Raw genomic sequence first — 71,412 nt, 5'->3', positions numbered from 1 at the left:
ACCTTGTTCGTGAAGACAGAGGCAAAAAAAGCATTGAGTACATTAGCTTTTTCCACATCCTCGGTCACTAGGTTGCCTCCCTCATTCAGTAAGGGGCCCACACTTTCCTTGACTTTCTTCTTGTTGCTAACATACCTGAAGAAACCCTTCTTGTTACTCTTAACATCTCTTGCTAGCTGCAACTCCAAGTGTGATTTGGCCTTCCTGATTTCACTCCTGCATGCCTGAGCAATATTTTTATACTCCTCCCTGGTCATTTGTCCAATCTTCCACTTCTTGTAAGCTTCTTTTTTGCGTTTAAGATCAGCAAGGATTTCACCGTTTAGCCAAGCTGGTCGCCTGCCATATTTACTATTCTTTCTACACATCGGGATGGTTTGTTCCTGCAACCGCAATAAGGATTCTTTAAAATACAGCCAGCTCTCCTGGACCCCTTTGCCCTTCATGTTATTCTCCCAGGGGATCCTGCCCATCTGTTCCCTGAGGGAGTCAAAGTCTGCTTTTCTGAAGTCCAGGGTCCGTATTCTGCTGCTCTCCTTTCTTCCTTGTGTCAGGATCCTGAACTCGACCATCTCATGGTCACTGCCTCCCAGGTTCCCATCCACTTTTGCTTCCCCTACTAATTCTTCCCTGTTTGTGAGCAGCAGGTCAAGAAAAGCTCAGCCCCTAGTTGGTTCCTCCAGCACTTGCACCAGGAAATTGTGCCCTACACGTTCCAAAAACTTCCTGGATTGTCTGTGCACCGCTGTATTGCTCTCCTAGCAGATATCAGGGTGATTAAAGTCTCCCATGAGAACCAGGGCCTGCGATCTAGCAACTTCTGCTAGTTGCCAGAAGAAAGCCTCGTCCACCTCATCCCCCTGGTCTGGTGGTCTATACCAGACTCCAACCGTGACATCCCCCTTGTTGTTCACACTTCTCAACTTTATCCAGAGACTCTCAGGTTTTTCTACAGTTTCATACCGGACCTCTGAGCACTCATACTCCTCTCTTACATACAATGCAACTCCCCCACCTTTTCTGCCCTGCCTGTCCTTCCTGAACAGTTTATATCCATCCATGACAGTACTCCAGTCATGTGAGTTATCCCACCAAGTGTCTGTTATTGCTTCAGCAAGTCTCCTTCTCGAGGTCTCTCTTTGAGGACTGAGAGAGTATTAGTGTTCACATGTGTGAGTGCGAGCAGGAGCCTCTTTGGAGTTTTCTCCTTTCCTTTGACGGATTTTACTAGAAAACAGACGTCCCTATTTAGAAGGTAAGAGCCTCCAAGAGGTTTTGGAAGCTGCTCAGTCAGGTCCATCTGGTGCCAGCTGAATTCTAGGCATGGAAAACACTAGTTTAAGGTGGCAGAATTTTATTCCCTCTGTGGGATTTTGTCCCGTAGAATCACAGGGGACATTAGTGTTTCTCATTTTCGTTTTACCTTTTCCTCCATCCCCCCTTCCTTTCTCTTCATATCTTACTTCTTTTGTCCTTTCTCCTGTTCACCTGCCACCACCAGGAGTGGGGTGTGTGTGTGTGTGTGTTTGTGTGTGTGTTGCTGGGGGTGCTCTTCACCTCCCCTTGTGGGGAGTTCATCCAAAACTGTATGGTTGAAATAGTGCTTGGACTCCAATGACACTAGATGCTGCCATCCTGTGGCTTAGCATTAGTGTCTGGGATGACTTCAGACAATATCTCAACCTCCCCGCAACTCACTTCACTGCTGGCAGAATTCCTCCTGCCCCCCCTGCTAAAGCCGCCTCCCTGCCCAACCTGGGTGGGGGTGGAGAAGAGGGTTCTGATAACTTGAGCTGTGGTTTGGTGGTGGAACAGCTGTCAAGGGCACTGAGGGGGAGGTAGCAGGAGCTCACCCTACAAGGAGTGGGGTTGGCACTGGAGGTTACTAGAAAGGACAAGAAGACTCCATTCTGGGGTTCAGGAGGTGAATTCATCCCTCAGTGGTGGGCAGGTAGTCAGTTTAAATACTGCTGGTTCCAGGTGCCCTTAATTCCCCCTGATTCCTCGGGGCGTTTGAGTCTTTGACAGGTTCTCGTTCCCTTGCAGCAGGAGGACGTCATGGCCAGAGTGATGCACCAGCTCTGCATCATCCGGCACTTGTGCCAGGTGCCTTAGACACTGCAGGGGCTGTGCCTCTGAGGCCATCAGCAACTCCCGCTCCCTGCTGCAGGTACTGCTCTGGCTCACTGTAAATGGGGAGCTAGTGGAAGGGGAAATGGAGCCCCCTGACACTCAGTAAAAGGGAAAGTGGTGGATTCTCCATCTCTTGATGTCATTTCATGAAGACTAGATGCCTTTCTGGAATGTGTGTGCCCAAAACGTACCTATTGTACTATACAGGAAGCCTATGATATGCAGGGGGTTAGATGAGATGTTCTAAAGGTCTCTTCTGGCCATAAAGTGTAGTAATTTTGGAAACACTGAGTGTAGCATTGGGAGCAGCCTCTGATGCTTTACTGTCTAGCCGGCTTGCTTCCTAGAATGAAGACGCATCGAGTGGGGTGATCCACAGAGAGTAGCTGAAACCTTCAAAGTGTCAGGCCAGCAGCAGGACATTAGCACTTCAGGGGATGGGTGGGTGTGGCAGTGACATCACAAAGGCCTTTTGCAGTGTAGTAGTTCCGGGGTGGGGCTCGTCCCTTCCTGGGGTACCTGGGAGCCAGGCCGCCCCGCTACAAAGCGAATAACAGTCTAGGGCCCAGACCTTTGGGTAGGGGCTGAGCACACAATTAGCAGTTCGGCGCTCAGGCCTTTGTGCAGGGACTGAGCACACAATCAACAGTTCAGAGCTCAGGCCCTTATGCAGGGACTGAGCACACAATCAACAGTTCAGAGCTCAGGCCCTTATGCAGGGACTGAGCACACAATCAACAGCTCCGGCCCTGGGTCAGGGCGGGGAACAAACCAGTAGTCAGTCAGCGGCCCAGGCCTTGTAGCAGGAGCTGGGTCAGTTTGGGTTAGCCCAGGCCCTAGGTCAGGGCGGGGCAGCAAACCAATCGTCAGTCAGAGGCCCAGGCCCCTTGGACAAGGAGGAGGAGAGACTGCCACCCAGCACGGGGTGGCAGGGGGGAACACAGGCCCACCCACTCCACTGTGTTCCAGCCCCGGGCCCTATCCGCAGCAGTCCGTCTGCCGCGCAGTCAGTGGGGATCCTGACCGCAACACACTGACATGGGTTCGGGGTCTGCTATCCCCGGGCCACTTCCCATCTCCTCCTCCACGGGTACCTGTTCCTCCTGAGTACCGTCTGCTGGGTCGCAGATCATGGGCTGCTCCGGGCCCCGAGCAGCAGGTAGGTCTGTCACTCCCTCTGGGCCCTTGGCGGGGGAAGCTCCGACCGTTCCTCAGGATACCGGGCTCTTGGCAGCCTCAGGTCCGCGGGAGCTTGGGCACCAGCGTTTGTCCTCTCCCGCTGCCGGCCAGCTACTGAGCGCTGTGGCTTGGCCTTTATACTTCCTGTCCCGCCCCTTGACTTCCGGGGGGTGGGGACAGGCCGCGGTGGCCTTCACTTCCTGGGGCGCCTGGGAGCCAGGCCGCCCCGCTACATGCAGTATCTCAGCGTATTGGTCAAAGGTGTTAGGGAGGTGGTGACCTCAGAGAGAGATGCTGACATCAGTCAGGGGCGCAGGGACAGGGAAACCTCAGAGACCCCTGTGGCTTTGCTTTAGCAAGTCTCCTTCTCGAGGTCTCTCTTTGAGGACTGAGAGAGTATTAGGGTTCACGTATGTGAGTGCGAGCAGGAGCCTCTTTCGAGTTTTCTCCTTCCCTTTTACTGATTTTACTAGAAAACAGACGTCCCTGTTTAGAAGGTAAGAGCCTCCAAGAGGTTTTTGAACCTGCTCAGTCTGATCCACCTGGTGCCCGTTGAATTCTAGGCATGGAAAACACTAGTTCAAGGTGACAGAATTTTGTAGTCCACACGGGATTTTGTCCCGTGGAATCACTGGGGACATTAGGGTTTGTCCTTTTCGTTTTACCTTTTCCACCATCCCTCCTTCCTTTCTCTTCATCTCTTACTTCTTTTGTCCTTTCTCCTGTTCCCCTCCCACCACCAGGAGTGGTGTGTGTGTGTGTGTGTGTGTGTGTGTGTGTGTGTGTGTTGCTGGGGGTGATCTTCACCTCCTCTTGTGGGAAGTTCATCCAAAACTGTGGGGTTGAAATAGTGCTTGGACTCCACAGACACTAGATGCTGCCATCCTGTGGCTTAGCGTTAGTGTCTCGGATGACTTGGGCAAGATCTCAACCTCCCCGCAACCCACTTCACTGCTGCCAGAATCCCTCCTGCCCCCACTGCTAGACCCGCCTCCCAGCCCAACCTTGGTCGGTGTCTAGAAGAGGTTTCTGATGACTTAAGCTGTGGTTTGGAGGTGGAACAGCTGTCAAGGACACTGAGGGGGAGGTAGCAGGAGCTCACCCTAGAAGGAGGGGGATTGGCACTGGAGGTTACTAGAAAGGACAAGAAGACTCCATTCTGGGTTTCAGGAGGTGAATTTATCCCTCAGTGTTGGGCAGGTGCTGAGTGGAAATACTGCTGGTTCCAGGTGCCCTTAATTCCCCCTGATTCCTCGGGGCGTTTGAGTCTGACTGGTTCTCATTCCCTTGCAGCAGGAGGGCGTCACGGCCAAAGTGAGGCACCAGCTCCGCATCATCCATCACTTGCGCCAGGTGCCAGAGACACTGCAGGGGTTGTGCCTCTGACGCCTTCAGCAACTCCCGCTCCCTGTTGCAGGTACTGCTCTGGCTCACTGTAAATGGGGAGCTAGTGGAAGGGGAAATGGAGCCCCCTGGCACTCAGTGAAAGGGAAAGTGGTGGATTCTCCATCTCTTGAAGTCATTGAATGAAACTAGATGCCTTTCTGGAATGTTTGTGCCCAAAAAGTAACTATTGTCCTATACAGGAAGCCTATGATATGCAGGGGGTTAGATGAGATGCTCTAAAGGTCTCTTCTGGCCATAAAGTGTATTAATTTTGGAAACACTGAGTGTAGCATTGGGAGCAGCCTCTAATGTTTTACTGTCTAACCGGCTTGCTTCCTAGAATGAAGACGCATTGAGTGGGGTGATCCACAGAGAGTAGCTCAAACCTTCAAAGTGTCAGGCCAGCAGCAGGATATTAGCACTTCAGGGGATGGGTGGGTGTGGCAGTGACATCACAAAGGCCTTTTGCAGGAGCTCAGCCTATTGGTCAAAGTTGTTAGGGAGGTGGTGACCTCAGAGAGAGATGCTCACATCAGCCAGGCAAGACAGGGGCGCAGGGCCAGGGAAACCTCAGAGACCCCTGTGGCTTTGCTTCAGCAAGTCTCCTTCTCGAGCTCTCTTTGAGGACTGAGAGAGTATTAGGCTTCACATATGTGAGTGTGAGCAGGAGCCTCTTTTGAGTTTTCTCCTTTCCTTTTACCCATTTTACTAGAAAACAGAAGTCCCTGTTGAGAAAGTAAGTGCCTCGGAGAGGTTTGTAACCTGTTCAGTCTGATCCACCTGGTGCCATCTGAATTCTAGGCATGGAAAACACTAGTTTAAGGTGGCAGAATTTTATTCCCTCCCTGGGATTTTGTCCCGTAGAATCACTGGGGATATTAGGAAAACAACAAGGAGTCTGGTGGCACCTTAAAGACTAACAGATTTATTTGGGCATAAGCTTTCGTGAGTAAAAACCTCACTTCTTCGGATGCATAGAGTGAAAGTTACAGATGCAGGCATTATATACTGACACATGGAGAGCAGGGAGTTACTTCACAAGTGGAGAACCAGTGTTGACAGGGCCAATTCAAAAATCAGGGTGGATGTAGTCCACTCCAAATAATAGATGAGGAGGTGTCAATTCCAGGAGAGGAAAAGCTGCTTCTGTAGTGAGCCAGCCACTCCCAGTCCCTATTCAAGCCCAGATTAATGGTGTTGAATTTGCAAATGAATTTTAGTTCTGCTGTTTCTCTTTGAAGTCTGTTTCTGAAGTTTTTTTGTTCAATGATAGTGACTTTTAAATCTGTAATAGAATGACCAGGGAGATTGAAGTGTTCACATACTGGCTTATGTATGTTACCATTCCTGATGTCCGACATGGGGACATTAGGGTTTGTCCTTTTCCTTTTACCTTTTCCTCCATCCCTCCTTCCTTTCTCTTCATCTCTTACTTCTTTTGTCCTTTCTCTTGTTCCCCTCACACCACCAGGAGTGGTGTGTGTGTGTGTGTGTGTGTGTGTGTGTGGTGCTGATGGTTCTCTTCTCCTCCCCTTGTGGGGAGTTGATCCAAAACTGTGGGGTTGAAATAGTGCTTGGACCCCATTGACAGTAGATGCTGCCATTGTGTGACTTAGCATTAGTGTCTGGGATGACTTGGGTCAAGATCTCAACCTCCCTGCAACCCACTTCACTGCTGTCAGAATCCCTCCTGCACACCCTGTTAGAGCCGCCTCCCAGCCCAACCTGTGTCGGGGTGGAGAAGAGGGTTCTGATGACTTGAGCTGTGGTTTGGAGGTGGAATATCTGTGAAGGGCACTGAGCAGGAGGTAGCAGGAGCTCACCCTACAAGGAGGGGGGTTGGCTCTGGAGGTTTCTAGAAAGGACAAGAAGACTCCATTTTGGGGTTCAGAAGGTGAATTCATCTCTCATTGATGGGCAGGTGCTGGGTGGAAATACTGCTGGTTCCAGGTTCCCTTAATTCCCCCTGATTCCTCGGGGCGTTTGAGTCTCTGACAGGTTCTCGTTCCCTTGCAGCAGGGGGACGTCACGGCCAAAAGTGATGCACCAGCTCCGCATCATCCGGCACTTGCGCCAGATTCCTGAGACACTGCAGGGGCTGTGCCTCTGAGGCCATCAGCAACTCCCGCTCCCTGCTGCAGGTACTGCTCTGGCTCACTGTAAATGGGGAGCTAGTGGAAGGGGAAATGGAGCCCCCTGGCACTCACTAAAAGGGAAAGTGATGGATTCTCCATCTCTTAATGTCATTTAATTTAGACTAGATACCTTTCTGGAATGTTTGTGCCCAAAAAGTAACTATTGTACTATACAGGAAGCCCATGATATGCAGGGGCTTAGATGAGATGCTCTAAAGGTCTCTTCTGGCCATAAAGTGTAATAATTTTGGAAACAGTGAGTGTAGCATTGGGAGCAGCCTCTGATGTTTTATTGTCTAGCCGGCTTGCTTCCTAGAATGAAGACCCATTGAGTGGGGTGATTCACACAGACTAGCTCAAACCTTCAAAGTGTCAGGCCAGCAGGAGGACATTAGCACTTCAGGGTTTGGTTCGGTGTGGCAGTGACACCACAAAGGCCTTTTGCAGGACGTCAGCTTATTGGTCAAATGTGTTAGGGAGGTGGTGACCTCAGAGAGAGATGGTGACATCAGAGAGAGATGCTGACATGAGGGCCAGGGAAACCTCAGAGACCCCTCTGGTTTTGCTTCAGCAAGTCTCCTCCTTGAGGTCTCTCTTTGAGGAAAGTAAGTGCCTCGGAGAGGTTTGTATCCTGTTCAGTCTGATCCACCTGGTGCCAGCTGAATTCTAAGCATGGAAAACACTAGTTCAAGGTGGCAGAATTTTATTCCCTCCCTGTGATTTTGTCCCGTAGAATCACTGGGGACATTAGTGTTTGTCCTTTTCATTTTACCTTTTCCTCCCTCCCTCCTTCCTTTCTCTTCATCTCTTACTTCTTTTGTCCTTTCTCCTGTTCCCCTCCCACCACCGGGAGTGGTTTGTGTGTCTGTGTGTGTTTGTGTGTTGCTGGGGGTGCTCTTCACCTCCCTTTGTGGGGAGTTCATCCAAACCTGTGTGGTTGAAATAGTGCTTGGACTCCACTGACACTAGATGCTGCCATCGTGTGGATTAGCATTGGTGTCTGGGATGACTTGGGGCAAGATCTCAACCTCCCCGGAACCCACTTCACTGCTGGCAGAATCCCTCCTGCCACCCCTGCTAGAGCCGCCTCCCTGGCCAACCTGGGTGGGGGTGGAGAAGAGGGTTCTGATAACTTGAGCTGTGGTTTGGTGGTGGAACATCTGTCAAGGGCACTGAGAGGGAGGTAGCAGCAGCTCACCCTTCAAGGAGGGGATTTGGCACTGGAGGTTACTAGAAAGGACAAGAAGACTCCATTCTGGGGTTCAGGAGGTGAATTCATCCCTCAGCGGTGGGCAGGTGCTGAGTGGAAATACTGCTGGTTCCCGGTGCCCTTAATTCCCCCTGATTCCTCGGGGCGTTTGAGTCTCTGACAGGTTCTCGTTCCCTTGCAGCAGGAGGACGTCACGGCCAAAGTGATGCACCCGCATCATCCGCCACTTGCGCCAGGTGCCTGAGACACTGCATGGGTTGTTCCTCTGAGTCTTTCAGCAACTCCCGCTCCCTGCTGCAGGTACTGCTCTGTCTCACTGTAAATGGGGAACTAGTGGAAGGGGAAATGGAGCCCCCTGGCACTCACTAAAAGGGAAAGTGGTGGGTTCTCCATCTCTTGATGTCATTGAATGAAGAGTAGATGCCTTTTTGGAATGTGTGTGCCCCAAAAGTAACTATTGTACTATACAGGAGACCTATGATATGCAGGGGCTTAGATGAGATGCTCTAAAGGTCTCTTGTGGCCATAAAGTCTACAAATTTTGGAAACACTGAGTGTAGTATTGGGAGCAGCCTGTGATGTTTTACTGTCTAGCCGGCTTGCTTCCTAGAATGAAGACGCATTGAGTGGGGTGATCCACAGAGAGTACCTGTGTCAAGGCTGTATCCCCACTTTGAAGTTTAGGGTACAAATGTAGGGGCCTGCATGAAAACTTCTAAGCTTAACCACCATCCCAAGGCTAATTTCCTCCCCTGGGTAGCCTTGAGAAACCTTTCACCAATTCCCTCGTGAATACAGATCCAACCCCCTTGGATCTTAAAACAAGGAGAAATTAACCATCCCCCCTCCTTCCTCCCACCAACTCCTGGTGAATCAAGATCCAAACTCCTTGGATCTTAAAACAAGGAAAAATCAATCAGGTTCTTATAAATAAGGCTTTTAATTAAAGAAAAAGGTAAAAATCATCTCTGTAAAATCAGTATGGAAATTAACCTTACAGGGTAATCAAACTTAAAGAGCTCAGAGGACTCCCCTCTAGTCTTAGGTTCAAAGTACAGCAAACAAAGATAAACACTCTAGTAAAAGGTACATTTACAAGTTGAGAAAAGAAAGGAAAACTAACACGCCCTGTTTGAAATAGGAGAGACTTGTTTAGAAAGATGTGGAGAACCTGGATTGATGTCTGGTCCCTCTCAGTCCCGAGGGCGAACACCCACACAAACAAAGAACACAAACAAAAGCCTTCCCCTCCCCAAGATTTGAAAGTATCTTGTCCCCTTATTGGTCCTTTAGGTCAGATGCCAGCCAGGTTACCTGAGCTTCTTAACCCTTTACAGGGAAAAGGATTTTGGAGTCTCTGGCCAGGAGGGATTTTATAGTACTGTACACAGGACAGCTGTTACCCTTCCCTTTATAGTTATGACAACCTCAAACCTTCAAAGTGTCAGGCCAGCAGCAGGACATTAGCACTTCAGGGTTTGGTTGGGTGTGGCAGTGACATCACAAAGGCCTTTTGCAGGATGTCAGCTTATTGGTCAAATGTGTTAGGGAGGTGGTGACCTCAGAGAGAGATGCTGACATCAGCCTGGCAGGACAGGAGCACAGGGCCAGGGAAACCTCAGAGACCCCTGTGGCTTTGCTTCAGCAAGTCTCCTTCTCGAGGTCTCTCTTTGAGGACTGAGAGAGTATTAGGGTTCACGTACGTGAGTGCGTGCAGGAGCCTCTTTCGAGTTTTCTCCTTTCCTTTTACTGATTTTACTAGAAAACAGACGTCCCTGTTTAGAAGGTAAGAGCCTCCAAGGCCTTGTCTACACTACGAGAGTAGTTCGATTTTACTTGCATCGAATTTTTGTAATCGATATTGCAAAGTCGAACGTGTGTGTCCACACTAAGGACAGTAATTCGACTTTGTGCGTCCACACTAACGGAGAAAGCGTCGACATTCGAAGCGGTGCACTGTGGTCAGCTATCCCACAGTTCCCGCAGTCCCCTCTGCCCATTGGAATTCTGGGTGTAGCCGGCAATGCCTTCTGGGTAACAAAATGAGTCGAGGGTGCTTTTGGGAAACTGTCGTCATCCGTCCATCACTCCCGCCCTCCCTCCCTGAAAGCGCCGGCGGGAAAACAGTTCGCGCGCTTTTCCAGTCATTGACAGCGCGGACGCCACTGTACTCCGAGCATGGAGCCCGCTGCGACCATCGCTGCAGTTGTGGCCGCTCTCAACGTCTCGCAGCTTATCATAAAGGTTTCCCTGAGGCAGATGCAGAAAAGTCAGGCGAGGAGGCTACGGCACCGCGGTGATGTCCTGAAGTCTGAGAGTAGCACAGACCTGTCAGAAAGCAGGCGACCCAGCGCCGAGGACATCACAGTGGCAATGGGTCATGTTGATGCCGTGGAACGGCGATTCTGGGCACGGGAAACAAGCACTGAGTGGTGGGACCGCATAGTGCTGCAGGTCTGGGATGTATCCCAGTGGCTGCGAAACTTTCGCATGCGGAAGGGAACTTTCCTGGAACTTTGTGAGTTGCTGTCCCCTGCCCTGAAGCGCAGTGACACCCGGTTGCGAGCTGCACTGAGTGTACAGAAGCGAGTGGCCATAGCCCTCTGGAAGCTTGCAACGCCAGACAGCTACCGGTCAGTCGCGAACCAGTTTGGGGTGGGCAAATCTACCGTGGGGGTTGTTGTGATGCAAGTAGCGAAGGCAATCGTTGATGTACTGCTGCCAAAGGTAGTGACCCTGGGAAACGTGGAGGCGATCATAGATGGTTTCGCAGCGATGGGATTCCCAAACTGCGGTGGGGCCATAGATGGAACTCACATCCCTATCCTGGCACCGGACCACCAGGCCACCCAGTACATTAACCGAAAGGGCTACTTTTCCATGGTGCTGCAAGCACTGGTGGACCACAGGGGACGTTTTACCAACATCTACGTGGGATGGCCAGGCAAGGTTCATGACGCTCGTGTTTTCAGGAACTCTGGTCTGTTTAGACGGCTGCAACAAGGTATTTACTTCCCGGACCACAAAATAACTGTTGGGGATGTGGAGATGCCTATAGTCATCCTCGGGGACCCAGCCTACCCGCTAATGCCCTGGCTCATGAAGCCCTATACTGGCGCCCTGGACACTGAAAAAGAACTCTTCAACTACCGGCTGAGCAAGTGCAGAATGGTGGTGGAGTGTGCTTTTGGCCGTCTCAAGGGGAGATGGAGAAGCTTACTGACTCGCTGTGATCTCAGCGAAACCAATATCCCCATTGTTATAGCAGCTTGCTGTGTGCTCCACAATCTCTGTGAGAGCAAGGGGGAGACCTTTATGGCGGGGTGGGAGGTTGAGGAAAATAGCCTGGCTGGTGATTACTCACAGCCAGACAGCCGGGCGATTAGAAGAGACCAGCGGGAAGCGCTGTGCATCCGGGAGGCTTTGAAAGCAAAGTTCCTGAGTGAGCAGGGTAACCTGTGACTTTATAGTTTGTGTACTGAGAAGCTAAACCTGCCCCCATTTCTTTACCCAGGTAATGTTGACTATCCTATCCAGTTACATACCCCCTTCATCCCCCTTCCAACACACGTGTCGAAATAAAAATAGTTCTACTTTGTTAAAGCACACCGTTTTCTTTAATACTGTTTTCGCGGGAATTTTTTAAAACTGGGACGCAGACTGTGGTGCGGAGTGGGTGTAGTGTTGTGACGCGAATGCAGCTTCTAAACTCAAGGATTGACAGGCTCTGCTGCGGTGGGATGCTTGTTTCAACGGAGCCTGTCAACCCTCCTGACTGTGTGTATGGGGGGTCTATTTGACTTTGTGGCAGGGGGAGGACGGTTACAGATCCCATGCTGTGTGGCTCTGTGATCCTGCCTAAGGACCGGCGCTTAAGATCTGTAACTGCCCTCCCCCGCCACAAAGTCACAGAGCAACCCCCCCCCCCCCCAACATTACATCAAAACAACCTCCCAGACTAACCGGGGTAACTAGTCACTGCATCACTGCACTGTGTATGTGCCCTGCTGCTGTGCCTGCCCCCGACTATGTACCCTGCCAAAGGAGACTGTCCTGTCCAATTACCAACCCCCTTTCCCCTCCTCCTCCAAAAGAACATGATTGAAACAGTAGTTAACAGAAACAAATTTTTTATTATCAACTACACATGGCATTGGGAGGTGAAACTTGGACGTGGGCTTCTGTCAGGCGGGAAGGAAAGAACTTTTCAAATTTTGGGAAATGAGAGCCTTCTGCTACTAGAGCTCTCTGCAGGGGTGGAGTGAGAGTTAGCAGGGACTCTGCCGCCTCTCCTTCTTTGCACTTTGGGTGAGGTGGGTATGGGACTTGGTGGCGGGGGAGGGCGGTTAGAGATGGACTGCAGCGGGGCTCTGTCCTCCTGCCTCCGTTCCTGCAGAACATCCACAAGGCGCCAGAGCGTGTCCGTTTGCTCCCTCAGTAGTCCAAGCAGCGTTTGAGTCGCCTGCTGGTCTTCCTGCCGCCACCTCTCCTCCCGATCCATGTTGGCTTGGTGCATTCGGGTCAAGTTCTCCCGCCACTGGGTCTGCTGTGCTGCCTGGGCTTGGGAACAGGCCATAAGCTCAGAGAACATGTCCTCCCGTGTCCTCTTCTTCCTACGCCTAATCCGCGCTAGCCTCTGGGAGTGTGATTCCAGGCTAGGTTGTGAGACAGTCGCAGACGGGGCTGTGGAAATGGGAAAAAGGGAGTGAATTCCTAAGAAAGATAAATGTAGTTGTGAACAAAGAACATAGTCTTTCTCTGTGAACAAGACCATGCACAGCACCTTTCACATGCGCACTCAGCACAAGGTCGAATTCTCGGCCTTCGCATTCAGTGCCTGGGGTCTTGAACAGCACATTTGAGAAGCGAGGCAGCACAACGGAATTTCTGTTGCAGGCAGACATGGTAAGCCGTACACTTGTGGCAGTTTAAAACTTTTATATTACCACTGGCCTCATTTCACATTTAAATCAATGTCAGTCCCTGCTGCCAGCAATCCGGCAAGCGGGAACTCTGCCCCTGTCCCACCCCCTCGCGGCTGTCCCCGGGAACGATCCCTTTCGGCTGCCCCTCTCCCGCCTCCACCGCGTGGCTGCAAACCAGCGGTTACAGTTCTGTAAAGGAACGGGAAAGCAGTCCCAACACTAACATTCCCCTACCTAATTAAAAGCAGGTCACCATGGCCGACATCACCCTGATGAGGATCTCCGAGAGCGACAAAGAGAGAATGCTCCGGGAAAGCCTCCAAAGACCAGGGCCGTATGCCGCCCTGCTGTGCAGAGCAATGATCCCGGAGTACTTGATAATCTCGTGGCGCGGCAACGTGTCGTACTTCGGAGGACCCAATAAGGCCGCTCTCCCCAAGAACCTCATGCAACGGCTTTCAAGTTACCTCCAGGAGAGCTTCATCGAGATGTCCCAGGAGGATTACTGCTCTATCCCCGGACACATAGACCGCATTTTACTGTAGCTGCAGTAGCAGGGAATAAACAGTAGAGCAGCTTGTGCAGGACAATCACTGAAAACCGGACATTGCTAGATTTCTTTTCAAAACTTGCACTGCCCCTTACTAAACCGTTAAGCGCCTAGGGCACACTAATCATGAACAACCCATTCTTTTAATTGTTAATATTCCTGTTTTGTTAAAAATAAATGTTTAGATGTTTACAACACTTACTGGCTGATCCTTCACCAGATTCTGTGTCCGGGGTAACGGCTGGGGACGCTTCGTAGGGGATCTCTGTAAGGGTGATGAAGAGATCCTGGCTGTCGGGGAAATCAGCGTTGTGAGAGCTGCCGACTGCCTCGCCCTCCTCATCTCCTTCCTCATCTTCCCCGTCCCCTAACATGTCCGAGGAACCGGCCATGGACAGTATCCCATCCTCAGAGTCCACGGTCACTGGTGGGGTAGTGGTGGCGGCCGCACCGAGGATGGAATGCAGTGCCTCGTAGAAACGGGATGTCTGGGGATGGGATCCGGAGCGTCCGTTTGCCTCTTTGGTCTTCTGGTAGCCTTGTCTCAGCTCCTTGATTTTCACGCGGCACTGTGTTGCATCCCGGCTGTATCCTCTCTCTGCCATGTCTTTAGAGATCTTCTCGTAGATCTTTGCATTCCTTCTTTTGGATCGCAGCTCGGAAAGCACGGACTCATCGCCCCACACAGCGATGAGATCCAAGACTTCACGATCAGTCCATGCTGGGGCTCTCTTTCTATTCACAGACTGCACGACCATCACTGCTGGAGAGCTCTGCATCGTTGCCAGTGCTGCTGTGCTCGCCACGATGTCCAGACAGGAAATGAGATTCAAACTGGCCAGACAGGAAAAGGAATTCAAATTCAAATTTTCCCGGGGCTTTTCCTGTGTGGCTGGTCAGAGCATCCGAGCTCGCACTGCTGTCCAGAGCGTCAACAGAGTGGTGCACTGTGGGATAGCTCCCGGAGCTATTAGCGTCGATTTCCATCCACACCTAGCCTAATTCGACATGGCCATGTCGAATTTAGCGCTACTCCCCTCGTCAGGGAGGAGTACAGAAGTCGAATTAAAGAGACCTCTATGTCGAACTAAATAGCATCGCAGTGTGGACGGGTGCAGGGTTAATTCGATGTAACGGCGCTAACTTCGACATAAACGCCTAGTGTAGACCAGGCCCAAGAGGTTTTGGCAGCTGCTCAGTCTGATCCACGTGGTGCCAGCTGAATTCTAGGCATGGAAAACAGTAGTTTAAGATGGCAGAATTTTATTCCATCCCTTGGATTTTGTGCCGTAGAATCACTGGGGACATTAGGGTTTGTCCTTTTTGTTTTACCTTTTCCTCCATCCCTCCTTCCTTTCTCTTCATCTCTTACTTCTTTTGTCCTTTCTCCTGTTCCTCGAAAACTGTGGGGTTGAAATAGTGTTTGGACTCCACTAACACTAGATGCTGCCATCCTGTGGCTTAGCATTAGTGTCTGGGATGACTTGGGGCAAGATCTCAACTTCCCCGCAACCCACTTCACTGCTGCCAGAATCCCTCCTGCCCCCCCTGCTAGAGCCGCCTCCCTGGCCAACCTGGGTGGGGGTGGAGAACAGTGTTTTTTTCATACATTCATAGATTATCGGACTGGAAGGGACCTCGAGAGGTCATCGAGTCCAGTCCCCTGCCCGCGTGGCAGGACCAAATACCATCTAGACCATCCCTGATAGACATTTATCTAACCTACTCTTAAATATCTGAAGAGATGGAGATTCCACAACCTCCCTCGGCAATTTATTCCAGTGTTTAACCACCCTGACAGTTAGGAACTTTTTCCTAATGTCCAACCTAGACCTCCCTTGCTGCACTTTAAACCCATTGCTTCTGGTTCTATCCTTAGAGGCTAAGGTGAACAAGTTTTCTCCCTCCTCCTTATGACACCCTTTTAAATACCTGAAAACTGCTATCATGTCTCCTCTCAGTCTTCTCTTTTCCAAACTAAACAAACCCAATTCTTTCAGCCTTCCTTCATAGGTCATGTTCTCAAGACCTTTAATCATTCTTGTTGCTCTTCTCTGGACCCTTTCCAATTTCTCCACATCTTTTTTAAAATGCGGTGCCCAGAACTGGACACAATACTCCAGCTGAGGCCTAACCAGAGCAGAGTAGAGCGGAAGAATGACTTCTCGTGTCTTGCTCACAACACACCTGTTAATACATCCCAGAATCAGGTTTGCTTTTTTTGCAACAGCATCACACTGTTGACTCATATTTAGCTTGTGGTCCACTATAACCCCTAGATCCCTTTCTGCCGTACTCCTTCCTAGACAGTCTCTTCCCATTCTGTATGTGTGAAACTGATTGTTCCTTCCTAAGTGGAGCACTTTGCATTTGTCTTTGTTAAACTTCATCCTGTTTAACTCAGACCATTTCTCCAATTTGTCCAGATCATTTTGAATTATGACCCTGTCCTCCAAAGCAGTTGCAATCCCTCCCAGTTTGGTATCATCCGCAAACTTAATAAGCGTACTTTCTATGCCAATATCTAAGTCGTTGATGAAGATATTGAACAGCGCCGGTCCCAAAACAGACCCCTGCGATACCCCACTCGTTATGGCTTTCCAGCAGGATTGGGAACTATTAATAACAACTCTCTGAGTACGGTTATCCAGCCAGTTATGCACCCACCTTATAGTAGCCCCATCTAAATTGTATTTGCCTAGTTTATCAATAAGAATATCATGCGAGACCGTATCAAATGCCTTACTAAAGTCTAGGTATACCACATCCACAGCCTCACCCTTGTCCACAAGGCTCGTTATCCTATCAAAGAAAGCTATCAGATTGGTTTGACATGATTTGTTCTTCACAAATCCATGCTGGCTGTTCCCTATCACCTTACCACCTTCCAAGTGTTTGCAGATGATTTCCTTAATTACTTGCTCCATTATCTTCCCTGGCACAGAAGTTAAACTCACTGGGGTCTGTAGTTTCCTGAGTTGTTTTTATTTCCCTTTTTATAGATGGGCACTATATTTGCCCTTTTCCAGTCTTCTGGAATCTCTCCCGTCTCCCATGATTTTCCAAAGATAATAGCTAGAGGCTCAGATACCTCCTCTATTAGCTCCTTGAGTATTCTAGGATGCATTTCATCAGGCCCGGGTGACTTGCAGGCATCTAACTTTTCTAAGTGATTTTTAACTTGTTCTTTTTTTATTTTATCTGCTAAACCCTACCCCCTTCCCGTTAGCATTCACTATGTTAGGCATTCCTTCAGACTTCTCGGTGAAGACCGAAACAAAGAAGTCATTAAGCATCTCCGCCATTTCCAAGTTTCCTGTTACTGTTTCTCCCTCTTCACTAAGCAGTGGGCCTACCCTGTCTTTGGTCTTCCTCTTGCTTCTAATGTATTGATAAAAAGTCTTCTTGTTTCCCTTTATTCCCGTAGCTAGTTTGAGCTCATTTTGTGCCTTTGCCTTTCTAATCTTGCCCCTGCATTCCTGTGTTGTTTGCCTATATTCATCCTTTGTAATCTGTCCCAGTTTCCATTTTTTATATGACTCCTTTTTATTTTTTAGATCATGCAAGATCTCATGGTTAAGCCAAGGTGGTCTTTTGCCACATTTTCTATCTTTCCTAACCAGCGGAATAGCTTGCTTTTGGGCCCTTAATAGTGTCCCTTTGAAAAACTGCCAACTCTCCTCAGTTGTTTTTCCCCTCAGTCTTGATTCCCATGGGACCTTACCTATCAGCTCTCTGAGCTTACCAAAATCTGCCTTCCTGAAATCCATTGTCTCTATTTTGCTGTTCTCCCTTCTACCCTTCCTTAGAATTGCAAACTCTATGATTTCATGATCACTTTCACCCAGGCTGCCTTCTACTTTCAAATTCTCAACGAGTTCCTCCCTATTTGTTAAAATCAAGTCTAGAACAGCTTCCCCCCTAGTAGCTTTTTCAACCTTCTGAAATAAAAAGTTGTCTCCAATGCAGTCCAGGAATTTGTTGGATAGTCTGTGCCCCGCTGTGTTATTTTCCCAACATATAGCCGGATAGTTGAAGTCCCCCATCACCACCAAATCTTGGGCTTTGGATGATTTTGTTAGTTGCTTAAAAAAAGCCTCATCCACCTCTTCCACCTGGTTAGGTGGCCTGTAGTAGACTCCTAGCATGACATCTCCCTTGTTTTTTACCCCTTTTAGCCTAACCCAGAGACTCTCAACACTTCCGTCTCCTATGTGCATCTCTACCTCAGTCCAAGTGTGTACATTTTTAATATACAAGGCAACACCTCCTCCCTTTTTCCCCTGTCTATCCTTCCTGAGCAAGCTGTACCCATCCACACCAACATTCCAATCATGTGTATTATCCCACCAAGTTTCAGTAATGCCAACAATGTCATAGTTGTATTTATTTATTAGCACTTCCAGTTCTTCCTGCTTATTCCCCATACTTCTCGCATTTCTATATAGACATCTAAGATACTGGTTTGATCTTTCCTCCCAGTTTTGTCCGGACCCTCCTTTCCCTCTGACAATATAGCCCACACTCCCTCTCGTTTTTGACCCATCTCCCCGGTCTCCATGTTCCCCACTTACCTGTGGGCTTTGCTCACCTGTCCCCGTCGAACCTAGTTTAAAGCCCTCCTCACTAGGTTAGCCAGTCTGTGTCCAAAGGTACTAATAACTTGAGCTGTGGTTTGGAGGTGGAACAGCTGTCAAGGGCACTGAGGGGGAGATAGCAGGAGCTCATCCTTCAAGGAGGGGGGTTGTCACTGGAGGTTACTAGAAAGGACAAGAAGACTCCATTCTGGGGTTCAGGAGGTGAATTTATCCCTCAGTGGTGGGCAGGTGATGGGTGGAAGTAGTGCTGGTTCCAGGTGCGCTTAATTCCCGCTGATTCCTCGGGGCGTTTGAGTCTCTGACAGGTTCTCGTTCCCTTGCAGCAGGAGGACGTCACGGCCAAAAGTGATGCACCAGCTCTGCATCATCCGGCACTTGCGCCAGATTCCTGAGACACTGCAGGGGCTGTGCCTCTGAGGCCATCAGCAACTCCCGCTCCCTGCTGCAGGTACTGCTCTGGCTCACTGTAAATGGGGAGGTAGTGGAAGGGGAAATGGAGCCCCCTGGCACTCACTAAAAGGGAAAGTGGTGGATTCTCCATCTCTTGATGTCATTGAAGGAAGACTAGATGCCTTTCTGCAATGTGTGTGCCCAAAAAGTAACTATTGTACTATACAGCAAGCCTATGGTATGCAAGGGGTTAGATGAGATGCTCTAAAGGTCTCTTCTGGCCATAAAGTCCCCTAATTTTGGAAACATTGAGTGTAGCATTGGGAGCAGCCTGTGATGTTTTACTGTCTAGCCGGCTTGCTTCCTAGAATGAACAGGCATTGAGTGGGGTGATCCACAGAGAGTAGCTGAAACCTTCAAAGTGTCAGGCCAGCAGCAGGACACTAGCACTTAAGGGTTTGATTGGTGGCAGTGATATCACAAAGGTCTTTTGCAGGACCTCAGCATATTGGTCAAAGGTGTTAGGGAGGTGGTAACCTCAGAGAGAGATGCTGCCATCAGCGAGGCAGGACAGGGGCGCATGGCCAGGGAAACCTCAGAGACCCCTGTGGCTTTGCTTCAGCAAGTCTCCTTCTCGAGGTTTCTCTTGAGGACTGAGAGAGTATTAGGATTCACGTATTTGAGTGAGAGCAGGAGCCTCTTTCGAGTTGTCTCCTTTCCTTTTACTGATTTTACTAGAAAACAGACATCCCTGTTTAGAAAGTAAGAGCCTCCAAGAGGTTTTGGAACCTGCTCAGTCTGATCCATCTGGTGCCAGCTGAATTCTAGGCATGGAAAACACTAGTTCAAGGTGGCAGAATTTTAATCCCTCCCTGTAATATTGTCTGGTAGAATCACTGGGGACATTAGGGTTTGTCCTTTTCGTTTTACCTTTTCCTCCATCCCTCCTTCCTTTCTCTTCATCTCTTACTTCTTTTGTCCTTTCTCTTGTTCCCCTCCCACCACCAGGAGTGGTATATGTGTGTGTGTGTGTGTGTGTGTGTTGCTGGGGGTGCTCTTCACCTCCCCTTGTTGGGAGTTGATCCAAAACTGTATGGTTGAAATAGTGCTTGGACTCCACTGACACTAGATGCTGCCATCGTGTGGTTTAGCATTAGTGTCTGGGATGACTTGGGGCAAGATCTCAACCTCCCCGCAACCCACTTCATTGCTGCCAGAATCCCACCTGCCCCCCCTGCTAGAGCCGCCTCCCTGGCCAACCTGGGTGGGGGTGGAGAAGAGGGTTCTGATAACTTGAGCTGTGGTTTGGAGGTGGAACAGCTGTCAAGGGCACTGAGGGGGAGGTAGCAGGAGCTCACCCTACAAGGACGGGGGTTGGCACTGGAGATTCCTAGAAAGGAGAAGACGACTCCATTCTGGGGTTCAGGAGGTGAATTCATCCCTCAGTGGTGGGCAGGTGCTGGGTGTAAATACTGCTGGTTCCAGGTGTCCTTAATTGCCCCTGATTCCTCGGGGCATTTGAGTCTCTGACAGGTTCTCGTTCCCTTGCAGGAGGAGGACGTCACGGCCAAAGGGATGCACCAGCTCCGCATCATCCGGCACTTACACCATGTGCCTGAGACACTGCAGGGGCTGTTCCTCTGAGGCCTTAGCAACTCCCTCTCCCTGCTGCAGGTACTGCTCTGGCTCACTGTAAATGGGGAGCTAGTGGAAGGGGAAATGGAGCCCCCTGGCACATACTAAAAGGGAAAGTGGTGGATTCTCCAACTCTTGATGTCATTGATTGAAGACTAGATGCCTTTCTGGAATGTGTGTGCCCAAAAAGTAACTATTGTACTATACTGGAAGCCTATGATATGGAGGGGGTTAGATGAGATGCTGTAAAGGTCTCTTCTGGCCAGAAAGTCTCCTACTTTTGGAAACACTGAGTGTAGTATTGGGAGCAGCCTCTGATGTTTTACTGTCTAGCTAGCTTGCTTCCTAGAATGAAGAGGAATTTTGTGGTGTGATCCACAGAGCGTAGCTCAAACCTTCAAAGTGTCAGGCCAGCAGCAGGACATGAGCACTTTAGGGTTTGGTTGGGTGTGGCAGTGATATCACAAAGGCTTTTTCAAGGACCTCAGCGTACTGGTCAAAGGTGTTAGGGAGGTGGTGACCTCAGAGAGAGATGCTGTCTTCAGCCAGGGAGGACAGGGGCTTACGACCAGGGAAACCTCAGAGACCCCAGTGGCTTTGCTTCAGCAAGTCTCCTTCTCGAGGTTTCTTTTTGAGGACTGAGAGAGTGTTAGGGTTGACGTATGTGAGTGCGAGCAGGAGCCTCTTTCGAGTTTTCTCCTTTCCTTTTACTGATTTTACTTGAAAATTAGAAGGTAAGAGCTGTCGGAGAAAAACTGAGTTCTCACTATTTTGTTTTAGGTACAGCAAGTCAGATGCTTTATTAACTCTCACATGTGCAGAGGGAGAGAGCAAAGCAGGTCTCTCCCTGGTAACTAATTACAGCAAGCATTTATACCTTTCATTACAGAAATAATGAGGGACAGCTGCATTTTGTTTATACATAGGCCATCTTGATATCTCATTTCCTTACTTGTTTTGACTCTTGCCTACATACAATTAGTTTCTATACCTTATCTACACAAGGTCTTCTACACCTTATCTATACTGAGGTCACAATGACTTCTTACACAGCTCTTTCTCACCCGTCTCACACAATCCTCACACAATCCTCGCTTCTACAAATCTCGCGTTATCAGGGTTATCAGGGTCACAGCTAGCTTGACTCTTGCTAACAAAGACTGTCTCTTGCTAACGAAGCCTGACTCTTGCTAACAACCATCATGCATTGCAGTTCCCTTCTACGAAGCCTGACTCTTGCTAACAACCATCATGCATTGCAGTTCCCTTCTGTCAGTTCTTTTCTCTGCTTCCACAACCCCCCCTTTTGTACTTCTAGTACAACAAACATTCTCAAATCTCTATTTGCATCAAGTCCTGGACTTCAGATTCTAAATTAGATGCTTCAACCTTAGGGGTTTTGATTGGATGCAATGATAATGCATGATTAGCATGAACATGAAAGGTATTACTATTATTACATCTTTTACAACAACAATAACATAATCCTAAGCTAACTAATAACAATACAAGCAATAACATTCCCATAGCAATACTATAATGGGGTTGTTGTACAGCCTTTGTCATAAAGCACAATACATCATATTTAGTACATAAGGTAGATACTCTATAAGCAGTGTGAAAGGCATACTTTTCTACTTGATATACATTTTGAAGCATGTGAATTTGCCCTTGTACCTCAGAGATTTTCTGAATCTCAGGTAACAATGAAAGCAAATTTTGAAATCTATCAGATAGTAAGCTAGTCCAATTAAAGGGTATCTGGAACCTAAGGGCTACTTGAAAAACTCTATCTGCAGGCCAGTAAATGATATGATTGCCTGCAGTGGTAGTGAGATTAAAATGTATGTCTTGTGATATGGTGTCATTAACATACACACAGCTATCATTAGCTTGGAAGAGTAAGTGTCCTGTCAGGGTAGTTCCTTGTCCCCTACCCTCCCAGCAAACGTAGTCATAGAGAGTGACAACTTCTCCTGGCTTCAGTTTACGTGTACACTGAAGCTGTGGGGGTTCTAATGGCCAGAATGTCCACAGGTTACCTAACCCCATCCAAATGTCAAGTGTAATCCTAGGAGCACTAACTAAGAATCGATTGGGCATACCAGGTAGTCTAATTTCCCAGATGTCTCGATGAATTACCCAATCCCATATGCATCCTCCCCATGGACCCGGCAGGATACGGTATGTGGGAGCCCACACCCCCTGTACCGGTCCATATGCTTGGAAGGAGCACTGAGAACGTCCACACTTCCACCCAGAAAGTTTCCAAGTATGTCTCCATGGCCACAGGTCAGATGGTACTCCTGACGTGTCTGTAAGGGCAGTGGGCCAAGCCTGGTGCTCTAGATCATTCCGAATGGCCATTAGCTGGTCATTCAAGAAATCCTGAATCTCTGAGCATGCTAGATCCCACTGCAATGCCTTCCCAGCCTCAGTGATATTCAATACCATCTCTGTCAGTAACTTCTGGGTCATAGAACTAAGGGCGGAGATAACATGTAACTCACCAACTCCAGCCTGTACCTGGGTTAGTTGTGCTCCAGAAACAAGGCCTATGGCCTTCTCTAGTTGGCCCAATTTCTCATCATGTTCCTGATTCTTAAAAATATTCCAAACTGCTGCTGCACTATTGGCCCCATCCCACAGGGATCCGGTCAAGTCTCTTCTCTTTCTAGAAGAAATAACCCAAGCCCTCTGTTGTGCTAATCTAATGGCAGCCCCTTGTGAACAGTTCGGGTATGTAGAGGTAATCTGGAAACTGGATAAGGGCAATGAAAATTTAACAGTTCCTAGTGTGGTGTTAATCACAGTCCATCGATATCCTACTACATCTCTCTTTGGTGTAGTACTATACCACATCTGTTGGTCAAATACCTTTATGTATTTCCGGGAGGCATTAACATTAATGGTATAAGATGGAGTGTATTGCAGTAAGGTACAAGTCACATTATCAGTCACTGGAATCATTTCTATGCAGGTAAAATTTCCAGTGGCAGAACAAACTCTTTGAGTGCTTGTTCGATTGTTCACTAATTGGGTGATCAAATAACAATAAGGGCCTCTTTCATTTAACACAGTACAAATTCCAGGAACAATCATCATATCTATTTCACTATAGAACCCATCAATTGCAGTTATTAATTCTTGGGGTTCACTAGTAGTGATATCATGTACTTTTATCTCTACAGATCCATTTGTTTTCCATTCAATTGTTTGCTCATATACATTATCTTGAACTTTAAAGAATAATTTCTCTGAGCAAAATTTCAGTAAATCACTGAGATGTGAAAGTCTTGGCCAATGAGTTTCATTGGAATGTGTAGTACTGTTTGTATCTGGATAAGTTACAGTGGTGGTGGCAAGGGTCAAGGGACTAGTGGTGGTGGGTGTAGTCTTTGTAATGGCAAGGCGTTTTTGATATTCATCATCTGAAAGCCAATTAGGGAGGGCAGTGCATCCTGAAGGTACCTGTCCATAAGCACAAAGCCCTGATCCTGGAAAGAATCCACCCCACCACTGGACCCCACATTCCCAGGAACGTTCCCCACAGTTCCCTCCTTGCCAATAAACAATACTTCGTTTCTTCCACCAGGGCCAGTTCTTAATGTCTTTTGTAGTTAGAAAGTTCTGGACTTTGGTGGTTTCAGCAGAGCGAGTGTTTCTTCTTTTCTTCTTTAAAAACAGTTGTGATTCACCACAGTGCAGGGGAGAGGTTACTAGCACTTCACCCTGTACTGGTGTGGTTCCTGTAAAAGAATTCAAAGGCACAGTAGATCTGTCAGTGGACAAGGGAGAGGTTACTAGCACTTCACCTTGTCCTCTTTCCCTGCTGTCCAGGAGGCACAGCAGAGCTAGCAGGAGAAACAGGCTGATCAGCTGCTGGAGAATCCTCTCCAGGCGGAGGGGTCTTTTTGCAGTGTGAAGCATGGGTCCAGGTGGGCAGTCCTTGGCACTTCACAGCAGTGTTGGTAGTTAGCAGGACTTGGAAAGGACCTTTCCAGCGTGGAGCCAGGGCAGTCTTTCGCTGATGGACCTTTATGTAGACCCAGTCTCCTGGTTCCAGCGAGTGGCAGGGCTGCACAGGATCCTTGGGTAGTGCTTCTTTCACCTGTGTATAGAAAGACTTAACACATTTCATTAGTGTCTGACAATACTTAAGCATTGTGTCATCCATTAAATGAATGTCCATCTGAGCTAGGGTCAGTGGGGGCGCAGTTGGTAGTCTCATCGCGCGCCCTGTCAGAATCTCATGAGGGCTGAGTCCAGTCTTTCGATTGGGAGTGGCCCTCATACTCATTAGTGCCAGAGGAAGGGCATCTGGCCACTTCAAGTTTGTTTCAGCACAAATCTTGGCCAGTTTATTTTTCAGAATTCCATTCTGGCGTTCCACTGTCCCAGCAGACTGCGGATGGTGGGGACAGTGAAGGTTGTGTTGAGTCTGCAAAGCTGCACATAACTCCTTTACAATCTGTCCAGTAAAATGAGTTCCACGGTCACTGTTGATACTCACAGGGATGCCAAATCGTGGTACAAAATCTTTAAGCAGAAGTTTCACAACAGTCCTGGCATCTGCTTTCCTGCAGGGAAAAGCTTCAACCCAATTTGAAAATACATCCACCAAAACCAATACATATTCATAGCCACAACATTTAGACAGTTGAATAAAATCAATCTGAATATTTACAAAAGGTCCCCAAGGGGGAGGGTGAGCTGCCTGCCTAACTTTAACAGCTTTACCAATGTTATGCTGCTGACAAATCACACATTGTTGACAGTAGTGATGTGCAATGACTGGGAACCCGAATGCACACCAATCTCGGTTAACTGCAGCAACCATCCCCCCTTTGCTCACGTGAGCCATTCTGTGGTATACACGAGCAAGATAGGGCATTAGCATCTTCGGTGCAACCAGGCGACCAGCTGGGGCACGCCAAAGATGATCAGGGTGTAGAATACAGCCATTAGCACTCCAAAAACGTTTCTCAGCTGCCGGTGCAGCTTCCTGGATCTTGGCCAGATCCTCAAGGGAGGCTAGTGGAGGCTGCTCAATCAAAGCACAAGTATATTCAGCCTGAGGTGCAGAAAGGGCCGCGGCTTTGGCTGCAGAGTCTGCCAAAGCATTTCCACGGGTAACTTCATCATGAGGGGTCTGGTGAGCTGTACATTTCACGACAGCTATAGCTTTGGGCAATAAAAGAGCATCTAAAAGAGCAGAGACATACAGACTGTTCTTAATAGGAGAACCAGTGGATGTAAGAAAACCTCTATACTTCCAGAGCAACCCATAATCATGTACCACTCCAAAAGCATAACGAGAGTCTGTATAGATTGTGACTGCTTGATCCTGTGCTAGAATGCAGGCTCGAGTTAAAGCCGCAAGTTCGGCCACTTGAGCAGAAAACACAGAAGGAAGGAAAGCACTTTCAATAACAGCATGTGCAGAGCACACAGCATAACCAGCAACCAATTTGCCCTTAGAATCTCGCAAGCACGAACCATCTACAAAGTAAATAAGATCAGGATTTTGCAAAGGCACATCTAGTAAATCATCTCTTGGACGAGAGAGAACCGATGTCACAGACACACAGTCATGTGGGTCTCCGTCTTCGGGCCCAGGCAACAAGGAGGCAGGATTTAGAACAGGGCAACGAGCCAAAGTGATATGAGATGAAGACAACAAGACAAGCTCATATTTTGTAAGACGAGACGTGGATAGATGCTGTGTCTTAGATTTTAACAAGAGAGCAGCCACAGCATGAGGGACAGCAACAATCAAAGGAGATCCTAAGACAATAGATTCAGATACCTGAACAGCAAGAGCTGCTGCAGCTACAGCACGCAGGCAAGGGGGAAATCCAGCTGCCACAGCGTCTAGGGCAGTACTGTAATAAGCAATGGGACGGTGTTTGTCTCCGTGCTTTTGCGTTAATACAGCCAAAGCAAACCCATTACGCTCATGACAGAAAAGAGTGAATGGTTTAGCATAATCAGGAAGTCCCAGGGCTGGTGCACTGGACAGACTTTGCTTGATAGCAACAAAAGCTTGTTCAGCCTCTGGAGACCAAGGAAGAGGCTCAGGGGTACCTGACTTAGTCAGATCCTGTAAGGGTTTAATCATTGTTGCATAGCCTAAAATCCATTGTCTACAGTACCCAGTCATGCCAAGAAAAGTACGCATTTGAGAAATAGTTCCAGGCCTCTTAAAGGAACCTGGAGTGCATGTGCCACACTTCTAGTAAGATAACGGGTACTTTCCTCAGAGGGATTAGAATCAGGGGAGTTACTGGGAGGCTCAGAATCACCTCTTTGTGGTGAAGAGGAGGCTTCTCTCCCAGGGGAAGAGAGAACAATGTGTGCAGCTGATACATGCGGTGGTGAAACTGGCACTGCCGGGTGAGATTCGTTAGCAGACCCAGGCTGTGCAGGGGGAGGAGGCAGCTCAGGCTGCTGCTGCTGCTGAATGTTACTGAAGAAATCTAAAATATCCTCAGCAGTTTCCTCCTCACTGTCAGATCTAACTAATTGGGGATAAAGGGGAGCAGAAGGAATTGCTTGAACGGGATTAGGATACACAGGAGCAGAAGGAATCGCTCTAGGGGGTAAACAGCTGGATGCCTTGCATTTAAGCTGTAAATGTTGTACTTGGGCTTTTAACTTTTCCTGGGAGTCCTTTAGACTCCGCACTCGAGACTCGTGGAGTCTCTTTGTTGCTTCCTCCCACCAACAGACAAATTGCTCCCACTGTGTATCAGAGGCTTTTGGTGAAGCCAGAGTTTCTTTAAGGTATTTAAGTTTGTCTAAATCAAAGGTACCTTCTAGTGGACATTGTTTAGATGGATTAGCACGCGTGTAAAGATTCCAACTATTTAAATACCTGCAGGTTTTCGGGCCATAATGTACGTACATGAAATAAGCTGGGGTACCCTTAGGGGGTGAGAGGGAAGACTTAGACTGTCCCCCACCCATTTTCCAATCACACACTCAAAGGGGAAGGATGCCCTGTCCGCGCTAGCGGCTCATAAACTAAGGATTCTCCCTACAGGGTATTCACACAGGAGTGACTAACGAGGATAGCCATGACCCCCTACACCTCCCTTCAGCAAAGAGCGTCGGCTAATCTCAGAGAGAAAGCGCCGCTTACTCTGTTGCATCCAGTGAGATGGTCAGACTGTCTGTGGCTCACACGGAGAGGAAAAGGGGAGGGAAGATGGGTGCACACACTCCTAGACCCAGGTAGCCTCCTCGCCGGACGATGCCAGGCCGAGTCAACCTACATGGGTCGGATCTCCTAAAAGATCCTCTAGTTACCGGGCTTGCGTTAGAGTAGTTCTGGTCACGAGCCAAAAGACTTCGCAGAGTACTCTGGGCGTCTTCCGGTAACACTCAATTCACACTGTGTACACACACACACACACACACACACAGACTACACACACCAACATACCAAGGCCTTATACCAGGTACTACTCCTGAGTACCTCCAGGTACTATTCCCAAGTACCTCGATGCATCACTTGAGGCGGTAAAAACCCCTCTTGAGGCAGTAACAACTCCTCAATACAGGTGCAAACCCTATGCACCTAGCATATGCTTACAGGGGGCGGCAAACAATTCCCCTATTACGCCGCTCAGCATCTGACCTTGCTGCACAGTCAATAAGTTCGGATGGCGTGAGCCCAACAGGGGCAGACGGCCCCACGGACAGTCCTCCTCCGACACCCCAATAGAGATTTCAAAAGGTCTCTTACCTCTATTGTGGCGCCATGGGGTTCGAAGGGGAACGATCCGTAGCAGCTGCCGTTGCCTCAGTGGGCGTTGCCATCCCGGACGAGCCCCCAAATTGTCGGAGAAAAACTGAGTTCTCACTATTTTGTTTTAGGTACAGCAAGTCAGATGCTTTATTAACTCTCACATGTGCAGAGGGAGAGAGCAAAGCAGGTCTCTCCCTGGTAACTAATTACAGCAAGCATTTATACCTTTCATTACAGAAATAATGAGGGACAGCTGCATTTTGTTTATACATAGGCCATCTTGATATCTCATTTCCTTACTTGTTTTGACTCTTGCCTACATACAATTAGTTTCTATACCTTATCTACACAAGGTCTTCTACACCTTATCTATACTGAGGTCACAATGACTTCTTACACAGCTCTTTCTCACCCGTCTCACACAATCCTCACACAATCCTCGCTTCTACAAATCTCGCGTTATCAGGGTTATCAGGGTCACAGCTAGCTTGACTCTTGCTAACAAAGACTGTCTCTTGCTAACGAAGCCTGACTCTTGCTAACAACCATCATGCATTGCAGTTCCCTTCTACGAAGCCTGACTCTTGCTAACAACCATCATGCATTGCAGTTCCCTTCTGTCAGTTCTTTTCTCTGCTTCCACAGAGCCTCCAAGAGGTTTTGGAACCTGCTCAGTCTGATCCATCTGGTGCCAGCTGAATTCTCGGCATGGAAAACAGTAGTTTAAGGTGGCAGAATTTTATTCCCTCCCTGGAATTTTGTCCCATGGAATCACTGGGGACACTAGGGTTTGTCCTTTTCGTTTTACCTTTTCCTCCATCCCTCCTTCCTTTCTCTTCATCTCTTACTTCTTTTGTCCTTTCTCTTGTTCCCCTCCCACCTCCAGGAGTGGTGTGTGTGTTGCTGGGGGTGCTCTTCACCTCCCCTTGTGGGAAGTTGATCCAAAACTGTCGGGTTCAAATAGTGCTTGGACTCCACTGACACTAGATGCTGCCATCCTGTGGCTTAGCATTAGTGTCTGGGACAACTTGGGGCAAGATCTCAACTTCCCCGCAACCCACTTCACTGCTGGCAGAATCCCTCCTGCCCCCCCTGCTAGGGCCGCCTCCCTGCGCAACCTGGGTTGGGGTGGAGAAGAGGGTTCTGATAACTTGAGCTGTGGTTTGGAGGTAGAACAGCTGTCAAGGGTACTGAGGGGGAGGTAGCAGGAGCTCACCCTACAAGGTGGTGGGTTGGCACGGGAGGTTACTAGAAAGGACAAGAAGACTCCATTCTGGGGTTCAGGAGGTGAATTCATCCCTCAGTGGTGGGCAGGTAGTCAGTTTAAATACTGCTGGTTCCAGGTGCCCTTAATTCCCCCTGATTCCTCGGGGCGTTTGAGTCTCTGACAGGTTCTCGTTCCCTTGCAGGAGGAGGACGTCACGGCCAAAGTGATGCACCCGCATCATCCGCCACTTGCGCCAGGTGCCTGAGACACTGCAGGGGCTGCGCCTCTGAGGCCTTCAGCAACTCCCGCTCCCTGCTGCAGGTACTGCTCTGTCTCACTGTAAATGGGGTGCTAGTGGAAGGGGAAATGGAGCCCCCTGGCACTCACTAAAAGGGAAAGTGGTGGATTCTCCATCTCTTGATGTCATTGAATGAAGACTAGATGCCTTTCTGGAATGTGTGTGCCCAAAAAGTAACTATTGTACTATACAGGAGGCCTATGATATGCAGGTGCTTAGATGAGATGCTCTAAAGGTCTCTTGTGGCCATAAAGTCTACAAATTTTGGAAACACTGAGTGTAGTATTGGGAGCAGCCTGTGATGTTTTACTGTCTAGCCGGCTTGCTTCCTAGAATGAAGACGCATTGAGTGGGGTGATCCACAGAGAGTACCTGTGTCAAGGCTGTATCCCCACTTTGAAGTTTAGGGTACAAATGTAGGGGCCTGCATGAAAACTTCTAAGCTTAACCACCATCCCAAGGCTAATTTCCTCCCCTGGGTAGCCTTGAGAAACCTTTCACCAATTCCCTGGTGAATACAGATCCAACCCCCTTGGATCTAAAAGAAGGAGAAATTAACCATTCCCCTCCTTCCTCCCACCAACTCCTGGTGAATCAAGATCCAAACTCCTTGGATCTTAAAACAAGGAAAAATCAATCAGGTTCTTAAAAATAAGGCTTTTAATTAAAGAAAAAGGTAAAAATCATCTCTGTAAAATCAGTATGGAAATTAACCTTACAGGGTAATCAAACTTAAAGAGCTCAGAGGACTCCCCTCTAGTCTTAGGTTCAAAGTACAGCAAACAAAGATAAACACTCTAGGAAAAGGTACATTTACAAGTTGAGAAAACAAAGGAAAACTAACACGCCTTGTTTGAAATAGGAGAGACTTGTTTAGAAAGATGTGGAGAACCTGGATTGATGTCTGGTCCCTCTCAGTCCCGAGGGCGAACACCCACACAAACAAAGAACACAAACAAAAGCCTTCCCCTCCCCAAGATTTGAAAGTATCTTGTCCCCTTATTGGTCCTTTAGGTCAGATGCCAGCCAGGTTACCTGAGCTTCTTAACCCTTTAGAGGGAAAAGGATTTTGGAGTCTCTGGCCAGGAGGATTTTATAGTACTGTACACAGGACAGCTGTTACCCTTCCCTTTATAGTTATGACAACCTCAAACCTTCAAAGTGTCAGGCCAGCAGCAGGACATTAGCACTTCAGGGTTTGGTTGGGTGTGGCAGTGACATCACAAAGGCCTTTTGCAGGATGTCAGCTTATTGGTCAAATGTGTTAGAGAGGTGGTGACCTCAGAGAGAGATGCTGACATCAGCCTGGCAGGACAGGAGCACAGGGCCAGGGAAACCTCAGAGACCCTGTGGCTTTGCTTCAGCAAGTCTCCTTCTCGGGGTCTTTCTTTGAGGACTGAGAGAGTGTTAGGGTTCACGTACGTGAGTGCATGCAGGAGCCTCTTTCGAGTTGTCTCCTTTCCTTTTACTGATTTTACTAGAAAACAGACGTCCCTGTTTAGAAGGTAAGAGCCTCCAAGAGGTTTTGGCAGCTGCTCAGTCTGATCCACGTGGTGCCAGCTGAATTCTAGGCATGGAAAACAGTAGTTTAAGATGGCAGAATTTTATTCCATCCCTTGGATTTTGTGCCGTAGAATCACTGGGGACATTAGGGTTTGTCCTTTTTGTTTTACCTTTTCCTCCATCCCTCCTTCCTTTCTCTTCATCTCTTACTTCTTTTGTCCTTTCTCCTGTTCCCCTCCCACCACCAGGAGTGGTGTGTGTGTCTGTGTGTGTGTGTTGCTGGGGGTGCTCATCACCTCTCCTTGTGGGAAGTTCATCGAAAACTGTGGGGTTGAAATAGTGTTTGGACTCCACTGACACTAGATGCTGCCATCCTGTGGCTTAGCATTAGTGTCTGGGATGACTTGGGTCAAGATCTCAACTTCCCCGCAACCCACTTCACTGCTGCCAGAATCCCTCCTCCCCCCCCTGCTAGAGCCGCCTCCCTGGCCAACCTGGGTGGGGGTGGAGAACAGTGTTTTTTTCATACGTTCATAGATTCTAGGACTGGAAGGGACCTCGAGAGGTCATCGAGTCCAGTCCCCTGCCCGCATGGCAGGACCATGTAACGGACTTATTAGATAAGGGAAATGCGGTGGACCTAATATACCTGGATTTCAGTAAAGCGTTTGATACTGTACCCCATGAGGAATTATTGGTTAAACTGGAAAACATGGGGATCGATATGAAAATCCAGAGGTGGATAAAGAATTGGTTAATGGGGAGAATGCAGCGGGTCGTATTAAAGGGTGAACTGTCGGGTTGGAGGGAGGTTACTAGTGGAGTGCCTCAAGGTTCGGTTTTGGGACCCATTTTATTTAATCTATTTATAACTGACCTCGGAACCGATTGCAAGAGTGGGCTGATAAAGTTTGCGGATGATACGAAGGTGGGAGGAGTTGCAAATTCGGAGGAGGATAGGGATATTCTGCAGGGAGACTTGAATGAGCTTGTGAATTGGAGTGTCAGAAATAAGATGAAATTTAATAGTGAAAAGTGTAAGGTGATGCACTTGGGGATGACTAATAACAATTTTAGTTACAAGATGGGGACGCATTGGTTAGAAGTAACGGAAGAGGAGAAGGACCTAGGGGTCCTTGTAGAGCGCAGGATGACTATGAGTCGACAATGTGACGTGGCTGTGAAAAAAGCCAATGCGGTCTTGGGATGTATTAGGCGAGGTATATCTAGTAGGGATAAGGAGGTCCTGCTTCCGTTGTATACGGCGCTGGTGAGACCTCATTTGGAGTACTGTGTGTAGTTCTGGTCTCCCATGTTTAAAAAAGATGAACTCAAATTGGAACGGGTGCAGAGAAGGGCGACTAGGATGATCAGAGGAATGGAAAACCTGTCGTATGAAAAGAGATTAGAGGAGCTCGGGTTGTTTAGTCTGACAAAACGAAGGCTGAGGGGGGATATGATTGCTATCTTTAAATATATCAGAGGGATAAATACAAGGGAGGGAGAGGAATTATTTCAGCTGAGTACTAATGTGGACACGAGAACCAATGGATATAAACTGGCCGTGGGGAAGTTCAGGCTTGAAATCAGACGAAGGTTTCTGACCGTCAGAGGGGTGAAATATTGGAACGGCCTTCCGAGGGAAACGGTGGGGGCAACGGACCTGTCTGGTTTTAAGATTAAGTTGGATAAGTTTATGGAGGGAATGGTTTAATGGTAAAACATAGTAGCCGAGGAAAACCAAGCAATGGTACGTAAATAGCATAATGGCAAACAAGGGTCAGGCTAGAGACTCTTGCCTACATGCTCGGGGTCTTACTGATCGCCATATTTGGGGTCGGGAAGGAATTTTCCTCCAGGGTAGATTGGCTGAGCCTCTGGAGGTTTTTCGCCTTCCTCCGCAGCATGGGGCAGGGATCACTAGCAGGAGGGTCCCTGCCGATTGAAGTCACTAAAACACAGGATTGGGGACTTCAACGGCACAGTCCAGGGAAGGGTCTTGTGGCCTGCAGCATGCAGGGGGTCAGACCAGATGATCATAATGGTCCCTTCTGACCTTAAAGTCTATGAGTCTATAAGACCAAATACCATCCCTGATAGACATTGATCTAACCTACTCTTAAATATCTCAAGAGATGGAGATTCCACAACCTCCCTCGGCAATTTATTCCAGTGTTTAACCACCCTGACAGTTAGGAACTTTTTCCTAATGTCCAACCTAGACCTCCCTTGCTGCACTTTAAACCCATTGCTTCTGGTTCTATCCTTAGAGGCTAAGGTGAACAAGTTTTCTCCCTCCTCCTTATGACACCCTTTTAAATACCTGAAAACTGCTATCATGTCTCCTCTCAGTCTTCTCTTTTCCAAACTAAACAAAGCCAATTCTTTCAGCCTTCCTTCATAGGTCATGTTCTCAAGACCTTTAATCATTCTTGTTGCTCTTCTCTGGACCCTTTCCAATTTCTCCACATCTTTTTTAAAATGCGGTGCCCAGAACTGGACACAATACTCCAGCTGAGGCCTAACCAGAGCAGAGTAGAGCGGAAGAATGACTTCTCGTGTCTTGCTCACAACACACCTGTTAATACATCCCAGAATCAGGTTTGCTTTTTTTGCAACAGCATCACACTGTTGACTCATATTTAGCTTGTGGTCCACTATAACCCCTAGATCCCTTTCTGCCGTACTCCTTCCTAGACAGTCTCTTCCCATTCTGTATGTGTGAAACTGATTGTTCCTTCCTAAGTGGAGCACTTTGCATTTGTCTTTGTTAAACTTCATCCTGTTTAACTCAGACCATTTCTCCAATTTGTCCAGATCATTTTGAATTATGACCCTGTCCTCCAAAGCAGTTGCAATCCCTCCCAGTTTGGTATCATCCGCAAACTTAATAAGCGTACTTTCTATGCCAATATCTAAGTCGTTGATGAAGATATTGAACAGCGCCGGTCCCAAAACAGACCCCTGCGATACCCCACTCGTTATGGCTTTCCAGCAGGATTGGGAACTATTAATAACAACTCTCTGAGTACGGTTATCCAGCCAGTTATGCACCCACCTTATAGTAGCCCCATCTAAATTGTATTTGCCTAGTTTATCAATAAGAATATAAAAAAAGCCTCATCCACCTCTTCCACCTGATTAGGTGGCCTGTAGTAGACTCCTAGCATGACATCTCCCTTGTTTTTTACCCCTTTTAGCCTAACCCAGAGACTCTCAACACTTCCGTCTCCTATGTCCATCTCTACCTCAGTCCAAGTGTGTACATTTTTAATATACAAGGCAACACCTCCTCCCTTTTTCCCCTGTCTATCCTTCCTGAGCAAGCTGTACCCATCCACACCAACATTCCAATCATGTGTATTATCCCACCAAGTTTCAGTGATGCCAACAATGTCATAGTTGTATTTATTTATTAGCACTTCAAGTTCTTCCTGCTTATTCCCCATACTTCTCGCATTTGTATATAGGCATCTAAGACCCTGGTTTGATCTTTCCTCCCAGTTTTGTCCTGACCCTCCTTTCTCTCTGACAATATAGCCCACACTCCCTCTCGTTTTTGACCCATCTCCCCGGTCTCCATGTTCCCCACTTACCTGTGGGCTTTGCTCACCTGTCCCCGTCGAACCTAGTTTAAAGCCCTCCTCACTAGGTTAGCCAGTCTGTGTCCAAAGGTACTAATAACTTGAGCTGTGGTTTGGAGGTGGAACAGCTGTCAAGGGCACTGAGGGAGAGATAGCAGGAGCTCACCCTACAAGGAGGGGGGTTGGCACTGGAGGTTACTAGAAAGGAGAAGAAGACTCCATTCTGGGGTTCAGGAGGTGAATTTATCCCTCAGTGGTCGGCAGGTGCTGGGTGGAAATACTGCTGGTTCCAGGTGCCCTTAATTCCTCCAGATTCCTCGGGGCGTTTCAGTCTCTGACAGGTTCTCGTTCCCTTGCAGCAGGAGGACGTCACGGCCAAAAGTGATGCACCAGCTCCGCATCATCCGGCACATGCGCCAGATTCCTGAGACACTGCAGGGGCTGTGCCTCTGAGGCCATCAGCAACTCCCGCTCCCTGCTGCAGGTACTGCTCTGGCTCACTGTAAATGGGGAGGTAGTGGAAGGGGAAATGGAGCCCCCTGGCACTCACTAAAAGGGAAAGTGGTGGATTCTCCAACTCTTGATGTCATTGATTGAAGACTAGATGCCTTTCTGGAACGTGTGTGCCCAAAAAGTAACTATTGTACTATACTGGAAGCCTAAGATATGGAGGGGCTTAGATGAGATGCTGTAAAGGTCTCTTCTGGCCAGAAAGTCTCCTACTTTTGGAAACACTGAGTGTAGTATTGGGAGCAGCCTCTGATGTTTTACTGTCTAGCCGGCTTGCTTCCTAGAATGAAGACGCATTGAGTGGGGTGATCCACACAGAGTAGCTCAAACCTTCAAAGTGTCAGGCCAGCAGCAGGACATTAGCACTTCAGGGGATGGGTGGGTGTGGCAGTGACATCACAAAGGCCTTTTCAGGACCTCAGCCTATTGGTCAAAGGTGTTAGGGAGGTGGTGACCTCAGAGAGAGATGCTCACATCAGCCAGGCAAAACAGGGGCGCAGGGCCAGGGAAACCTCAGAGACCCCTGTGGCTTTGCTTCAGCAAGTATCCTTCTCGAGCTCTCTTTGAGGACTGAGAGAGTATTAGGGTTCACATATGTGAGTGTGAGCAGGAGCCTCTTTCGAGTTTTCTCCTTTCCTTTTACCCATTTTACTAGAAAACAGAAGTCCCTGTTGAGAAAGTAAGTGCCTCGGAGAGGTTTGTAACCTGTTCAGTCTGATCCACCTGGTGCCATCTGAATTCTAGGCATGGAAAACACTAGTTTAAGGTGGCAGAATTTTATTCCCTGGGATTTTGTCCCGTAGAATCACTGGGGATATTAGGAAAACAACAAGGAGTCTGGTGGCACCTTAAAGACTAACAGATTTATTTGGGCATAAGCTTTCGTGAGTAAAAACCTCACTTCTTCGGATGCATAGAGTGAAAGTTACAGATGCAGGCATTATATACTGACACATGGAGAGCAGGGAGTTACTTCACAAGTGGAGAACCAGTGTTGACAGGGCCAATTCAAAAATCAGGGTGGATGTAGTCCACTCCAAATAATAGATGAGGAGGTGTCAATTCCAGGAGAGGAAAAGCTGTTTCTGTAGTGAGCCAGCCACTCCCAGTCCCTATTCAAGCCCAGATTAATGGTGTTGAATTTGCAAATGAATTTTAGTTCTGCTGTTTCTCTTTGAAGTCTGTTTCTGAAGTTTTTTTGTTCAATGATAGTGACTTTTAAATCTGTAATAGAATGACCAGGGAGATTGAAGTGTTCACATACTGGCTTATGTATGTTACCATTCCTGATGTCCGACATGGGGACACTAGGGTTTGTCCTTTTCATTTTACCTTTTCCTCCATCCCTCCTTCCTTTCTCTTCATCTCTTACTTCTTTTGTCCTTTCTCTTGTTCCCCTCCCACCTACAGGAGTGGTGTGTGTGTTGCTGGGGGTGCTCTTCACCTCCCCTTGTGTGAAATTGATCCAAAACTGTCGGGTTCAAATAGTGCTTGGACTCCACTGACACTAGATGCTGCCATCCTGTAGCTTGGCATTAGTGTCTGGGATAACTTGGGGCAAGATCTCAACTTCCCCGCAACCCACTTCACTGCTGGCAGAATCCCTCCTGCCCCCCCTGCTAGGGCCGCCTCCCTGCGCAACCTGGGTTGGGGTGGAGAAGAGGGTTCTGATAAGTTGAGCTGTGGTTTGGAGGTAGAACAGCTGTCAAGGGCACTGAGAGGGAGGTAGCAGGAGCTCACCCTACAAGGTGGTGGGTTGGCACTGGAGGTTACTAGAAAGGACAAGAAGACTCCATTCTGGGGTTCAGGAGGTGAATTGCTCAAAGGTGTTAGGGAGGTGGTGACCTCAGAGAGAGATGCTGACATGAGCCAGGCATGACAGGAGCACAGGGCCAGGGAAACCTCAGAGACCCCTGTGGTTTTGCTTTAGCAAGTCTCCTTCTCGAGGTCTCTCTTTGAGGACTGACAGAGTATTAGGGTTCACGTATGTGAGTGGGAGCAGGAGCCTCTTTCGAGTTTTCTCCTTTCCTTTTACTGATTTTACTAGAAATTAGTTAGAAGCAACAAAGCACATTTGGGGATTTTTCGACGGTTGGGGTCTCTGGTGATTGGTTCCATATAAGATGGGGAAAAAAAATGGAGTCTCCTTCCTTGGAGGTTTTTAAGGCCCGGCTTGACAAAGACCTGGCTGGGATGATTTAGCTGGGAATTGGTCCTGCTCTGAGCATGGGGTTGGACTAGATGACTTCTTGAGGTCCCTTCCAACTCTGATATTCTATGATTCTATGAAAACAGACTTCCCTGTTGAGAAGGTAAGAGCCTCCAAGAGGTTTTGGAACCTCCACAGTCTGATCCATCTGGTGCCAGCTGAATTCTAGGCATGGGAAACACTAGTTCAAGGTGGCAGAATTTTATTCCGTCCCTTGTATTTTATCCCGTAGAATCACTAGGGATATTAGCGTTTGTCCTTTTCATTTTACCTTTTCCTCCATCCCTCCTTCCTTTTTCTTCATCTCTTACTTCTTTTGTCCTTTCTCTTGTTCCCCTCCCACCACCAGGAGTGGTGTGTGTTTGTGTGTCTGTGTGTGTATTGCTGGGGGTTCTCTTCACCTCTCCTTGTGGGAAGTTCCTCTAAAACTGTGGGGTTGAAATAGTGCTTGGACTCCACTGACACAAGATGCTGCCATCCTGTGGCTTAGCATTAGTGTCTGGGATGACTTGGGGCAAGATCTCAACCTCCCCTCAACCTCTTCACTTCTGGCAGAATTCCTTCCGGCCCCCCCGCTAGAGCCGCCTCCATGCCCAACCTGGTTGGGGGAGGACAAGAGGGTTCTGATAACTTGAGGTTTGGTTTGGAGGTGGAACAGCTGTCAAGAACACTGAGTGGGAGGAAGCAGGAGCTCATCCTTCAAGGAGGGGGGTTGGCACTGGAGGTTACTAGAAAGGACAAGAAGACTCCATTCTGGGGTTCAGGAGGTGAATTCATCCCTCAGTGGTGGGCAGGTGCTGAGTGGAAATACTGCTGGTTCCAGGTGCCCTTAATTCCCCCTGATTCCTCGGGGCGTTTCAGTCTCTGACAGGTTCTCGTTCCCTTGCAGGAGGAGGACGTCACGGCCAAAGTGATGCACCCGCATTATCCGCCACTTGCGCCAGGTGCCTGAGACACTGCAGGGGCTGCGCCTCTGATGCCTTCAGCATCTCCTGCTCCCTGCTGCAGGTACTGCTCTGTCTCCCTGTAAATGGCGAGCTAGTGGAAGGCGAAATGGAGCCCCCTGGCACTCACTAAAAGGGAAAGTGGTGGATTCTCCATCTCTTGATGTCATTGAATGAAGACTAGATGCCTTTCTGGAATGTGTGTGCCCAAAAAGTAGCTATTGTACTATACAGGAGGCCTATGATATGCAGGGGCTTAGATGAGATGCTCTAAAGGTCTCTTGTGGCCATAACGTCTACAAATTTTGGAAACACTGAGTGTAGTATTGGGAGCAGCCTCTGATGTTTTACTGTCTAGCTAGCTTGCTTCCTAGAATGAAGACGAATTTTGTGGTGTGATCCACAGAGCATAGCTCAAACCTTCAAAGTGTCAGGCAAGCAGCAGGACATGAGCACTTTAGGGTTTGGTTGGGTGTGGCAGTGATATCACAAAGGCTTTTTCAAGGACCTCAGCGTACTGGTCAAAGGTGTTAGGGAGGTGGTGACCTCAGAGAGAGATGCTGTCTTCAGCCAGGGAGGACAGGGGCTTACGACCAGGGAAACCTCAGAGACCCCTGTGGCTTTGCTTCAGCAAGTCTGCTTCTCGAGGTTTCTTTTTGAGGACTGAGAGAGTATTAGGGTTCACGTATTTAAGTGCGAGCAGGAGCCTCTTTCGAGTTTTCTCCTTTCCTTTTACTGATTTTACTTGAAAATTAGAAGGTAAGAGCCTCCAAGAGGTTTTGGAACCTGCTCAGTCTGATCCATCTGGTGCCAGCTGAATTCTCGGCATGGAAAACAGTAGTTTAAGGTGGCAGAATTTTATTCCCTCCCTGGAATTTTGTCCCGTAGAATCACTGGGGACACTAGGGTTTGTCCTTTTCGTTTTACCTTTTCCTCCATCCCTCCTACCTTTCTCTTCATCTCTTACTTCTTTTGTCCTTTCTCTTGTTCCCCTCACACCACCAGGAGTGGTGTGTGTGTGTGTGTGTGTGTGTGTGTGTGTGTGTGTGTGTGTGTGTGTGTGTGTGTGTGTGTGTGTGTGTGTGTGTGTGTGTGTGTGTGTGTGTGTGTGTGTGTGTGTGTGTGTGTGTGTGTGTGTGTGTGTGTGTGTGTGTGGTGCTGTTGGTTCTCTTCACCTCCCCTTGTGGGGAGTTGATCCAAAACTGTGGGGTTGAAATAGTGCTTGGACCCCACTGACAGTAGATGCTGCCATTGTGTGACTTAGCATTAGTGTCTGGGATGACTTGGGTCAAGATCTCAACCTCCCTGCAACCCACTTCACTGCTGTCAGAATCCCTCCTGCACACCCTGTTAGAGCCGCCTCCCAGCCCATCCTGTGTCGGGGTGGAGAAGAGGGTTCTGATGACTTTAGCTGTGGTTTGGAGGTGGAATGTCTGTGAAGGGCACTGAGCAGGAGGTAGCAGGAGCTCACCCTACAAGGAGGGGGGTTGGCTCTGGAGGTTTCTAGAAAGGACAAGAAGACTCCATTGTGGGGTTCAGGAGGAGGTGAATTCTCATTGATGGGCAGGTGCTGGGTGGAAATACTGCTGGTTCCAGGTTCCCTTAATTCCCCCTGATTCCTCGGGGCCTTTGAGTCTCTGACAGGTTCTCGTTCCCTTGCAGCAGGAGGACGTCAGGGCCAAAATGATGCACCAGCTCTGCATCATCCTGCACTTACGCCACGTGCCTGAGACACTGCAGGTGCTGCGCCTCTGAGGCCTTCAGGAACTCCCGCTCCCTGCTGCAGGTACTGTTCTGGCTCACTGTAAATGGGGAGCTAGTGGAAGGGGAAATGGATCCCCCTGGCACTCACTAAAAGGGAAAGTGATGGATTCTCCATCTCTTAATGTCATTTAATTTAGACTAGATACCTTTCTGGAATGTTTGTGCCCAAAAAGTAACTATTGTACTATACAGGAAGCCCATGATATGCAGGGGCTTAGATTAGATGCTCTAAAGGTCTCTTCTGGCCATAAAGTGTAGTAATTTTGGAAACACGGAGTGTAGCATTGGGAGCAGCCTCTGATGTTTTATTGTCTAGCCGGCTTGCTTTTTAGAATGAAGACGCATTGAGTGGGGTGATCCACACAGAGTAGCTCAAACGTTCAAAGTGTCAGGCCAGCAGGAGGACATTAGCACTTCAGGGTTTGGTTGGGTGTGGCAGTGACATCACAAAGGCCTTTTGCAGGACGTCAGCTTATTGGTCAAATGTGTTAGGGAGGTGGTGACCTCAGAGAGAGATGCTGACATCAGAGAGAGATGCTGACATGAGGGCCAGGGAAAGCTCAGAGACCCCTCTGGCTTTGCTTCAGCAAGTCTCCTCCTTGAGGTCTCTCTTTGAGGAAAGTAAGTGCCTCGGAGAGGTTTGTATCCTGTTCAGTCTGATCCACCTGGTGCCAGCTGAATTCTAGGCATGGAAAACACTAGTTCAAGGTGGCAGAATTTTATTCCCTCCCTGTGATTTTGTCCCGTAGAATCACTGGGGACATTAGTGTTTGTCCTTTTCGTTTTACCTTTTCCTCCCTCCCTCCTTCCTTTCTCTTCATCTCTTACTTCTTTTGTCCTTTCTCCTGTTCCCCTCCCACCACCGGGAGTGGTTTGTGTGTGTGTGTGTGTGTGTGTGTGTGTGTTTTGCTGGGGGTTCTCTTCACCTCCCTTTGTGGGGAGTTCATCCAAACCTGTGTGGTTGAAATAGTGCTTGGACTCCACTAACACTAGATGCTGCCATCGTGTGGATTAGCATTGGTGTCTGGGATGACTTGGGGCAAGATCTCAACCTCCCCGCAACCCACTTCACTGCTGGCAGAATCCCACCTGCCACCACTGCTAGAGCCGCCTCCCTGGCCAACCTGGGTGGGGGTGGAGAAGAGGGTTTTGATAACTTGAGCTGTGGTTTGGTGGTGGAACAGCTGTCAAGGGCACTGAGAGGGAGGTAGCAGCAGCTCACCCTTCAAGGAGGGGATTTGGCACTGGAGGTTACTAGAAAGGACAATAAGACTCCATTCTGGGGTTCAGGAGGTGAATTCATCCCTCTGTGGTGGGCAGGTGCTGAGTGGAAATACTGCTGATTCCCGGTGCCCTTAATTCCCCCTGATTCCTCGGGGCGTTTGAGTCTCTGACAGGTTCTCGTTCCCTTGCAGCAGGAGGACGTCACAGCCAAAGCTATGCACCAGCTCCGCATCATCCATCACTTGCGCCAGGTGCCTGAGACACTGCAGGGGCTGTGCCTCTGAGGCCATCAGCAACTCCCGCTCCCTGCTGCAGGTACTGCTTTGATTTACTGTAAATGGGGAGCTAGTGGAAGGGGAAATGGAGCCCCCTGGCACTCACTAAATGGGAAAGTGGTGGATTCTCCATCTCTTGATGTCATTGAATGAAGACTAGATGCCTTTCTGGAATGTGTTTTCTAAGAAAGTAACTGTTGTGCTCTACAGGAAGCCTATGATATGCAGGGGGTTAGATGAGATGCTCTAAAGGTCTCTTGTGGCCATAAAGTCTCCTAATTTTGGAAACACTGAGTGTAGCATTGGGAGCAGCCCCTGATGTTTTAGTGTCTAACCGGTTTGCTTCCTAGAATGAAGACGCATTGAGTGGGGTGATCCACACAGAGTAGCTCAAACCTTCAAAGTGTCAGGCCAGCAGCAGGACATTAGCACTTCCGGGGATGGGTGGGTGTGGTAGTGACATCACAAAGGCCTTTTCAGGACCTCAGCCTATTGGTCAAAGGTGTTAGGGAGGTGGTGACCTCCGAGAGAGATGCTGACATCAGCCAGGCAGGACAGGAGCTTAGGGCCAGGGAAACCTCAGACACCCCTGTGGCTTTCATAGAATCATAGAATCATAGAATATCAGGGTTGGAAGGGACCTCAAGAGGTCATCTAGTCCAACCCCCTCCTCAAAGCAGGACCAATTCCCAACTAAATCATCCCAGCCAGGGCTTTGTCAAGCCGGGCCTTAAAAACCTCCAAGGAAGGAGACTCCACCACCTCCCTAGGTAACGCATTCCAGTGCTTCACCACCCTCCTAGTGAAATAGTGTTTCCTAATATCCAACCTGGACCTCCCCCACTGCAACTTGAGACCATTGCTCCTTGTTCTGTCATCTGCCACCACTGAGAACAACCGAGCTCCATCCTCTTTGAACCCCCCTTCACGTAGTTGAAGGCTGCTATCAAATCCCCCCTCATTCTTCTCTTCTGGAGACTAAACAATCCCAGTTCCCTCAGCCTCTCCTCATAAGTCATGTGCTCCAGACCCCTAATCATTTTTGTTGCTCTCCGCTGGACTCTTTCCAATTTTTCCACATCCTTCTTGTTGTGTGGGGCCTGTCGGAGAAAAACAGAGTTCTCACTATTTGTTTAGGTACAGCAAGTCAGATGCTTTATTAACTCTCACAATTGCCCAGAGGGAGAGAGCTAAGCACGTCTCTCCCAGGTAACTAATTACAGCAAGCATTTATACCTTTCATTACAGAAATAACGAGGGACAGCTGCGTTTTGTTTATACATAGGCCATCTTGATATCTCATTTCTTCACTTGTTTTGACTCTTGCCAACATACAATATTTTCTATACCTTATCTACACAAGGTCTTCTACACCTTATCTATACCAGGTCATAATGACTTCTTACACAGTTCTTTCTCACCCACCTCACACATTCCTCGCTTCTACAAATCTCGCGTTATTAGGGTTACAGTTAGCCTAACTCTTGCTAACGAACTGTCATTCATTGCATCCCCTTCCTGTCAGCTCTTTCTCTGCTTCCACAGGCCCAAAACTGGACACAGTATTCTAGATGAGGCCTCACCAATGTCGAATAAAGGGGAACGATCACGTTCCTCGATCTGCTGGCAATGCCCCTACTTATACAGCCCAAAATGCCGTTAGCCTTCTTGGCAACAAGAGCACACTGTTGACTCATATCCAGCTTCTCGTCCACTGTGACCCCTAGGTCCTTTTCTGCAGAACTGCTACCTAGCCATTCGGTCCCTAGTCTGTAGCAGTGCATGGGATTCTTCCGTCCTAAGTGCAGGACTCTGCACTTGTCCTTGTTGAACTTCATCAGGTTTTTTTCTGCCCAATCCTCTAATTTGTCTAGGTCCCTCTGTATCCGATCCCTACCCTCTAGCGTATCTACCACGCCTCCTAGTTTAGTGTCATCTGCAAACTTGCTGAGAGTGCAGTCCACACCATCCTCCAGATCATTAATAAAGATATTAAACAAAACCGGCCCCAGGACCGACCCTTGGGGCACTACTCCGCTTGAAACCGGCTGCCAACTAGACATGGAGCCATTGATCACTACCTGTTGAGCCCGACGATCCAGCCAGCTTTCTATCCACCTTACAGTCCATTCATCCATCCATCCCATACTTCTTTAACTTGGTGGCAAGAATACTGTGGGAGAGCGTATCAAAAGCTTTGCTAAAGTCAAGGAATAACACATCCACTGCTTTCCCCTCATCCACAGAGCCAGTTATCTCATCATAGAAGGCAATTAGGTTAGTCAGGCACGACTTCCCCTTGGTGAATCCATGCTGACTGTTCCTGATCACTTTCCTCTCCTCTAAGTGTTTCATCATTGATTCCTTGAGGACCTGCTCCATGATTTTTCCAGGGACTGAGGTGAGGCTGACTGGCCTGTAGTTCCCCGGATCCTCCTCCTTCCCTTTTTTAAAGATGGGCACTACATTAGCCTTTTTCCAGTCATCCGGGACCTCCCTCGATCGCCATGAGTTTTCAAAAATAATGGCTAATGGCTGTGCAATCTCATCCGCCAAGTCCTTTAGCACCTTCGGATGCAGCGCATCCAGCCCCATGGAGTTGTGCACGTCCAGTTTTTCTAAATAGTCCCGAACCACTTCTTTCTCCACAGAGGGCTGGTCACCTTCTCCCCATATTGTGCTGCCCAGTGCAGCAGTCTGGGAGCTGACCTTGTTCGTGAAGACAGAGGCAAAAAAAGCATTGAGTACATTAGCTTTTTCCACATCCTCAGTCACTAGGTTGCCTCCCTCATTCAGTAAGGGGCCCACACTTTCCTTGACTTTCTTCTTGTTGCTAACATACCTGAAGAAACCCTTCTTGTTACTCTTAACATCTCTTGCTAGCTGCAACTCCAAGTGTGATTTGGCCTTCCTGATTTCACTCCTGCATGCCTGAGCAATATTTTTATACTCCTCCCTGGTCATTTCTCCAATCTTCCACTTCTTGTAAGCTTCTTTTTTGCGTTTAAGATCAGCAAGGATTTCACTGTTTAGCCAAGCTGGTCGCCTGCCATATTTACTATTCTTTCTACACATCGGGATGGTTTGTTCCTGCAACCGCAATAAGGATTCTTTAAAATACAGCCAGCTCTCCTGGACCCCTTTGCCCTTCATGTTATTCTCCCAGGGGATCCTGCCCATCTGTTCCCTGAGGGAGTCAAAGTCTGCTTTTCTGAAGTCCAGGGTCCGTATTCTGCTGCTCTCCTTTCTTCCTTGTGTCAGGATCCTGAACTCGACCATCTCATGGTCACTGCCTCCCAGGTTCCCATCCACTTTTGCTTCCCCTACTAATTCTTCCCTGTTTGTGAGCAGCAGGTCGAGAAAAGCTCTGCCCCTAGTTGGTTCCTCCAGCACTTGCACCAGGAAATTGTGCCCTACACTTTCCAAAAACTTCCTGGATTGTCTGTGCACCGCTGTATTGCTCTCCTAGCAGATATCAGGGTGATTAAAGTCTCCCATGAGAACCAGGGCCTGCGATCTAGCAACTTCTGCTAGTTCCCAGAAGAAAGCCTCGTCCACCTCATCCCCCTGGTCTGGTGGTCTATACCAGACTCCAACCGTGACATCCCCCTTGTTGCTCACACTTCTCAACTTTATCCAGAGACTCTCAGGTTTTTCTACAGTTTCATACCGGACCTCTGAGCACTCATACTCCTCTCTTACATACAATGCAACTCCCCCACCTTTTCTGCCCTGCCTGTCCTTCCTGAACAGTTTATATCCATCCATGACAGTACTCCAGTCATGTGAGTTATCCTACCAAGTGTCTGTTATTGCTTCAGCAAGTCTCCTTCTCGAGGTCTCTCTTTGAGGACTGAGAGAGTATTAGTGTTCACATGTGTGAGTGCGAGCAGGAGCCTCTTTGGAGTTTTCTCCTTTCCTTTGACGGATTTTACTAGAAAACAGACGTCCCTATTTAGAAGGTAAGAGCCTCCAAGAGCTTTTTGGAACCTGCTCAGTCTGATCCATCTGGTGCCAGCTGAATTCTAGGCATGGAAAACACTAGGTTAAGGTGGCAGAATTTTATTCCCTCTGTGGGATTTTGTCCCGTAGAATCACAGGGGACATTAGTGTTTGTCATTTTCGTTTTACCTTTTCCTCCATCCCTCCTTCCTTTCTCTTCATCTCTTACTTCTTTTGTCCTTTCTCCTGTTCACCTGCCACCACCAGGAGTGGTGTGTGTGTGTGTGTGTGTGTTGCTGGGGGTGCTCTTCACCTCCCCTTGTGGGAAGTTGATCCAAAACTGTGAGGTTGAAATAGTGCTTGAACTCCAATGACACTAGATGCTGCCATCCTGTGGCTTAGCATTAGTGTCTGGGATGATTGGGGCAAGATCTCAACCTCCCCGCAACCCACTTCACTGCTGGCAGAATCCCTCCTGCCCCCCCTGCTAGAGCCGCCTCCCTGGCCAACCTGGGTGGGGGTGGAGAAGAGGGTTCTGATAACTTGAGCTGTGGTTTGGAGGTAGAACAGCTGTCAAGGGTACTGAGGGAGAGGTAGCAGGAGCTCACCCTACAAGGAGGGGGGTTGTCACTGGAGGTTACTAGAAAGGACAAGAAGACTCCATTCTGGGGTTCAGGAGGTGAATTCATCCCTCAGTGGTCGGCAGGTGCTGGGTGGAAATACTGCTGGTTCCAGGTGCCCTTAATTCCTCCTGATTCCTCGGGACGTTTGAGTCTCTGACAGGTTCTCGTTCCCTTGCAGCAGGAGGACGTCACGGCCAAAGCGATGCACCAGCTCCGCATCATCCTGCACTTGCGCCAGGTTCCTGAGACACTGCAGGGGCTGTGCCTCTGAGGCCATCAGCAACTCCCGCTCCCTGCTGCAGGTACTGCTTTGGTTTACTGTAAATGGGGAGCTAGTGGAAGGGGAAATGGAGCCCCCTGGCACTCACTAAAAGGGAAAGTGGTGGATTCTCCATCTCTTGATGTCATTGAATGAAGACTAGATGCCTTTCTGGAATGTGTGCGCCCAAAAAGTAACTATTGTACTATACAGGAGGCCTATGATATGCAGGGGCTTAGATGAGATGCTCTAAAGGTCTCTTGTGGCCATAAAGTCTACTAATTTTGGAAACAGTAGTATTGGGAGCAGCCTCTGATGTTTTACTGTCTAGCCGGCTTGCTTCCTAGAAAGAAGACGCATTGAGTCGGGTGATCCACAGAGAGTACCTGTGTCAAGGCTGAATGCCCACTTTGAAGTTTAGGGTACAAATGTAGGGGCCTGCCTGAAAACTTCTAAGCTTAACCACCATCCCAAGGCTAATTTCCTCCCCTGGGTAGCCTTGAGAAACCTTTCACCAATTCCCTGGTGAATACAGATCCAAACCCCTTGGATCTTAAAACAAGGAGAAATTAACCATCCCCCCTCCTTCCTCCCACCAAGTCCTGGTGAATCAAGATCCAAACTCCTTGGATCTTAAAACAAGGAAAAATCAATCAGGTTCTTAAAAATAAGGCTTTTAATTAAAGAAAAAGGTAAAAATCATCTCTGTAAAATCAGTATGGAAATTAACCTTACAGGGTAATCAAACTTAAAGAGCTCAGAGGACTCCCCTCTAGTCTTAGGTTCAAAGTACAGCAAACAAAGATAAACACTCTAGGAAAAGGTACATTTACAAGTTGAGAAAACAAAGGAAAACTAACACGCCCTGTTTGAAATAGGAGAGACTTGTTTAGAAAGATGTGGAGAACCTGGATTGATGTCTGGTCCCTCTCAGTCCCGAGGGCGAACACCCACACAAACAAAGAACACAAACAAAAGCCTTCCCCTCCCCAAGATTTGAAAGTATCTTGTCCCCTTATTGGTCCTTTAGGTCAGATGCCAGCCAGGTTACCTGAGCTTCTTAACCCTTTAGAGGGAAAAGGATTTTGGAATCTCTGGCCAGGAGGGATTTTATAGTACTGTACACAGGACAGCTGTTACCCTTCCCTTTATAGTTATGACAACCTCAAACCTTCAAAGTGTCAGGCCAGCAGCAGGACATTAGCACTTCAGGGTTTGGTTGGGTGTGGCAGTGACATCACAAAGGCCTTTTGCAGGATGTCAGCTTATTGGTCAAATGTGTTAGGGAGGTGGTGACCTCAGAGAGAGATGCTGACATCAGCCTGGCAGGACAGGAGCACAGGGCCAGGGAAACCTCAGAGACCCCTGTGGCTTTGCTTAAGCAAGTCTCCTTCTCGAGGTCTCTCTTTGAGGACTCAGAGAGTATTAGGGTTCACGTACGTGAGTGCGTGCAGGAGCCTCTTTCGAGTTTTCTCCTTTCCTTTTACTGATTTTACTAGAAAACAGACGTCCCTATTAAGAAGGTAAGAGCCTCGGAGAGGTTTGTAACCTTTTCAGTCTGATCCACCTGGTGCCAGCTGAATTCTAGGCATGGAAAACACTAGCTCAAGGTGGCAGAATTTTATTCCCTCCCTGGGATTTTGTCCCGTGGAATCACTGGGGACATTAGGTTTTGTCCTTTTCGTTTTACCTTTTCCTCCATCCCTCCTTCCTTTCTCTTCATCTCTTACTTCTTTTGTCCTTTCTCCTGTTCCCCTCCCACCACCAGGAGTGGGGTGTGTGTGTGTGTGTGTGTGTGTGTGTTTGTTTGTTGTTGGCGGTGCTCTTCACCTCCCCTTGTGGAAAGTTGATCGAATACTGTGAGGTCTAAATAGTGCTTGGACTCCACTGACACTAGATGCTCCCATCCTGTGGCTTAACATGACTGTCTGGGATGACTTGGGGCAAGGTCTCAACCTCCCCGCAACGCACTTTTCTGCTTTCAGAATCCCTGCTGCCCCCCCTCCTAGATCCGCCTCCCTGTCCAACCTCGGTGCGGGTGGAGAAGAGGGTTCTGATAACTTGAGCTGTGGTTTGGAGGTGGAACAGCTGTCAAGGGCACTGAGCAGGAGGTAGCAGGAGCTCATCCTACAAGGAGTGGGGTTGGCACTGGAGGTTACTAGAAAGGACAAGAAGATTCCATTCTGGGGTTGAGGAGGTGAATTGCTCAAAGGTGTTAGGGAGGTGGTGACCTCAGAGAGAGATGCTGATATCAGCCAGGCAGGACAGGGGCCCAGGGCCAGGGAAACCTCAGAGACCCCTGTGGCTTTGCTTCAGGAAGTCTCCTTCTCGAGGTCTCTCTTTGAGGACTGAGAGAGTATTAGGGTTCACATATGTGAATGCGAGGAGGAACCTCTTTCGAGTTGTTTCCTTTCCTTTTACTGATTTTACTAGAAAACAGACGTCCCTGTTGAGAAAGTAAGTGCCTCGGAGAGGTTTGTAACCTGTTCAGTCTGATCCACCTGGTGCCAGCTGAATTCTAGGCATGGAAAACAGTAGTTTAAGATGGCAGAATTTTATTTCATCCCTTGGATTTTGTGCCGTAGAATCACTGGGGACATTAGGGTTTGTCCTTTTTGTTTTACCTTTTCCTCCATCCCTCCTTCCTTTCTCTTCATCTCTTACTTCTTTTCTCCTTTCTCCTGTTCCTCAAAAACTGTGGGGTTGAAATAGTGTTTGGACTCCACTGACACTAGATGCTGCCATCCTGTGGCTTAGCATTAGTGTCTGGGATGACTTGGGGCAAGATCTCAACTTCCCCTCAACCCACTTCACTGCTGCCAGAATCCCTCCTGCCCCCCCTGCTAGAGCCGCCTCCCTGGCCAACCTGGGTGGGGGTGGAGAACAGTGTTTTTTTCATACATTCATAGATTCTAGGACTGGAAGGGACCTCGAGAGGTCATCGAGTCCAGTCCCCTGCCCGCATGGCAGGACCAAATACCATCTAGACCATCCCTGATAGACATTTATCTAACCTACTCTTAAATATCTCAAGAGATGGAGATTCCACAACCTCCCTCGGCAATTTATTCCAGTGTTTAACCACCCTGACAGTTAGGAACTTTTTCCTAATGTCCAACCTAGACCTCCCTTGCTGCAGTTTAAACCCTTTGCTTCTGGTTCTATCCTTAGAGGCTAAGGTGAACAAGTTTTCTCCCACCTCCTTATGACACCCTTTTAAATACCTGAAAACTGCTATCATGTCTCCTCTCAGTCTTCTCTTTTCCAAACTAAACAAACCCAATTCTTTCAGCCTTCCTTCATAGGTCATGTTCTCAAGACCTTTAATCATTCTTGTTGCTCTTCTCTGGACCCTTTCCAATTTCTCCACATCTTTTTTAAAATGCGGTGCCCAGAACTGGACACAATACTCCAGCTGAGGCCTAACCAGAGCAGAGTAGAGCGGAAGAATGACTTCTCGTGTCTTGCTCACAACAGACCTGTTAATACATCCCAGAATCAGGTTTGCTTTTTTTGCAACAGCATCACACTGTTGACTCATATTTAGCTTGTGGTCCACTATAACCCCTAGATCCCTTTCTGCCGTACTTCTTCCTAGACAGTCTCTTCCCATTCTGTATGTGTGAAACTGATTGTTCCTTCCTAAGTGGAGCACTTTGCATTTGTCTTTGTTAAACTTCATCCTGTTTAACTCAGACCATTTCTCCAATTTGTCCAGATCATTTTGAATTATGACCCTGTCCTCCAAAGCAGTTGCAATCCCTCCCAGTTTGGTATCATCCGCAAACTTAATAAGCGTACTTTCTATGCCAATATCTAAGTCGTTGATGAAGATATTGAACAGCGCCGGTCCCAAAACAGACCCCTGCGATACCCCACTCGTTATGGCTTTCCAGCAGGATTGGGAACTATTAATAACAACTCTCTGAGTACGGTTATCCAGCCAGTTATGCACCCACCTTATAGTAGCCCCATCTAAATTGTATTTGCCTAGTTTATCAATAAGAATATCATGCGAGACCGTATCAAATGCCTTACTAAAGTCTAGGTATACCACATCCACAGCCTCACCCTTATCCAGAAGGCTCGTTATCCTATCAAAGAAAGCTATCAGATTGGTTTGACGTGATTTGTTCTTCACAAATCCATGATGGCTGTTCCCTATCACCTTACCACCTTCCAAGTGTTTGCAGATGATTTCCTTAATTACTTGCTCCGTTATCTTCCCTGGCACAGAAGTTAAACTCACTGGTCTGTAGTTTCCTGGGTTGTTTTTATTTCCCTTTTTATAGATGGGCACTATATTTGCCCTTTTCCAGTCTTCTGGAATCTCTCCCGTCTCCCATGATTTTCCAAAGATAATAGCTAGAGGCTCAGATACCTCCTCTATTAGCTCCTTGAGTATTCCAGGATGCATTTCATCAGGCCCGGGTGACTTGCAGGCATCTAACTTTTCTAAGTGATTTTTAACTTGTTCTTTTTTTATTTTATCTGCTAAACCTACCCCCTTCCCATTAGCATTCACTATGTTAGGCATTCCTTCAGACTTCTCGGTGAAGACCGAAACAAAGAAGTCATTAAGCATCTCCGCCATTTCCAAGTTTCCTGTTACTGTTTCTCCCTCTTCACTAAGCAGTGGGCCTACCCTGTCTTTGGTCTTCCTCTTGCTTCTAATGTATTGATAAAAAGTCTTCTTGTTTCCCTTTATTCCCGTAGCTAGTTTGAGCTCATTTTGTGCCTTTGCCTTTCTAATCTTGCCCCTGCATTCCTGTGTTGTTTGCCTATATTCATCCTTTGTAATCTGTCCCAGTTTCCATTTTTGATATGACTCCTTTTTATTTTTTAGATCATGCAAGATCTCATGGTTAAGCCAAGGTGGTCTTTTGCCACATTTTCTATCTTTCCTAACCAGCGGAATAGCTTGCTTTTGGGCCCTTAATAGTGTCCCTTTGAAAAACTGCCAACTCTCCTCAGTTGTTTTTCCCCTCAGTCTTGATTCCCATGGGACCTTACCTATCAGCTCTCTGAGCTTACCAAAATCTGCCTTCCTGAAATCCATTGTTTCTATTTTGCTGTTCTCCCTTCTACCCTTCCTTAGAATTGCAAACTCTATGATTTCATGATCACTTTCACCCAGGCTGCCTTCTACTTTCAAATTCTCAACGAGTTCCTCCCTATTTGTTAAAATCAAGTCTAGAACAGCTTCCCCCCAGTAGCTTTTTCAACCTTCTGAAATAAAAAGTTGTCTCCAATGCAGTCCAGGAATTTGTTGGATAGTCTGTGCCCCGCTGTGTTATTTTCCCAACATATATCCGGATAGTTGAAGTCCCCCATCACCACCAAAGCTTGGGCTTTGGATGATTTTGTTAGTTGCTTAAAAAAAGCCTCATCCACCTCTTCCACCTGGTTAGGTGGCCTGTAGTAGACTCCTAGCATGACATCTCCCTTGTTTTTTACCCCTTTTAGCCAATCATGTGTATTATCCCACCAAGCTTCAGTGATGCCAACAATGTCATAGTTGTATTTATTTATTAGCATTTCCAGTTCTTCCTGCTTATTCCCCATACTTCTCGCATTTGTATAGAGACATCTAAGATACTGGTTTGATCTTTCCTCCCCGTTTTGTCCTGACCCTCCTTTCCCTCTGACAATATAGCCCACACTCCCTCTCGTTTTTGACCCATCTCCCCGGTCTCCATGTTCCCCACTTACCTGTGGGCTTTGCTCACCTGTCCCCGTCGAACCTAGTTTAAAGCCCTCCTCACTAGGTTAGCCAGTCTGTGTCCAAAGGTACTAATAACTTGAGCTGTGGTTTGGAGGTGGAACAGCTGTCAAGGGCACTGAGGGGGAGATAGCAGGAGCTCATCCTTCAAGGAGGGGGGTTGGCACTGGAGGTTACTAGAAAGGAGAAGACGACTCCATTCTGGGGTTCAGGAGGTGAATTTATCCCTCAGTGGTGGGCAGGTGATGGGTGGAAGTAGTGCTGGTTCCAGGTGCCCTTAATTCCCGCTGATTCCTCGGGGCGTTTGAGTCTCTGACAGGTTCTCGTTCCCTTGCAGCAGGAGGACGTCACGGCCAAAAGTGATGCACCAGCTCCGCATCATCCGGCACTTGCGCCAGATTCCTGAGACACTGCAGGGGCTGTGCCTCTGAGGCCATCAGCAACTCCCGCTCCCTGCTGCAGGTACTGCTCTGGCTCACTGTAAATGGGGAGCTAGTGGAAGGGGAAATGGAGCCCCGTGGCACTCACTAAAAGGGAAAGTGGTGGTTCTTCTTCGAGTGCTTGCTCATATCCATTCCATTAGGTGTGTGCGCGCCGCGTGCACGATCGTCGGAAGATTTTCTACCCTAGCAACACCGGCGGGTCGGCTGTGGAGCCCCCTAGAGTGGCGCCTTCATGGCGCTGAATATATACCCCAGCCGACCCGGCGCCCCCTCAGTTCCTTCTTACCGCCCCTGACGGTCGTTGGAACTGTGGAGCGCTGCTTAGCTGTTCTCCAGTCTCCCTAGCTTAGTTAGTTATTCGCAGTTATAGTTATAGTTATAGTCCTAGTGTTTATAGTTAAATAGTTCAATAGTTTTAAAAGTTGTTCTAGTTGTTATAATAGTTCAGGGGATTAAGGGGGTCGTCTCCCCCTTTCTCCCCCGGCCGCGGGGCCGGGCTCATGCCCAACGCTCCCGGCTTCAAGCTGTGCGCCTCCTGCGCTAAGCCTATGCCCACGAGCGACCCGCACGACTCCTGTCTGAAGTGCCTGGGAGAGTCCCATCAAACAGATAAGTGCAAGATCTGTAAGGCCTTCAGACCAAGGACCAAGAAGGAGCGGGACTTTCGGCTCCGGCAACTCCTGATGGAGGCGGCACTTAGTCCGGACGCTCCATCTACAAGTCAGGCCCCGGCACCCAGCGCCTCGGTGCGCAGTGCCCCGGCGGCACCGGCTATGACGACCACGCGAGTGGCGTCAGATAAGCCTCCCCGGCACCGGACCTCGTCGGCACCGCAAGCACAGCAAGTGCCTCGGCGCCGGTCATTATCCCCAGGGCATAAAAAAGCCCATAAGACGGGGACCTCCGTGCCGAAGACGCTGGCTCCCCCAGTGCCGGGGGTAGAGCCGCGTCCGCCGGTGGAGCACCGGAAACAGGTGCCTCCAGCACCGTCGACTCCGGCGCCGAGGCCGTTGAGTCCGGTGCAGATGGTGTCTCCACCGAGGCCGGCGGTGATACAGTGCCTCCCGTCGACGCCAGAGACCTTCGCGGCGGCGAGAGACTTAATAGCTCTCACGGAGCCGGCACCGCCTCAACCACCGGCACCGACGGCACTGTTGACTCGCCCGGTCCAGTCGAGGGGGAAACCTGCCTTGATGCGCCCTCCATCGCAAGGGCTGGAACCTCGGCACCGATCCAGGTCCCGAAGCAGGTCCCCACGCCGCTCACAGTCCCGGCACCGAATATCACCTCGGCACCGGTCGTACTCGCGGCCAAGATCTTCTTCGCGGCACCGCTCTACGTCTCGGCACCGCTATGATCGTCGGCACCGATCAACGTCGAGACGTAGTTCTCGGCACCGCTACGGTCGACGCTCGACGTCGAGAGGCCGCTCCCGGTACCGGGCATACTCCAGGTCCTCGTCGAGGTCCAGATCCGACTCCCGGCACCGACGAGGTCATCGGCACCGGTCGCGGTCCCGGCACCGATCGCCGGCACCGCGTAGAGATAGATCATCTCCGGACCGGCACCGTGCGGCACCGCAGCCCACGGGAATCGTCTCGACGCTCTCGGCACCGCCATGGCCATCGAGATCGGTGTCTCGCTCCTCGGAGAACCTCTCGAGATCGGCATACCCCCCTCAGGGGCAAGCCGAGGAACAGGACTTGGGCCATTGGCAGAACATAACAGAGGACCATTCTCATGGCCCATCTCACTGGTCGTTTTGGACCCCGTGGGCGTACCATCAGGCGCAAGGGGCTCCAGTTGCTTCGACCTCTCGCTCCGGTCACTCTGCTAGAAGGGCCCCGGAGTCCACCATCTCTCGGCCTCCGCCAGGGGGCATGGAGGCTTCCGTGTCCGCACCACCTGACGCCCTGGATTCAAGCGCAGGTGATGCTCCGGCCCAGGAGCAGGGAGACCAGGACCCTCCTTTGGATCCTGTTCCACCGGAGGCATCTTCCTCTTCCTCTCCGGATGAGGCAGTGGCGGGCACATCGTGCACAGGTCCACCTCCAATAGATCTTCGGGCTCACCAGGATCTTCTGCGTAGGATGGCCCGTAATATGGACCTGCAGGCGGAGGAGATAGTGGAGGTGCACGACCCCATCGCGAATATCCTCGGAGCGGATGCCCCATCGAGGGTGGCGTTACCCCTGATCCGCACGATACAAGCCAATGCATCTACGATATGGCAGACTCCTGCCTCTATCCCACCCACAGCGAGAGGGGTGGAAAGGAAATACTTTGTCCCATCTAAAGACTACGGGTACTTGTATACCCACCCCCAGCCGTGTTCACTGGTGGTGGCATCAGTGAACGCAAGGGAGCGCCACGGTCAGCAGGCCGCAGCGCCCAAATCAAAGGAGGCCAAGCGCCTCGATTTATTCGGCCGTAAAGTTTACTCAGCCGGAGGGCTGCAACTTAGAGCGGCTAACCAACAGGCGCTCTTGAGCCGCTATAGCTTTAACTCCTGGAACTCTATGGGGAAGTTCAAGGAGTTGGTTCCCCAAGAGTCCAGGGAGGAGTTTGGAGCCCTGGTAGAGGAAGGTAAGAAGGTGGCTCGGACCTCCTTACAGGCCTCCTTAGACATAGCGGACTCTGCTGCGAGAACCCTGGCCTCAGATATCGCTATGCGGAGGATCTCCTGGCTCCAGGTTTCGGGTCTGCCTCAGGAACTGCAGCAAACCCTGCAGGATCTACCCTTCGAAGGACAAGGGTTGTTTTCAGAAAAGACGGACTCTCGCTTGCAGAGCCTCAAGGACTCCAGGACGATCATGCGTTCCCTGGGGATGCATGTTGTGGGCCCTCAGCGCAGGCCATTCAGACCGCAGCCTCAGCGCTTCTACCCCCCCCCGCCTCGTCAGAGACAGGACTCGGCCCGGAGGCGAGGGCGAGGTGGTAGAAGAAGGTGGACCGGCCCTCTACCCGGTCAGAACCAAGGGCCTCCTAGACCACCTTCAGGCCCCAGGCAGAACTTTTGAAGGTGCGGTCGAGGACGGCGCCCCAGTCATCCCCCAGGATCCAGCCCCCTCCTTTCGGGATCGCCTTTCCCATTTCCACCGTGCCTGGTCCCTTATAACCTCGGACCGTTGGGTCCTTCGCACGGTGGACAGGGGATATGCTATCCAGTTTTCTTCAATCCCCTCCTCCTCCCCCCCTTCCCCGTCCCTCTTCAGGGACCCTTCTCACGAGCAACTTCTTATACAGGAAGTTTCCACGCTCCTTGCTATGGGGGCCATAGAGGAGGTTCCAGTGGAGTTGAGGGGCAGGGGATTCTATTCCCGTTACTTCCTCATTCCCAAGTCCAAAGGAGGTCTGCGACCCATCTTGGACTTGCGCGGACTCAACAAATTCGTAGTAAAGTTGAAGTTCCGCATGGTCTCTCTGGGGGCCATTATCCCTTCCCTCGATCCTGGAGACTGGTTCGCCGCCCTCGACATGAAAGACGCATACTTTCACATCCCAATTTACCCGCCTCACAGACGCTTCCTGCGATTCGTGGTAAGCAAGGTGCACTACCAATTTGCAGTCCTTCCCTTCGGCCTATCCTCGGCCCCAAGGGTGTTCACGAAATGTATGGCCGTCGTGGCAGCGTACCTTCGTCGGCAAGGGATACAGGTGTTCCCGTACCTAGACGACTGGCTAGTACGCGGTCGCACCAAAGAGCAAGCTCGAGCTCACGTCCACATAATAGTGCACACATTCAACGAGTTGGGCATCCTACTCAACAAGGACAAATCTACTCTAGAACCTACCCAGAGAATAGAATTCATCGGTGCAGTTCTAGACTCCAGACGTGCACAAGCCATCCTGCCAGACAACCGCTTTGGCACCATCACGAGCCTCATTCAAGGACTCAAGGCCTTCCCAACTACCACGGTGAGGTCGTGCCTTACCCTGCTGGGTCACATGGCTTCTTGCACGTACGTAACCAGGCATGCCAGACTTCGGCTTCGCCCACTCCAGACCTGGGTGTCATCGATATACCGCCCACATCGGGACAGCCTGAACATGGTGGTCACGGTCCCGAACTCGGTCCTGACCTCCCTCACATGGCGGCTAGATCACAATGTGGTTTGCGAGGGGATGCCGTTTCACGCCCCACAACCCTCTCTGCACCTGGTCACAGACGCTTCATCTCTGGGTTGGGGCGCCCATCTCAACGAGCACCATACCCAGGGCCGGTGGACTGCACCCCAGCTAGCCCTGCACATCAATGTTCGGGAACTGATGGCGGTGCGCCTGGCGTGCCAGGCATTTCTCAATCTCCTACGTGGCCGCTGTGTGTTAGTTCTCATCGACAACACCACGGCCATGTTTTACATCAACAAGCAAGGAGGAGCACGTTCGTCAATTCTATGCCAAGAGGCCATTCGCCTGTGGGACTTCTGCATCGCCCACTCAATCCATCTCACGGCATCGTTCCTCCCTGGTGTCCAGAACACTTTAGCGGACCGACTCAGCAGGTCCTTTCAGACTCACGAGTGGTCTATCCGTCCGGACATCATACATTCCGTTTTCCAGAAGTGGGGGTTTCCCCAGATAGACCTGTTTGCATCTCGAGACAACAGGAAGTGCCACGTGTTCTGCTCCCTGCAAGGTCGAGCTCCGGGCTCCCTCTCGGATGCGTTTCTCCTTCCCTGGAAAGACCACCTGTTTTATGCCTTCCCTCCGTTTCCTCTCGTCCACAAGGTACTGCTCAAATTGCGCAGAGACCAGGCACAGGTGATTCTGATCGCCCCAGCGTGGCCGAGACAACATTGGTACACCACGCTGTTGGAGCTCTCGGTTCAGACACCGATCCCGCTTCCATTATGTCCGGATCTCATCTCTCAGGACCACGGCCGGCTGCGTCACCCCGACCTGCAATCACTCCACCTCACGGCGTGGCTGCTCCATGGTTCACCCAGGTAGAGCAGCAATGCTCACATTCTGTCCAACAGATTCTGCTGAGCAGTAGGAAGCCCTCAACACGGTCCACGTACCTGGCCAAGTGGAAGCGGTTCTCCTGTTGGTGCGAACAACGAGCCACGCCCCCGTTACAGGCACCTATTCCTCTCATATTGGAATATCTCCTCTCCCTAAAACAGCAGGGTTTGGCGATATCTTCAATTAGAGTTCACCTGGCCGCTATATCGGCCTTTCACCCAGGGGAACTCGCATCCTCGGTATTCTCTAACCCGATGGTCGTTAGATTCCTCAAGGGCTTAGACCGGATGTATCCACAACAACGTCAGCCCGTTCTGACGTGGGACCTCAACCTGGTTCTCTCCAAGCTCACAGGTCCTCCATTCGAGCCACTGGCCACCTGTTCACTTCTGTACCTATCCTGGAAGACAGCCTTCCTCGTAGCCATCACCTCAGCAAGGCGCGTTTCTGAACTCAGGGCGCTTACATCCGAGCCCCCTTACACAGTTTTCCATAAGGATAAAGTGCAGCTTCGCCCACATCCTGCCTTTCTCCCTAAGGTGGTTTCTCCATTTCATATCAACCAGGATATATTTCTCCCGGTCTTTCATCCTAAACCACATGCTACTCGCCAGGACCAACGTTTGCATTCTCTGGACGTGCGCAGGGCCCTGGCTTTCTATATTGACCGCACAAGGCACTTTAGAAAGACGACGCAACTCTTCGTTGCAGTGGCCGACCGAATGAAAGGCTCACCGGTCTCCTCACAACGCCTATCCTCCTGGATTACGTCTTACATCCGGACTTGCTATGACCTGGCAGGTGTCTCAGCACCGCACATCACCGCTCACTCCACGAGGGCCCAAGCTTCCTCGACGGCTTTCCTGGCTCAAGTTCCGATCCAGGACATTTGTAGAGCTGCGGTTTGGTCATCAGTCCACACGTTTACAGCTCACTACGCACTAGTGCAGCAGTCCAGGGACGATGCTGCATTCGGATCAGCAGTTTTGCACACAGCAATGTCTCACTCCGACCCCACCACCTAAGTTGGGCTTGGGAGTCACCTAATGGAATGGATATGAGCAAGCACTCGAAGAAGAAAAGACGGTTACTCACCGTTGTAACTGTTGTTCTTCGAGATGTGTTGCTCATATCCATTCCAAACCCGCCCCCCGTCCCCACTGTCGGAGTAGCCGGCAAGAAGGAACTGAGGGGGCGCCGGGTCGGCTGGGGTATATATTCAGCGCCATGAAGGCGCCACTCTAGGGGGCTCCACAGCCGACCCGCCGGTGTTGCTAGGGTAGAAAATCTTCCGACGATCGTGCACGCGGCGCGCACACACCTAATGGAATGGATATGAGCAACACATCTCGAAGAACAACAGTTACAACGGTGAGTAACCGTCTTATTCTCCATCTCTTGATGTCATTGAAGGAAGACTAGATGCCTTTCTGCAATGTGTGTGCCCAAAAAGTAACTATTGTACTATACAGCAAGCCTATGGTATGCAAGGGGTTAGATGAGATGCTCTAAAGGTCTCTTCTGGCCATAAAGTCCCCTAATTTTGGAAACACTGAGTGTAGCATTGGGAGCAGCCTCTGATGTTTTACCGTCTAGCCGGCTTGCTTCCTAGAATGAACAGGCATTGAGTGGGGTGATCCACAGAGAGTAGCTGAAACCTTCAAAGTGTCAGCCCAGCAACAGGACATTAGCACTTCCGGGGAAGGGTGGGTGTGGCAGTGATATCACAAAGGCCTTTTGCAGGACGTCAGCCTATTGGTCAAAGGTGTTAGGGAGGTGGTGACCTCCGAGAGAGATGCTGACATCAGCCTGGCAGGACAGGAGCACAGGGCCAGGGAAACCTCAGAGACCCCTGTGGCTTTGCTTCAGCAAGTCTCCTTCTCGAGGTCTCTCTTTGAGGACTGAGAGAGTGTTAGGGTTGACGTATGTGAGTGTGAGCAGGAGCCTCTTTCGAGTTTTCTCCTTTCCTTTTGACGGATTTTACTAGAAAACAGACTTCCCTATTTAGAAGGTAAGAGCCTCCAAGAGGTTTTGGAACCTGCTCAGTCTGATCCATCTGGTGCCAGCTGAATTCTAGGCATGGAAAACAGTAGTTTAAGATGGCAGAATTTTATTCCCTCCCTGGGATTTTGTCCCGTAGAATCACTGGGGACATTAGGGTTTGTCCTTTTCGTTTTACCTTTTCCTCCATCCCTCCTTCCTTTCTCTTCATCTCTTACTTCTTTTGTCCTTTCTCCTGTTCCCCTTTCACCACCAGGAGTGGTGTGTGTGTGTGTGTGTGTGTTTGTGTGTGTGTTGCTGGGGGTGCTCTTCACCTCCCCTTGTGGGGAGTTCATCCAAAACTGTATGGTTGAAATAGTGCTTGGACTCCACTGACACTAGATGCTGCCATCCTGTGGCTTAGCATTAGTGTCTGGGATGACTTGGGGCAAGATCTCAACCTCCCCTCAACCCACTTCACTTCTGGCAGAATCCCTCCTGCCCCCCCACTAGAGCCGCCTCGATGCCCAACCTGGTTGGGGGTGCAGAAGAGGGTTCTGATAACTTGAGGTTTGGTTTGGAGGTGGAACAGCTGTGAAGAACACTGAGGGGGAGGTAGCAGGAGCTAATCCTACAAGGAGGGGGGTTGGCACTGGAGGATACTAGAAAGGACAAGAAGACTCCATTCTGGGGTTCAGGAGGTGAATTCATCCCTCAGCGGTGGGCAGGTGGTGGGTGGAAATACTGCTGGTTCCAGGTGCCCTTAATTCCCCCTGATTCCTCGGGACCTTTGAGTCTCTGACAGGTTCTCGTTCCCTTGCAGCAGGAGGACGTCACGGCCAAAGTGATGCACCAGCTCCGCATCATCCGGCACTTGCGCCAGGTGCCTGAGACACTGCAGGGGCTGTTCCTCTGAGGCCTTCAGCAACTCCCGCTCCCTGCTGCAGGTACTGCTCTGGCTCACTGTAAATGGGGAGCTAGTGGAAGGGGAAATGGAGCCCCCTGGCCCTCACTAAAAGGGAAAGTGATGGATTCTCCATCTCTTGATGTCATTGAATGAAGACTAGATGCCTTTCTGGAATGTGTGTGCCCAAAGAGTAACTATTGTACTATACAGGAGGCCTATGATATGCAGCGGGTTAGATTAGATGCTCTAAAGGTCTCTTCTGACCATAAAGTCTACTAATTTTGGAAACACTGAGTGTAGCATTGGGTGCAGCCTCTGATGTTTTACTGTCTAGCCCGCTTGCTTCCTAGAATGAGGATGCATTGAGTGGGGTGATCCACAGAGAGTAGCTCAAACCTTCAAAGTGTCAGGCCAGTAGCAGGACATTAGCACTTTAGGGTTTGGTTGGGTGTGGCAGTGATATCACAAAGGCCTTATCCTGGACCTCAGCCTATGGGTCAAAGGTGTTAGGGAGGTGGTTACCTGAGAGAGAGATGCTGACATCAGCCAGGCAGGACAGGAGCGCAGGGCCAGGGAAACCTCAGAGACCCCTTTGGCTTTGCTTTAGCAAGTCTCCTTCTCGAGGTCTCCCTTTTTAGGACTCAGAGAGTATTAGGGTTCAAGTATGTGAGTGCGAGGAGGAACCTCTTTCGAGTTTCTCCTTTTATTGATTTTACTAGAAAACAGACGTGCCTGTTGAGAAGGTAAGAACCTTGGAGAGGTTTTTAACCTGCTCAGTCTGCAGTCTGATCCATCTGGTGCCAGCTGAATTCTAGGCATGGAAAACACTAGTTCAAGGTGGCAGAATTTTATAGCCCACCTGGGATTTTGTGCCGTAGAATCACTGGGGACATTAGGGTTTGTCCTTTTCGTTTTACCTTTTCCTCCATCCCTCCTTGCTTTCTCTTGTTCCCCTCCCACCACCAGGAGTGGTGTGTGTGTGTGTGTGTGTTGCTGGGGGTGCTCTTCACCTCCCCTTGTGGGAAGTTGACACTGCAAGGGCTGTGCCTCTGTGGACATCAGCAACTCCCACTCCCTGCTGCAGGTACTGCTCTGGCTCACTGTAAATGGGGTGCTAGTGGAAGGGGAAATGGAACCCCCTGGCACTCACTAAAAGGGAAAGTGGTGGATTCTCCATCTCTTGATGTCATTGAATGAAGACTAGATGCCTTTCTGGAATGTGTGTGCCCAAAGAGTAACTATTGTACTATACAGGAAGCCTATGATATGCAGGGGCTTAGATTAGATGCTCTAAAGGTCTCTTGTGGCCATAAAGTCTACTAATTTTGGAAACACTGAGTGTAGTATTGGGAGCAGCCTCTGATGTTTTACTGTCTAGCCGGCTTGCTTCCTAGAATGAAGACGCATTGAGTGGGGTGATCCACACAGAGTAGCTCAAACCTTCAAAGTGTCAGGCCAGCAGCAGGACATTAGCACTTCCGGGGATGGGTGGGTGTGGCAGTGACATCACAAAGGCCTTTTCAGGACCTCAGCCTATTGGTCAAAGGTGTTAGGGAGGTGGTAACCTCAGAGAGAGATGCTGACATCAGCCAGGCAGGACAGGGGCTTAGGGCCAGGGAAACCTCAGAGACCCCTGTGACTTTCATAGAATCATAGAATATCAGGGTTGGAAGGGACCTGAAGAGGTCATCTACTCCAACCCCGTCCTCAAAGCAGGACCAATTCCCAACTAAATCATCCCAGCCAGGGCTTTGTCAAGCCGGGCCTTAAAAACCTCCAAGGAAGGAGACTCCACCACCTCCCTAGTTAACGCATTCCAGTGCTTCACCACCCTCCTAGTGAAATAGTGTTTCCTAATATCCAACCTGGACCTCCCCCACTGCAACTTGAGACCATTGCTCCTTGTTCTGTCATCTGCCACCACTGAGAACAACCGAGCTCCATCCTCTTTGGAACCCCCCTTCACGTAGTTGAAGGCTGCTATCAAATCCCCCCTCATTCTTCTCTTCTGGAGACTAAACAATCCCAGTTCCCTCAGCCTCTCCTCATAAGTCATGTGCTCCAGACCCCTAATCATTTTTGTTGCTCTCCACTGGACTCTTTCCAATTTTTCCACATCCTTCTTGTAGTGTGGGGCCTGTCGGAGAAAAACAGAGTTCTCACTATTTGTTTAGGTACAGCAAGTCAGATGCTTTATTAACGCTCACAATTGCCCAGAGGGAGAGAGCTAAGCAGGTCTCTCACAGGTAACTAATTACAGCAAGCATTTATACCTTTCATTACAGAAATAACGAGGGACAGCTGCGTTTTGTTTATACATAGGCCATCTTGATATCTCATTTCTTCACTTGTTTTGACTCTTGCCAACATACAATATTTTCTATACCTTATCTACACAAGGTCTTCTACACCTTATCTATACCAGGTCATAATGACTTCTTACACAGTTCTTTCTCACCCGCCTCACACATTCCTCGCTTCTACAAATCTCGCGTTATTAGGGTTACAGTTAGCCTAACTCTTGCTAACGAACTGTCATGCATTGCATCCCCTTCCTGTGAGCTCTTTCTCTGCTTCCACAGGCCCAAAACTGGACACAGTATTCCAGATGAGGCCTCACCAATGTCGAATAAAGGGGAACGATCACGTTCCTCGATCTGCTGGCAATGCCCCTACTTATACAGCCCAAAATGCCGTTAGCCTTCTTGGCAACAAGAGCACACTGTTGACTCATATCCAGCTTCTCGTCCACTGTGACCCCTAGGTCCTTTTCTGCAGAACTGCTACCTAGCCATTCGGTCCCTAGTCTGTAGCAGTGCATGGGATTCTTCCGTCCTAAGTGCAGGACTCTGCACTTGTCCTTGTTGAACTTCATCAGGTTTTTTTCTGCCCAATCCTCTAATTTGTCTAGGTCCCTCTGTATCCGATCCCTACCCTCTAGCGTATCTACCACGCCTCCTAGTTTAGTGTCATCTGCAAACTTGCTGAGAGTGCAGTCCACACCATCCTCCAGATCATTAATAAAGATATTAAACAAAACCGGCCCCAGGACCGACCCTTGGGGCACTACTCCGCTTGAAACCGGCTGCCAACTAGACATGGAGCCATTGATCACTACTCGTTGAGCCCGACGATCCAGCCAGCTTTCTATCCACCTTACAGTCCATTCATCCATCCATCCCATACTTCTTTAACTTGGTGGCAAGAATACTGTGGGAGAGCGTATCAAAAGCTTTGCTAAAGTCAAGGAATAACACATCCACTGCTTTCCCCTCATCCACAGAGCCAGTTATCTCATCATAGAAGGCAATTAGGTTAGTCAGGCACGACTTCCCCTTGGTGAATCCATGCTGACTGTTCCTGATCACTTTCCTCTCCTCTAAGTGTTTCATCATTGATTCCTTGAGGACCTGCTCCATGATTTTTCCAGGGACTGAGGTGAGGCTGACTGGCCTGTAGTTCCCCGGATCCTCCTCCTTCCCTTTTTTAAAGATGGGCACTACATTAGCCTTTTTCCAGTCATCCGGGACCTCCCTCGATCGCCATGAGTTTTCAAAAATAATGGCTAATGGCTGTGCAATCTCATCCGCCAAGTCCTTTAGCACCCTCGGATGCAGCGCATCCAGCCCCATGGAGTTGTGCACGTCCAGTTTTTCTAAATAGTCCCGAACCACTTCTTTCTCCACAGAGGGCTGGTCACCTTCTCCCCATATTGTGCTGCCCAGTGCAGCAGTCTGGGAGCTGACCTTGTTCGTGAAGACAGAGGCAAAAAAAGCATTGAGTACATTAGCTTTTTCCACATCCTCAGTCACTAGGTTGCCTCCCTCATTCAGTAAGGGGCCCACACTTTCCTTGACTTTCTTCTTGTTGCTAACATACCTGAAGAAACCCTTCTTGTTACTCTTAACATCTCTTGCTAGCTGCAACTCCAAGTGTGATTTGGCCTTCCTGATTTCACTCCTGCATGCCTGAGCAATATTTTTATACTCCTCCCTGGTCATTTCTCCAATCTTCCACTTCTTGTAAGCTTCTTTTTTGCGTTTAAGATCAGCAAGGATTTCACTGTTTAGCCAAGCTGGTCGCCTGCCATATTTACTATTCTTTCTACACATCGGGATGGTTTGTTCCTGCAACCGCAATAAGGATTCTTTAAAATACAGCCAGCTCTCCTGGACCCCTTTGCCCTTCATGTTATTCTCCCAGGGGATCCTGCCCATCTGTTCCCTGAGGGAGTCAAAGTCTGCTTTTCTGAAGTCCAGGGTCCGTATTCTGCTGCTCTCCTTTCTTCCTTGTGTCAGGATCCTGAACTCGACCATCTCATGGTCACTGCCTCCCAGGTTCCCATCCACTTTTGCTTCCCCTACTAATTCTTCCCTGTTTGTGAGCAGCAGGTCGAGAAAAGCTCTGCCCCTAGTTGGTTCCTCCAGCACTTGCACCAGGAAATTGTGCCCTACACTTTCCAAAAACTTCCTGGATTGTCTGTGCACCGCTGTATTGCTCTCCTAGCAGATATCAGGGTGATTAAAGTCTCCCATGAGAACCAGGGCCTGCGATCTAGCAACTTCTGCTAGTTGCCAGAAGAAAGCCTCGTCCACCTCATCCCCCTGGTCTGGTGGTCTATACCAGACTCCAACCGTGACATCCCCCTTGTTGCTCACACTTCTCAACTTTATCCAGAGACTCTCAGGTTTTTCTACAGTTTCATACCGGACCTCTGAGCACTCATACTCCTCTCTTACATACAATGCAACTCCCCCACCTTTTCTGCCCTGCCTGTCCTTCCTGAACAGTTTATATCCATCCATGACAGTACTCCAGTCATGTGAGTTATCCCACCAAGTGTCTGTTATTGCTTCAGCAAGTCTCCTTCTCGAGGTCTCTCTTTGAGGACTGAGAGAGTATTAGTGTTCACATGTGTGAGTGCGAGCAGGAGCCTCTTTGGAGTTTTCTCCTTTCCTTTGATGGATTTTACTAGAAAACAGACGTCCCTATTTAGAAGGTAAGAGCCTCCAAGAGCTTTTTGGAACCTGCTCAGTCTGATCCATCTGGTGCCAGCTGAATTCTAGGCATGGAAAACACTAGGTTAAGGTGGCAGAATTTTATTCCCTCTGTGGGATTTTGTCCCGTAGAATCACAGGGGACATTAGTGTTTGTCATTTTCGTTTTACCTTTTCCTCCATCCCTCCTTCCTTTCTCTTCATCTCTTACTTCTTTTGTCCTTTCTCCTGTTCACCTGCCACCACCAGGAGTGGTGTGTGTGTGTGTGTGTGTGTGTGTGTGTGTGTGTGTGTTGCTGGGGGTGCTCTTCACCTCCCCTTGTGGGAAGTTGATCCAAAACTGTGAGGTTGAAATAGTGCTTGAACTCCAATGACACTAGATGCTGCCATCCTGTGGCTTAGCATTAGTGTCTGGGATGATTGGGGCAAGATCTCAACCTCCCCGCAACCCACTTCACTGCTGGCAGAATCCCTCCTGCCCCCCCTGCTAGAGCCGCCTCCCTGGCCAACCTGGGTGGGGGTGGAGAAGAGGGTTCTGATAACTTGAGCTGTGGTTTGGAGGTAGAACAGCTGTCAAGGGTACTGAGGGGGAGGTAGCAGGAGCTCACCCTACAAGGTGGTGGGTTGGCACTGGAGGTTACTAGAAAGGACAAGAAGACTCCATTCTGGGGTTCAGGAGGTGAATTCATCCCTCAGTGGTGGGCAGGTAGTCAGTTTAAATACTGCTGGTTCCAGGTGCCCTTAATTCCCCCTGATTCCTCGGGGCGTTTGAGTCTTTGACAGGTTCTCGTTCCCTTGCAGCAGGAGGACGTCATGGCCAGAGTGATGCACCAGCTCCGCATCATCCGGCACTTGTGCCAGGTGCCTTAGACACTGCAGGGGCTGTGCCACTGAGGCCATCAGCAACTCCCGCTCCCTGCTGCAGGTACTGCTCTGGCTCACTGTAAATGGGGTGCTAGTGGAAGGGGAAATGGAGCCCCCTGGCACTCAGTAAAAGGGAAAGTGGTGGATTCTCCATCTCTTGATGTCATTTCATGAAGACTAGATGCCTTTCTGGAATGTGTGTGCCCAAAAAGTACCTATTGTACTATACAGGAAGCCTATGATATGCAGGGGGTTAGATGAGATGTTCTAAAGGTCTCTTCTGGCCATAAAGTGTAGTAATTTTGGAAACACTGAGTGTAGCATTGGGAGCAGCCTCTGATGCTTTACTGTCTAGCCGGCTTGCTTCCTAGAATGAAGACGCATTGAGTGGGGTGATCCACAGAGAGTAGCTGAAACCTTCAAAGTGTCAGGCCAGCAGCAGGACATTAGCACTTTAGGGTTTGGTTGCGTGTGGCAGTGATATCACAAAGGCCTTATCCTGGACCTCAGCCTATGGGTCAAAGGTGTTAGGGAGGTGGTTACCTGAGAGAGAGATGCTGACATCAGCCAGGCAGGACAGGAGCGCAGGACCAGGGAAACCTCAGAGACCCCTTTGGCTTTGCTTTAGCAAGTCTCCTTCTCGAGGTCTCCCTTTTTAGGACTCAGAGAGTATTAGGGTTCAAGTATGTGAGCGCGAGGAGGAACCTCTTTCGAGTTTCTCCTTTTACTGATTTTACTAGAAAACAGACATCCCTGTTTAGAAAGTAAGAGCCTCCAAGAGGTTTTGGAACCTGCTCAGTCTGATCCATCTGGTGCCAGCTGAATTCTAGGCATGGAAAACACTAGTTCAAGGTGGCAGAATTTTAATCCCTCCCTTAATATTGTCTGGTAGAATCACTGGGGACATTAGGGTTTGTCCTTTTCGTTTTACCTTTTCCTCCATCCCTCCTTCCTTTCTCTTTATCTCTTACTTCTTTTGTCCTTTCTCTTGTTCCCCTCCCACCACCAGGAGTGGTGTGTGTGTGTGTGTGTGTGTGTGTGTGTGTGTGTGTGTGTGTGTGTGTGTGTGTGTGTGTGTGTTGCTGGGGGTGCTCTTCACCTCCCCTTGTTGGGAGTTGATCCAAAACTGTATGGTTGAAATAGTGCTTGGACTCCACTGACACTAGATGCTGCCATCGTGTGGTTTAGCATTAGTGTCTGGGATGACTTGGGGCAAGATCTCAACCTCCCCGCAACCCACTTCACTGCTGCCAGAATCCCACCTGCCCCCCCTGCTAGAGCCGCCTCCCTGGCCAACCTGGGTGGGGGTGGAGAAGAGGGTTCTGATAACTTGAGCTGTGGTTTGGAGGTGGAACAGCTGTCAAGGGCACTGAGGGGGAGGTAGCAGGAGCTCACCCTACAAGGACGGGGGTTGGCACTGGAGATTCCTAGAAAGGAGAAGACGACTCCATTCTGGGGTTCAGGAGGTGAATTCATCCCTCAGTGGTGGGCAGGTGCTGGGTGTAAATACTGCTGGTTCCAGGTGTCCTTAATTGCCCCTGATTCCTCGGGGCATTTGAGTCTCTGACAGGTTCTCGTTCCCTTGCAGGAGGAGGACGTCACGGCCAAAGGGATGCACCAGCTCCGCATCATCCGGCACTTACGCCATGTGCCTGAGACACTGCAGGGGCTGTTCCTCTGAGGCCTTAGCAACTCCCTCTCCCGGCTGCAGGTACTGCTCTGGCTCACTGTAAATGGGGAGCTAGTGGAAGGGGAAATGGAGCCCCCTGGCACTCACTAAAAGGGAAAGTGGTGGATTCTCCAACTCTTGATGTCATTGATTGAAGACTAGATGCCTTTCTGGAATGTGTGTGCCCAAAAAGTAACTATTGTACTATACTGGAAGCCTATGATATGGAGGGGGTTAGATGAGATGCTGTAAAGGTCTCTTCTGGCCAGAAAGTCTCCTACTTTTGGAAACACTGAGTGTAGTATTGGGAGCAGCCTCTGATGTTTTACTGTCTAGCTAGCTTGCTTCCTAGAATGAAGACGAATTTTGTGGTGTGATCCACAGAGCGTAGCTCAAACCTTCAAAGTGTCAGGCCAGCAGCAGGACATGAGCACTTTAGGGTTTGGTTGGGTATGGCAGTGATATCACAAAGGCTTTTTCAAGGACCTCAGCGTACTGGTCAAAGGTGTTAGGGAGGTGGTGACCTCAGAGAGAGATGCTGTCTTCAGCCAGGGAGGACAGGGGCTTACGACCAGGGAAACCTCAGAGACCCCTGTGGCTTTGCTTCAGCAAGTCTCCTTCTCGAGGTTTCTTTTTGAGGACTGAGAGAGTGTTAGGGTTGACGTATGTGAGTGCGAGCAGGAGCCTCTTTCGAGTTTTCTCCTTTCCTTTTACTGATTTTACTTGAAAATTAGAAGGTAAGAGCCTCCAAGAGGTTTTGGAACCTGCTCAGTCTGATCCATCTGGTGCCAGCTGAATTCTCGGCATGGAAAACAGTAGTTTAAGGTGGCAGAATTTTCTTCCCTCCCTGGAATTTTGTCCCGTGGAATCACTGGGGACACTAGGGTTTGTCCTTTTCGTTTTACCTTTTCCTCCATCCTCCTTCCTTTCTCTTCATCTCTTACTTCTTTTGTCCTTTCTCTTGTTCCCCTCCCACCTCCAGGAGTGGTGTGTGTGTTGCTGGGGGTGCTCTTCACCTCCCCTTGTGGGAAGTTGATCCAAAACTGTCGGGTTCAAATAGTGCTTGGACTCCACTGACACTAGATGCTGCCATCCTGTGGCTTAGCATTAGTGTCTGGGACAACTTGGGACAAGATCTCAACTTCCCCGCAACCCACTTCACTGCTGGCAGAATCCCTCCTGCCCCCCCTGCTAGGGCCGCCTCCCTGCGCAACCTGGGTTGGGGTGGAGAAGAGGGTTCTGATAACTTGAGCTGTGGTTTGGAGGTAGAACAGCTGTCAAGGGTACTGAGGGGGAGGTAGCAGGAGCTCACCCTACAAGGTGGTGGGTTGGCACTGGAGGTTACTAGAAAGGACAAGAAGACTCCATTCTGGGGTTCAGGAGGTGAATTCATCCCTCAGTGGTGGGCAGGTAGTCAGTTTAAATATTGCTGGTTCCAGGTGCCCTTAATTCCCCCTGATTCCTCGGCGCGTTTGAGTCTCTGACAGGTTCTCGTTCCCTTGCAGGAGGAGGACGTCACGGCCAAAGTGATGCACCAGCTCCGCATCATCCGGCACTTGCGCCATGTGCCTGAGACACTGCAGGGGCTGCGCCTCTGAGGCCTTCAGCAACTCCCGCTCCCTGCTGCAGGTACTGCTCTGTCTCCCTGTAAATGGCGAGCTAGTGGAAGGGGAAATGGAACCCCCTGGCACTCACTAAAAGGGAAAGTGGTGGATTCTCCATCTCTTGATGTCATTGAATGAAGACTAGATGCCTTTCTGGAATGTGTGTGCCCAAAAAGTAACTATTGTACTATACAGGAGGCCTATGATATGCAGGGGCTTAGATGAGATGCTCTAAAGGTCTCTTGTGGCCATAAAGTCTACAAATTTTGGAAACACTGAGTGTAGTATTGGGAGCAGCCTGTGATGTTTTACTGTCTAGCCGGCTTGCTTCCTAGAATGAAGACGCATTGAGTGGGGTGATCCACAGAGAGTACCTGTGTCAAGGCTGTATCCCCACTTTGAAGTTTAGGGTACAAATGTAGGGGCCTGCATGAAAACCTCTAAGCTTAACCACCATCCCAAGGCTAATTTCCTCCCCTGGGTAGCCTTGAGAAACCTTTCACCAATTCCCTGGTGAATACAGATCCAAACCCCTTGGATCTTAAAACAAGGAGAAATAAACCATCCCCCCTCCTTCCTCCCACCAACTTGTGGTGAATACAGATCCAACCCTCTTGGATCTAAAAGAAGGAGAAATTAACCATTTCCCTCCTTCCTCCCACCAACTCCTGGTGAATCAAGATCCAAACTCCTTGGTTCTTAAAAATAAGGCTTTTAATTAAAGAAAAAGGTAAAAATCATCTCTGTAAAATCAGTATGGAAATTAACCTTACAGGGTAATCAAACTTAAAGAGCTCAGAGGACTCCCCTCTAGTCTTAGGTTCAAAGTACAGCAAACAAAGATAAACACTCTAGTAAAAGGTACATTTACAAGTTGAGAAAACAAAGGAAAACTAACACGCCTTGTTTGAAATAGGAGAGACTTGTTTAGAAAGATGTGGAGAACCTGGATTGATGTCTGGTCCCTCTCAGTCCCGAGGGCGAACACCCACACAAACAAAGAACACAAACAAAAGCCTTCCCCTCCCCAAGATTTGAAAGTATCTTGTCCCCTTATTGGTCCTTTAGGTCAGATGCCAGCCAGGTTACCTGAGCTTCTTAACCCTTTAGAGGGAAAAGGATTTTGGAGTCTCTGGCCAGGAGGATTTCTTAGTACTGTACACAGGACAGCTGTTACCCTTCCCTTTATAGTTATGACCACCTCAAACCTTCAAAGTGTCAGGCCAGCAGCAGGACATTAGCACTTCAGGGTTTGGTTGGGTGTGGCAGTGACATCACAAAGGCCTTTTGCAGGATGTCAGCTTATTGGTCAAATGTGTTAGGGAGGTGGTGACCTCAGAGAGAGATGCTGACATCAGCCTGGCAGGACAGGAGCACAGGGCCAGGGAAACCTCAGAGACCCTGTGGCTTTGCTTCAGCAAGTCTCCTTCTCGGGGTCTTTCTTTGAGGACTGAGAGAGTATTAGGGTTCACGTACGTGAGTGCGTGCAGGAGCCTCTTTCGAGTTTTCTCCTTTCCTTTTACTGATTTTACTAGAAAACAGACGTCCCTGTTTAGAAGGTAAGAGCCTCCAAGAGGTTTTGGCAGCTGCTCAGTCTGATCCACGTGGTGCCAGCTGAATTCTAGGCATGGAAAACAGTAGTTTAAGATGGCAGAATTTTATTCCATCCCTTGGATTTTGTGCCGTAGAATCACTGGGGACGTTAGGGTTTGTCCTTTTTGTTTTACCTTTTCCTCCATCCCTCCTTCCTTTCTCTTCATCTGTTACTTCTTTTGTCCTTTCTCCTCTTCCCCTCCCACCACAAGGAGTTGTGTGTGTGTGTGTGTGTGTGTGTGTGTGTTCCTGGGGGTGCTCATCACCTCTCCTTGTGGGAAGTTCATCGAAAACTGTGGGGTTGAAATAGCGTTTGGACTCCACTGACACTAGATGCTGCCATCCTGTGGCTTAGCATTAGTGTCTGGGATGACTTGGGTCAAGATCTCAACTTCCCCGCAACCCACTTCACTGCTGCCAGAATCCCTC

At 49.3% G+C, this 71,412-nt stretch overlaps 1 long non-coding RNA gene across 1 annotated transcript; it reads left to right on the top strand.

Moving 5' to 3' along the window:
• The first annotated feature begins 38,089 nt into the window (after positions 1-38,089).
• On the top strand, positions 38,090-52,420 carry LOC135977719 (uncharacterized). Its single transcript, XR_010595139.1, has 5 exons — positions 38,090-38,213; positions 39,812-39,935; positions 41,329-41,452; positions 46,156-46,279; positions 52,296-52,420. It is a non-coding gene; the product is annotated as an uncharacterized LOC135977719 (long non-coding RNA).
• The last annotated feature ends 18,992 nt before the right edge of the window (positions 52,421-71,412 follow it).

The sequence above is a fragment of the Chrysemys picta genome, unplaced genomic scaffold, assembly GCF_011386835.1.
Source record: "Chrysemys picta bellii isolate R12L10 unplaced genomic scaffold, ASM1138683v2 scaf18, whole genome shotgun sequence".
Taxonomy (NCBI): Eukaryota; Metazoa; Chordata; order Testudines; family Emydidae; genus Chrysemys; species Chrysemys picta.
The sequence above is the reverse complement of the archived record's forward strand: the minus strand, read 5'-3'. Positions and strand labels throughout refer to the sequence as shown.